Raw genomic sequence first — 72,089 nt, forward strand, 5'->3', positions numbered from 1 at the left:
CTCCGAATCCCACTAAAGAAACATCAACCCTAAAAAAATCCACACTTTGGAAACAACTTTCCAAAAGTGGATACGTTATTCAAATAAGACATGGTTAACCTAATCACATTAGTAAACCTTAGTAGAATCTTATTTTAGGTTTATGGAGTAAAACTCCTACATCAATCCTTAATCATGACTTTCTCAAACCGGGAACCATGAAACATTAAGAAGGTTATCCTAATCACATTAGAAAACCAAATTCCAATCACATATTGGAATCTATCTTGTCCAAGGCTTGGGAGTTTTCTCAACCAATCCCTTAAGGAAACCATCCAACCTAAAATAAATATTTTAAAATCCAAAAATAAATCAGGGTTAAGATTTTGGATCTATTGCATGTTAGGGTTCAATATGGATTAGGTTTAGGGTTTTACCTAGAGTTTCAGCCTTAATCCTCATAATTGACAAAGAACTAACCTTTGTTTTTGTAAATAAAGTGTTTGTTTATTAGAGACTAATAAAGAAAGATCCTCATTGGCTGCTTTTATTCATTATATTGAAACTTTTAGATGGTGCCTCTTCATATATATACAAATTGACCCTTCCGACTTTAGAGGTTTCTTTCTAAAAATCACTTATTAATTACATAGTAACTTGGAAGCTCATAACCCCCAACAAGCATAATTTTTTTTATTCTTAAAAAAGAAACCATGTAACTTATGATCTATCTTACTCTATCAGAAATTGCTATTCTTAAATAAGTCTCGATTTACATAAAACTTTTTGGAAAAAATATTAAAAAGCCGCCTTTGAGCTAACATCGGTTTTTGAAATAGCCCCACAAAGTTTAAAGTGTGCTAAAGCGGTATATCAAACTACCAAAGATTGTCAAATAGGCAATTTTTATTATATTCCTATAATACCTTTATTCTCTTAAAAACTGAAATAAAATTAATAAAATAAAAAACAATATATTTTTTTTTAAAGCAGAAAATTAATATTTTAGTTTAATATATTTATATTTATTTATTAAGAGTGACATGTGTCGCAATTTTATTAGCGTTGACGTGACATTTTTTTTTTAAAAAAATAATAATAATTTACTTTCGTTTTTTATTTTAGGTTTTAAGAGAATAAGGGTATTATAGGAATATAATAAAAATGTGGTATTTTTGGCACATTTTGGTAGTTTGATGTACCGCTTTAGCACACTTTAAACTTCATGTGCTAAAATAATTTGACTCCATAGACTAATTTTTTTTTTTTTTTTTTTTTTTTTGGGGGGGGGCATATCACATGGACCTTTGATACAACATGGGAGGTAGGGGTGGGTAAAAACCCGCCCAACCCAACCCGATCCGCCCAAACCCGCTGGTTTTTAATTTTTAATTTTTTTTTTGTGAATACGGGTTGGAAAATGTCCAACCCATGTAGGTCGGGTCAATCAGCGGATACACTTTTTTAAAAGAGGCGGCTACCCGACCCGCCCTGCCCATATGCTTAAAACCCTAGATTTCCTAATATCCTCACCTTTATTCCTCTCATTTTTTTCACACAGCCGTCCCGTGACTCTCTAGGCCCAGTGCCTCTCTCACCCTCTCTGTCTCTCAATCTCCTCTCCCGGCGCCGCTCCTCTCTCACTCTCGCCGGCGTAGGATCTCTTGAACCATACTGCTCCTCTCTCTCTCTCTCTCTCGTGCCGATCCCAAGTTTCTCTCTCATCTCTCTCTCTGGGAAGTGAACTAACGTGCTCTCTATCTATCCCTCTCGGCTCTCACAGACTCAGAGTGTAGAGTTATTTTGTAGTTAGATTTTTTGCATTTTGATCATATTTGATTCACAACAAAAAAAAAAATCCAACCATATATTTTATGAAAATTGTAAACAATACAAAACAATGAATTCCTGATGGGTTTTAGTCCAAATCCAATGTTTAAAAAAAATTACAAAAAACCAGGACTTAAATTTGAATTCCTAATGCACTGATGGATGACTAAATTGATACCCAATAAAAATACCCGACCCGCTCGACCAACCCGATCAACCTGCCCCGTCCTACCTGATGGGCTTTAGTGCCTTTAATCCGGGTAGTGAGTAGGGATTTCCCAAGCCCGATGGGCTCGGGTTGGGTGGCAAAAAATTCCAAACCCGCCCCGAATTAACCCGTGCCCAACCCTAATGGGAGGGGTTTTTAATTTAGGTTCACCACAGGGTCTAATGTTTCATTTATCCATATTTTTTATACCACGCGAGGGATTTGTAATTTAGGCCTACTACAATGACTAATTTTTTTTTATTTATCCCAATTTTGTGTTTTGATTTTATCCACCCTTTGGTTTTTTTTTTTTTTTTTCAAAAAAAAAAAAAAAAAGCTTACTTTCGTTTTTTATTTTAGGTTTTAATAGAATAAGAGTATTATAGGAATATAATAAAAAAGTGGCATTTTTGGGACATTTTGGCAGTTTGATGTATTGCTTTAGCACATGACTCTAAACTTCATGGGACTTTTTTAAAAACGGTTGTTATTTGAGGGGGATCTTTTTTTATTTTTTATTTTATATATATACATTTTTCCCAAACTTTCTTTACGAAATTATTCACGCAAACAACAATTGACCATTCTGAGGCAATACTCATTTGGAAGCTTAAGAAAAAAAGGTTGAATAACTTATGATTTATCTTATTCAACCAATAGTTACTATTTTATAGCATTTTTTGTTGCGTACGAATTGAGAATTTTTACTATTTTATATCTTACTATGATCCAGTCGATCTATTCTATTATCTTCTAATGTCTCTTCATAGCTTACAAAAATCCATTGTCTTCATTAATTTTTCTTTTCTATAACTAGGGTTTTTTTAGTAGCATCTTTAATATAAAAATGTCTTTCCAGATAATTAATTCAAATTTCATCTATTCTTATGTTTACCATACTTTTTTGAGCTAATATTTCAAAACCTTTCAAGTGGGTGCAATAATATGATATACGTAATTAATTATCTTATCATCCCCTTGCACTTGTTTATTGAAAATAATTACGCTCTTACAAATATACTTTAGATTTGTTAAAGAAAGGTCATCACTTTTAAAAATTATAACTATTACACTTATAAAAAAAAAAAAAAACACCTTTAAGAATAGATTAATTTATAGACTAAATTATCTTTATTGCAAGTGTATAATTATTTTACTGCTTTGAATTAAACTTCAAAAGAATAAAGGTTCTAAAGTGTGAGAAAAACTATGACGAAATGTGTTAGAAAACACACGGTGGTGATGATGGAATTACTTATCCTAGTTCTTTTTATGTGCAAGCCAATGACCTTGCCCCTACCTCCTTCTCTTCCACTTTACCTCCCGCCCTGCTTCCTTATTCCTTTGAATCTGATGAGGCCACAGGAGCAATGTAAAAATGCCTTACAAATAGAGTTGGAGGTTGTAGAAATTTTAAAAGAATATGGTTGTTTCGTGACATTAAATATGAAATTTGTGTTGTTGATATTTTTTGGGAATGCTTCCTTCATATGAAAGTTTCGGAAGACCAAATTACACGGCGCAGAATTGAGAATTGTGTCCAAACCAATTGCTACTCGAGAATGAGAATGATACACATTCATGCAAGAGCCTGTTTTGTGAGTTGTATCTTGGAATGTTGGGAAGAGAATATGAAGAGGCACTAAGATGTTATTTATACACAAAATCCTTGAGTTCCAACTTTTGATTTGGTAAAAAGGGTTTATAACTGCTCTCTCTTTCTCTTAATTGAAGCAATGATGATCAACATCCTCAAGAATTACTATGTAGATTTACTCAAATCTCAAACATTGTTTTCTAATTAATTTGTTAATATTTTTTCATGCTGGTATTTATTTATTTATTTTAAAATATAATAAATAGGAAAAAATACATTATTTCCCGAAGTTGTACCACTTTTTTTCTTACCTCAAATGTTTAAAAATTGACAATGTACCTCAACAAAGTTTATGAAATTTTCAATGTAACCGCCCCGTTAATTATTTCTATCTTCTCTAATTAAAATGATTGAAAATACCTAAATGCTCCCATTTTCCTTAAAAAAAAAAAATAAAAAAAAATAAAAAGAAATTAAAAATTAAAAAATAAAAAGAAGGTGGGTCGGCCACCTTCAAGGGGCCAAACCCCATCTAACCAAAATGGGGATGGCTAGAAGCCCCATTCCAGCCAGATGGGGGTGGTTGTAGCAGCCCAGTTTTCTTTCATTCTTTTTATTCATTTTTTGTTTTTTTTAAATGAGGTCAATTTTGGAATTCAATGCGTGAACATTGGGCAATTTCAAAAAGTTTACGTAGAAAAAAGCATGTGCACGTAAGCAATTTTGGTAAAAAAAGACGAAAATGACTAACATATATATGGGTTACATTGAGAATTTCTAAAATTTTGTTAGGGTACATTATCAATTTTTAAGTATTGGAAGCAAAATTAAAAAAATTGGTAAAACTTTGGTGGGGATAAAATGTGCTTTTCCCTAATAAATACTAAGATGATAAATGTTGAGTTGATAAAGGTGATAATGCGAATGTGACAAATTTCAAACAATTTAATCAAGAAATATTGTTGATTTTTTTTTTTTTTTTAAAGTTACTTGACAGATTACCCTGTCAGTTAACTAATAATATTAGAAGGTTTATTATGAATTATATATTTTTAGTCACCATAAAACATTAAATATTGGTTCCTCTACATGCAGGAGCCACTGTTTGGTTTTGGTGATAGTTTGGGAGCTGTAGAATCGTATGTTGCAGCGGTGACCACGGCATACAATGATGAACATTCCACTTTCAAACAGATGCAGCTTGACATTCAGTGCATCAAGGAATTTATGAAGGATCAACAGGACTGATTTGTATTTCTTGTTTTTCGTTTGTGCCCCTATTGTCAATGTGTGATAAAAAGGGGGAGTAGTTGGGAAAACTTTAAACTTTATTGCAAATTTGTGTTTAAATTTTGCAATATGTCATTTTTTGGTTTTATCACTGAATCGCCAAAGGAGGAGTTTGTTAAATATTTTATTGGCTAATTTGGTTCTCAAAACCTTGTAAGTTTTCTTTATTTGGGTTTCGGTCGCAAGCACATTCGGTTTAGTTTGAACGGGAAGGCACCATTCGCTGGAGCATTCGCAAGGCTTCCGAACGGTTGAAGTTATCAGAAAAGGAAGTATGCTCCATTTGCTAGATGTTTGCAGGACTGTCCGAACGTGATGTGTTACATAGTAATACTCGAGAGCTCCATTCGCTAGTCGTCAGTTGGGCCGTTTGAACGGGAGATGCACATAGTAGATCCATAGAGCCCCATTCACAAGGCCATTCCCTAGTAGTTCAGACGAGACATGACAAGAATATTTTTAACCTAGCTATATCTGAACAGATGTCAAGACTGTCCGAATGAAAGTTGGAAATTGCTTTTTTAGGGTTTTTCCAAGTTTAGCTTGGATTTTCATAAACCCTAGGTGCGTCCAAACGAGATTGTCAGCTGTCCGAGTGTTGCCTCAGATTTTCCATATTAGGGCTTTCTTGTTCAGCAAGGAAACCTTATTATTAGTTGTCTATATATGGGGCTCTTTAGAGCACGATTTTTTCAAGCAACTAAGGGGTCAAATTCTATATTGTGCTAAGAGAAAATTGTGAGAATTTAGAGCTTCAGTGCTATTTTCTCTTAAGAGTGTTGTTGTGATTTGAGAAGCTGTTCTTCATCAATAATCAAGAAGCCTGTTAGAGGCTTTGACATGGGAAATTAATAGAAGAAGTTTCCAAAGGCTCTGGGGTAACTATTGCGGTAGAAGGCAATAAGAGTCGCTTGTCAGACAAGATTGAGTCAACTCTAAAGGTTTTTTAAGTGTGAAAAACTTGTAATGCCTCGTTCTTTTATAGTGCATGATTTATTGGGTCTAGCTGCCCCGGAGTAGTTTTTTCTTTTGAAGAGTTCCTCAAAGGTGTCAACTTCATCACAAAAATATCTGTGTTTCTTTTGCTATACTACTTTACATTTTTTAGTGATTAATTGTTACATGCTATTATTTTTTTAATTCCGAATTATTTTTAATAAACACCTATTCGCTCCCTCTAGATGTATTTTGGAGTCTATTTATATTTTCATTGAGAAAACTAGAACTCTATTTGAGTTCTATTTTGTATGTGAGTGCATAAGCTCGTCAAAACTTTAGCTCTCAATTTTTTTTTTTGGGGGGGGGGGGGGGTGGGTTTGTGTGGGTGGGCGGCGGGGTTAAGTCCCTTTGCCAAGCCTAGTCTTGTTTCTTAAATTCATGACTTGGGCTTTTGATCAAAATCCTGTCCATGTCTTCTAAGACCAGCCCCATTAGGATTTAATTCATAATCCATGTGTTATAAATAAAACCAAGCCCAAATAATATTAAAAGCCCTTTGCACTATGGTCAAATTACATCATCTTGAAGAGGGATTTAGACGAAAAAAATATAACCAGCTCTAATAGGCCTCTAACACTTCTCATCTCAAGACTTGTTACAAGTTACGTACTATTAATTACAATTACTCTCACTAAACAATTGTAATTTCACTCTAGTTTATATTTTTGAATTTGATCAACTAATCCATAAGAAATACTTATTTATTGTATATTACCTCTCTATAGAATATTCCGTAGTTGAGTTAAAGTCAATTAAGACTTTAATTTCAAGTCATTACTTCTTATCCTTAAGTTCTCAATTTAATCACATGACTATTCTGTTTACTTTGCGAAATTTCATCTCATTTGTACATAAAGTTTCAATAACTTATACCAAAACACTCAAGTTTGAGATTCAGAATAATCATTTTCGTTAAATCTATACTAAGTAGAGTATTCCTTATCACTTTGATGTTTATAAAGAACTTGGATTTCATCCTAAAGATGGTGTTCCTACAATGTTATATGCTATCACTTAATGCACCGAGATTTTGATTGCAGTATAGGTCTCACTCCTAAATGTATTAAAGTGATCAACATTTTACATTTGAGTTCACCGCCTTTTTAAGATTTAGAGTAACTATTATAAGTAGTCGTAAGTGTACATTTATTCTTTGACAATTTTAAAAGAATGATGATGCCCTCATGACCCGTTCAATGCATTTCATCTCTATGCTTCTGCACCAACACATCACTCCATTCAACTTTAAAAACTCTTAATGTTGGGTTGCTATCTATAAAAAAATTTGCAATGTCACATCTATCATTGGAATTTAGGGTTAAATCAAATGGTTGATGAGTGAAATGTCCCTTATATCCCTATAAATTTTATAAAATTACAAAATTACCTTAATTAAAAATTTTAAAATGCTGATTTTTTTAAATAGAGGCGTTTTGGGTGTTTCAGCTACGGTAACATTGTAGTTGGCTTTTTTTTTTTAATTTTTTTTTTTTACAAGTATTAATATTAATTCAATAGTTGATTTAATTTTATAGTTACATTATCAAATTATAGGTCAGTAATATATCACTACTATGTATCATTACTCTTTGACTAGTTTAATCCAAGTGCTCTTTCAAGTTTGGTTAGAAAAGGCCCCCAATTCTTTTTCACTGAAAAGATAAATAAATAAACCATAAGCGATTCAAAAGAAGAATTCCTTTAACAGATTACTGAGACTAGATGAACAAAATCTGTGTCGTATGAAACAAATAAAAATGAACAAAATGTTGAATAATACAAGGTTTTCAACTATGGTTCTAGGTTCCAACAAACATGATTAAGACATATAACAAATGTCCTTCACAATCTAAATTATTATTAAACGACACCAAGGTGGTCGTATGAGTCACAAATTAGTTAAATTAAAATCTTTGAAATTGGGGTTGTTGGGACGTTTGACTTGCAATGGAATCTTCACTTCCTATACTTTTCTATGTCAATTATATGGTGAAACAAATAATTCCCATGTGTGACAATTAGAGGGCCACAAAAAAAAATCTGACAAGAAAAGTGAAAAAAGATAAAGAATGGGAGACAGAATCAAATCCAACAGCACCACATTATTGCAACTCCGTGAAGCCTAGTCATTGAGTGTCATGTTCTCTCTTCTTCTTCTTCTTCTTCTTTTCTTTTTTTTTTTTTTTTTTTTTTTTTTTTTTACATGTCCACACAAGTAAAAGTGATGGAGAATTCGAACTAGTGACCTCCGCTTCATAAACCATAATTCACAGCCGATTGAGTTACCTCTTAGAGAAGAGTGTCATGTTCTCTAATTCAATGCCATGTGAACATTAAAAAGGTAATTAACTTCAATCCTCAAATACTCTACCAAAGCACACTTTTTTTAGGGGAAATAGTTTAATGTGACAATTCTTTTGTTTTTCTGAATTTTTGACTTTCTTTTTTTTTCCTGAATTTTTTTTATTCCATAATTTTTTTTAAATTTTTTTTTTAACGTTGTATATTTGTTCTTTTGAGCGTGAAAAGAGGGACATTGCAACATCTTTAGTTGAACATGGTACAATGTAAATTTGTAACAATAGGTATTTTGAGAGATATTGTCATTGAGATGGTAGTTTGAGTAATTAGTGTAGTTTTTCTTTTTTCTACTTTTTTAATTTACTTCTAGAATACTGCTAGGGGTTTTAGTGTTTTACATCTCTTATTATAAGTTCTTTACAAACTAACGTATCAAAATTTTAATGATGAACAAACAAAGCAACAAAATTTTGATAAAATAAATTTAGGAAAAATTTCACAAAACCTTCATGACTTTCCACTCGTTTAGACAATATCTCCTAAAGTTTAAAAACTCCCAATTAAAGGTATCGAACTTTTAATTTCTTTCAATTAACCATTTTCGTTAGGATTTTCTATTAATTTTTATCAAAATTCTCAAAATACCATTGTTTTTTATTTATAAAAAATAAAAATAAAAATAAAATAATTGTAAAGATGTAGCAAAAAATATTGCAAATATGTTTTTTCTTTCTTTTTTTTTTTTTATAAAAAAAAATAAAGCCATAATCTTTAAAAAAAAAATTTAATAAAAAAATTGGGTATTTTGAAAAATTTAACAAGATTTTACTGAAAATTTTAATGGAATGGGGCACTTGAAATAAATTAAAAGTTCGATATCCTTATTTAAGAGTTTTTGAACTTCAAACATACTTTCAGAACACGTGAAAGTTCAAAAGAGTTTTATAAAGTTTTCTCATAAATTTATTTATTTAATAGCTGCCATAACAGTCTTATCTTTCACTATCTCACCAAGAAAATTACTACCATGAAGTAATCTCAATTGTAATTTTCACTCAATGAAATAAAAATAACTTTAAAATTATAACTCAAACAATGCTTGTACTGGGATCCTTTAAGTTAGATAGCTAACCCCATGCTCGTACTGGGATCCTTTGAGTTAATTATATCATAGTCAACTCTTAAATCTCACTTTGACTTCATGCAACAACTATAACCTACCCTGTTAATTATAGCCGCAATTGTCACCAAACAAATATTTTCTCTTGGGTCAACTATCAACCTAGAAACATTACATTGTCCTATTTTATGGGAAAAGTAATGATATTGAATAAATTATTATATGTCAGTAGTATAAAAATCTACTAAATATCATTCTTTTTTTTGAAAATATTGCCCATAATTTCTCAAATTTGGAAGTTCTATTTTTCTAAGGCTCCATTTTTTTCTATATAAAATAATTTATGAAAAATATTCTCCATATTTTTCAGTGATCAAAAAAAATTTAATAAACCATTTTCTGAGTTCGAGAACCACAGGATCACCGCCTGACTTCTGTCAAAAGTCGCCGACTGTCTTCTGCTGTCGTCATTTTTCGTACAAGCTAAACGTCGAAAAATACTTTCATCGGAGACTAAGTTGTCAAACTCTCAATAGCTTTTGAGACAAGTGATAATTTAACTTGGTATCAGAGGCAAAGGTCTTGAGTTAAAACCTTGACTCCGTCATTTATCTCTCATTTCAATTAAATATTTCACGTGTTGAGCTTTACCTAGTAAAATAGAGTTTAAGCCCACAAGCAAAAAAAAATGTTAAAGTAATGATTAAATAATTAAATTTACATTTTTTTTAACTTAAATTTTTGGGACAATTTGGGACAATTAATAATTTAACGAGTTATGAACATAGTTCACCTCCAAAAACAAATATTACATTCAACCTATTTTGTTAAACAGGAAAAATTGGGGACATTTCTGTTGTTTTTTTATTGGGAAAATAAATTAAGTACATTGATTATTTCTTTTCCAAAAAATTTCCCTTGGTTCTTCGGTTGGTAGAAAGGTGCCTCAACTTGTGAAGAGTTCCACTAAGTAGTGTCTACCTAAAGCAGTGCATGCGCTTTGAAGGTGCATAAAGCAGCCATCATTGCATTCCAAAATATACTTGTTCATTGTAGGAAATCTGGCAGAGATGGAAAGGCCACTTTAAGGCATGATGAAAGAAGTTTATCAATCAAAAGAGAAAAATTGGATCTGTAAAAGATTTCATCACAGAAACAAGAGGACATATGATATATGGGCCATGGATTGAAAGAATAAATATTTGTTAGAAAATATGTATGGAAAACGGAAATTATAAAGGCAAAAAATTAACGAAATCAAGGCTCTATTACAATGACGATACCTTTAGAATGTCCTTTTTTTTTTTTTTTTTTTTTTATGTCCACACAGTGATGAAAAGGGGGGGGGGGGGGGGGGGGGGGTGGCTGGGTGGGGGGCGGACGGGCGCTAGGCCATGCCCCATAATTAAGTAATTAATAAAGCCAAAAAAAAAAAAAAGTAAAGAAATTTCCTCCAAACCATTTTAGAAGAAATTTTTTTCAACTTACTTTAACAAGTGACAAGTGTCATTTCTCACATGTTTTTTTTTTTAATATTTTAATAGTCATTTATTGTAATTCCACTAATCTAGAAACCAAAAAAATTTGAATAACACTTATCACTTAATAGAGTATGTTGAAAAAACTTTCCTCCAATTTGGAGGAAATATGTGTAAAAAAAAAAAAAAATTATCACCCTAAAATTTGGAGGATTTTTTTTTTTTTTTTTTGAAGTTATTTTATAGCATTTTCTTGCTTTAATACCCTAAAATAGACAATCTAGCCATCTAGGTGTGGTAAAAAAAATTATACAGTATTTTTTTAATGGTCCAGATGTAATTCTAATTTTTTTTTTAAAAAAATTATTTTATATATTTTCTTTTTATGAAAAACAAAGATAGTATAATTAAATTTTGGCCGTTGAAAAAAATATAATATATATTGTAAGTTAAGTCCATTTCTTTCAAGGTAAATATTCAAAGTATATTAATTTCTCATTTCCCGATAGTCAGCTTGGAGGACAAGCCTTCCTCTCTCCTCCCTCCCTCTTCCCCCTCCTCTTTCCCTCCCCTCTTCCCTGCCTGTGCGATTTTTCTATTTGTTCCCTTTTTGCTTAGAACTTTTTTCTCTTGGTGTCCCATAGCACAGCAGCCGTCATGACTCCACCTTGCCATCTGCACTGTGCTGCCGATCTCCACTACATCTCTCCATCGCCTTTTTTTTTCGCGCCGCCGGCAGCCTCCTCCGCTCCTTACTGCTATATTGTGGTTTTTTTGTTGTTTTTTTTTTTCCCTGTATTTTCTTGTTTGTTTTGTTGTTCTAGCGTTTGGGCTTAAGACATGAATAATTTTTTGGCCTTTCGGGTAGAGAAGGACTAGTTTTGGTGTGGTGCTTTTGTTCATGCCTGAAAAATGGCTACCTATGTCCCGGATTGAATTTGCATCAGGCAGATCTGTTCTATAAGATGAAGATTGGGCATGAGTTAACGGATGTAGATGTCATAGAATTTCAATGTAAGATTTGTATGTTTTTGACCTCTATGACGTGTAAGTCTTTAGCTTCGACTATGAATTTCAGAACCTTATACTCTATGATAGTAAGAATTTTTATACTCTTGATTATTCATGAATGAAATCAGAATAAATTTCTCTTAAAAAAAAAAATTGTGCTTCCTGATATAATAAAGGGAGGAGGAGGAGGAGAAAGTTGTTTTTTTTTTTTTAAAAAAAAAAAAATTACTTGGAAGAATTTCTGTTAATTTAATTATTAAAAGTGTAAATAATTTTTTTTTTTTTTTAAAAAAAATACATACCATCTATACAGTCATCTTCCCAATGCCAAAGTTAAATTACATTTCAAAGCTTTCCATTGGCCGGTCACAGACACTACTCACCATGACTGTTAGGCTAGCCTTTTTTCTTATTACCGTTAATCAAATACCTCAAAGAAAAGTCAAGCACCAAAAATAAGGAAAAATAAAAAATAAAAAAATAAAAAAGAGAAGCCAATAAACAATGAAAAGAAAACCCCAGCAAGCCAAACCCACATACCTTCCTTCCAAGACATCCAAGGCACCCATCACAGCAAGCACAAGCAGTAGTATAACCCAAGAATTCTCTCTCGCTCTCTCAGAAACCTTTCAATCTTTGCACGAAGAGAGGGTCCAGTTCCAATCCAAAGAGCACCCAGAAAAGCGAAGAAATGACGGACACGGATGGGTCCTCAAAACCCCCACAAATCTCTGAAATGTTCCAAAAATTCGCCCAGGCTTTCAAGTCCAAGACCTTCGAGTTCTTCGCCGACATCGAAGCTGTTGAAGACTCCGATGGCTTTTACATCCTTGACTCCGCCGAAGAAGTCATCACCGACCAGAAGGTCGTGGTCATCAAACCGGACCCAATTCACGGTACCCCTCTGCCCGCACAACCATCACCATCACCAGTACCAGCACCGCCACCGTCAGTGATAGCAAGGCCGTTGGGGCGGACCCAGAGCAAAACCATCAATACCCAGATGGCCCAGACCCTGATTTCTTCGATTTTCGCTAGCATTTCCTCGTTTGAAGCTTCGTACTTTCAGTTACAGGCTGCCCACGTTCCGTTTGTGGAGGAAAGTGTGAAGGAGGCGGATAGAGCTTTGGTCTCACACCTTCAAAGGTTGTCCGAGTTCAAGCAATTCTATAAGGATTGCTGTAGAAACTCTGATTTTGGTTCTGATTTGCCAATTGGGTCTTGCTTGGAAGCTCAGGTGCAAGAGAATCAGAGCAAGCTGCGCACACTCGGGACCGTCTCAAACCGGTTACAGTTGGAGATTGATCAGAAAGACAACGAGGTTTTGGCTTTGAGGAAGACGTTGGGTGAGATTCAGAAGTCCAATTTGAAGTTGGCGAAGAGGTTATCGGGTAATTTGAATTCATGTTGTGAGGTTTTGTTCACTGTTAGAGTATTTGATTCTGTTTTACATGATGCTTGTAGAGCAACACATAGGTTTACTAAGACTTTGATTGAATTGATGAGAAAAGCTATGTGGGATTTGGATTTGGCTGCCAATTCTGTATATTCGGATATTGAGTATGCAAAGAAAGAACATAATCGGTATGCTTTTTTGTCATATGTTTGTTTGTTGATGTTTAGAGGATTTGATTTAGAGGGGTTTGGAGTGGGTGAGAAGGAATTTGTGTCTAATGGGCATTTTTCGAACTCAGAAGAGCATCTTACTTCTTTGAAGCAATTACTCGAGCACGTATCTAGCAATCCTATGGAGTTGCTAAGTATGAATCGGAACTGTGAATTTTCAAAATTTTGTGAGAATAAGTATCAGGAGCTTATCCATCCTACCATGGAATCATCGATTTTCAGTAATTTGGATCCAAACAAAGCGATATTAAATTCGTGGAAGTCATTGAGTGTGTTCTATGAGTCATTTGTCAGAATGGCAAGCTCGATATGGACCCTACATAAGTTGGCCTTTTCGTTTGATCCCATAGTTGAAATTTTTAAAGTTGAGAAAGGGGTGGATTTCTCGATGGTGTACATGGAAGATGTCACAAGGAGATGTATGTTGCCAGGTAAAACTAGAGCAAAGGTGGGGTTCACAGTGGTTCCGGGTTTTAAAATCGGCAGGACAGTAATTCAGTCTCAGGTTTATTTAAGTGGCTTGAAATGTACAGAATAGTGATCCATGGTTCTGCTGTTCAGGAAATCGTGGCAATCTAGTAGACACGAAAATTTTATTCGGTTATCCGAAAGAGGCTGCTTTGGTTTTGGTTTACAGGCTTGGCAGAAATTCAATGTTTGGAGTTTACAAATTGAAGAATGCATGCCTCTGTCACTCTACTTGAGAAGAAAACTGCAGGAAATACACAGATATCAGCTTCTTGCTATGCTGCTTTAGGAGGTACTGTGGTATTGCAGCTCTTTTGGCTATCATGTGATATGTAGCTGTGGTTCCATCTGGTTTGCATATGTGGTTTTCCTTATTTATGCTGTTAAGTCATATGTAGAGAAAACTGTATAGGGTCCTTTTCCTTTTCTCCCCCCCTTTTTTTTAGGTTCATCTGACACAAATACATCATGAAAAATTTGTATCTTAGTCACCCTAACAAATAATTATAGTGTTTCGACTTTCAATTGTAAATTTTTAATGCACCGACGAATGATTTCACCAGTAAGTGTGGGAGATAGTTGTTACATACTTCTAAGAAAAAATTGTCATGGTGTGAATGGCAGAAGAAATGTTGCATTCCCATCACCTTGTCCCCATTCTGTCTGTCTGTGATGAAGGGGCTCAGATGTTGGACCCCCTGTGTTGTCTTTTCCAGTTGGCTTATTATGCTTGATGATGCACTTTGCCTTCGAGCATCTACTTATATCATAGTTGTTGTTTTATATCAACCACCTGTATTGTAGAGGGAATGGGAATGACTACTAAGTTCGTTTCTCTATTCTTTGGATGTTTGTAAAGAATGGAAAGGAAAGTGAAATTAGTAGTATTTCTTGTTTGGAGGCATTTTCGAAGGAATCAAAAGAAATGATTACAGACACTAATTCTCTGAAGAGTAAGAAACTTTTTCTTGTGTTAAAATCTTGATGTAGTATATTTTAAGTGGTTGATGTAGTATATTGATGGGTATGAAGAGTAACGTTACTCAATCTTGACAGGTAAAAACGTAATTTTGAAGAGAAATGTGCTTTCCATTCCATTCGCCTAATCCTGCCCCATCCAAAAGAACTCAAGTAAAAATGCAATCCATTATCCATACAACTATCATGGACACTCATCAAGTCTGCTTGCCCTTGTTTCCAAGTTTTATTATTATTTTTATTTTTATGAGCATTTGCTTCTATCATTATGCTCTTTTATATTTTATTTCACTCATCATGACTCTGTTTCATCTTTCCTGCAATGTTTACACCCTATTGATTGCTTCCCATGTCTGATCTTTCATTGAAGTTCTTTATACACCAGTCTCTGACACATCTGTTTTCTAGTGGTTTCTAAAATGAATGTTGATGTTATTCCTCGCTGCAAGTGCCAAGTCTCCTTATTTTGTCGATGATTCACAGAATCACAGTTTTAGATTTGTGATGTTGCCTTGGCCTGGGCTCTTTTGAGTACTTGGAGGCCACTTGCAAGACTTTTGTATCTGCGATGGGCCCCCATCCCCCCAAATAAGGGTTCACCACTTACCTTTATAATTATATTAAGCTTTTGACTCAACCACTAACAAGAAAAGTGTGCAACTCAGCTGAATTGTTAGCTATAATGGCAATTTTAACTTATTTAGCGTTTGGGAATCCCCTGCAACAGTTTGTCCCTTTGTTATGGTCCTAAGTATCTCACATGTCCTAACTACAATTTTACTCACATGTATATCAGTTTTTAGGCTCTCTTTCCGTTGAAGTCGGTTTTCAATGCTCAGTTCTACCTAAAGCTTGTATCGTTTGATATCAGAGCCACCATCTTGTCGAATATGAGATTGAATGGGTAGCGGCTTTGTGGTCGAGTTACGAAGGCAGCGACCTATAGGCTGGACTAAAATGTCTCAATACTATGTGTAGGCATAGTAATAATTTATTGAATACTATTAAGTAGTGGAACCACGAAAGAGAAACGGATGTCATCAGGTCAATATTATGATCTTATGTGTCCTACATAGATCCTATGTGTCCTGTATAGCTTAAATATAATTATAATTATATATGCGCTCTCATACACACACTTTCTCCCCTTGCAAGCCTCTTTTCAAATATAAATTTTATCTTAAAGTTTATATCATTCTTGCAATTACACATATGGACTCTATTAAGAGCTGGCTCACAAATGTAAGAAATCCTTAACAATATGAATAGAGATGGTAGAAAATCCCAATTTAAAAAAAATTGAAATCCCAATCTTTAGAGCCTTGTTAAAGTTTGCAATTTGCACATGGGAATCCACCCACAATTCCCCATGGGCTAGGAAAGTAGTAGTAGATATAGGTAGCTCACTTACCCTAGCCCACCCTACAAATGTATTATGTATATAGCATAGTGTAGTCTTTTTTATGCCCTACTTCTTTCGTTATTTCATGACATTGCATGCGAGGCATTGGATGCTTTGGTCTAAAATATTTATTTATTACTTACAAAAAAAAAAACAATTATTTATTTATTTTTTGCTTCTTTGAAAAACATGATGACATTTTTGTACCTTAACCTTTCCATTCATTTTCAGATCTGGAGTAGTTTGCTTGTTTGGAAGCTCACTCAACCCAATTTAATTTTGTATTTTTTTTTTCTTCTTAGATTCATGTTTGGGTCCGTACGTGAGTTTTAAAATTATTATTAAATTTTGATATATTGAAAGTTTTAAAAAAAGCCCATATTTCAAATGAATGAAAACGTGACTGAATTGGTCCCAGTTACTCTTCGGGGTGGAGTGGAAGAAGAGAGGAGATTCTCGAATGAGGAAAAGGATCCAACGACTTCGAAAGAATTGAACGAGGAGCCATATGAGGTGAAAATCTCATGTACTGTTCTGTAGAGTGGCAGTAAGGGTGACTTATTTGTCAACTTTTCTACTATCACCCCCAAAAAATCAAACTCTGCCTTACGTAAAGTTGCCAGAGTACACTTAACCTTAAATCACATCATATTGAGATGACATAAGGACAAGAATCCTTATTTTTAGCATTTCTCGGGTCAGTAAATTCAAACCCTAGATTTTTTTTTTTTTTTCTTAATCCAACTCAATTCAGTTTACCTAATTTTTTTCTTTTTAAAAATCAATTCGCACGCAAAAACCGAGAAAAGAATATACGTTTATTTATTATTTTTTTTTTTTTTAAACGGAGTTAAAGTGATCATGGTCGGTGTTTTTTTTTTTTTTTTTTTTTTTTGACATGTCCACACAAGAAAGGGGAGGGGGATTCGAACTAGTGACCTCCACTTCATAAAGCGTGGTCCCAGCCGATTGAACTACCTCTTGGGGACAGGTTTTGCTGTTCTTAACCATGAGTCAATCCAATTTTTAAGATGAAAATGTCTTTTTTTAAAAAGAAATGTTGGGCTTGTAGGTATTTATTAGCTGTGAAGGTCCAAGAAACAAAGTCGGATTGCTCTATGACTATGTGGGCTATGATCCTATTCAAGCACTTCATTTTAACCTTTGGATGAGCCCAATAAAATCTAAAGTTTATACCTTTTGAATTTCAACATTAAGAAAAAAACAGAAAAACTCACACATCATGTCCTATATTTGTACAATCATCTATTGCTTGAGCTAATTTGTGTGTGCTACTATTGAATAGGACCTTGCAAACTGCTAGCACATGTAGGTTAGGGTTTTGAGACCTTTAAACCTTTTTCTCAATTCCGATTATAAGATCGCTAGCTCGTAGGTATTTCTCAAGTCTCCTCTCTCTCTCTCTCTCTCTCTCTCTCTCTCTCTCACATCCTTGTGGTCTTTCGTTTGAACGAATATGTGGCTACTAGTATTAAATGAACATTGAATCTCAGCTATGTACTCGCACACATGAAACGCAGTTGGTTTGGAAAGGGCGGGAACGGTTCAGAAACCCTTCACTTTATTGATGTATGGGACATTTTGATCCCCTTTTCCTCTCACCCTCCATGGTTCTAGGGTTAGTGGAGCTTGTGCTCATGGAAATTAATCAAATGATCAAGAGTTTGACTTTGGGACATTGCGTTCTTGATGTTTCATTTCTAGTAGTGAAGTGCAATTATTATCAGGTGTTTCCATCAAGTAATTCTTCCTAACAAGTTTTAAGATAATTTCTCCACCAATAACTCCAAATGAATTCTAAATGAATTCATCCTTAAGATAATTTCTCCACCACCAATTCTTCCTTAAAAAAAAAAAAAACTCCAAATAAATTCTAAGAAAGATAATTGTTCTTTTTTGGTTATTTTTATACCTCTTTTTTTTTTTTTTTTTTTTGAAGAATTGTGTGAGCTGAGTGTTTCTGGTTGTTATAAAACCTATTAATGATTATATAGTTTATGAAAATATTTGGCAGACCAGTAATTCAAAGTACAACTTCACGAGTTGGATCCATTTACCAGAAGATCTCCAAGAACTCTAAATGAATTCTAAGGAAGATAATTGTTCATTTTTGGTTTTTTTTTTTTATTCCTTTTTTTATTATTTTATTTTTTTGCTTTGAAGAATTGTATGAGTTGAGTGTTTCTAGTTGTTATAAAACTTATTAATATATAATTGTATATAATAAGCCTATACGTCCCAAGGAGTAGCTCAATCGGCTATGGACCACGACTCATAAAATGGAGGTCACTAGTTCGAATCCTCCTTCCCATTTCCTTACGTGGACATGTCAAAAATAAAAAATAAAAAAAAAGCCTATACCATATGGAATTCTGAAAGAAAATTGAACTAAAATTTTCTATTAGATTATACTTGATCAGCTAGCTATAGGGTGATACCAAGAAAAAACGCAGAAATTAACTGAAACATATAACATATATTTTGCATCGGATTCTTTAGGAAACTATGACTTGAAGAATATTTCTAGGTTCCACTGCAATTAGGGGCGGATACAGGTACACCTACACAAGGGTTGGCTAATTTTAAATATAGCCTAGCCCTCCATTTTTTATTTTTATTTTTTTAAAGCCCCTCCCCTCCAAAATATATCCCAGCCCTCCAATTTTATTTTATTTTTTAATTTTTAATTTTATTTTTATTTTTTTAAAAAAATAAAACCCAACCTAACCTAACTCAGCCCGTCCCCAAGAGGTTGCTCAATCGGCTAGGACCACGTCTAATAAAGTGGAGGTCACTAGTTTGAATCTCCCTTCCACTCTTGTGCGGACATGTCAAAAAAAAAAAAAAAAAAAAAAAACTCAACCCCCTATTAAAAAAAAAAAACTCATTTCTTTCTCTGTAATCTGTCAACGCGGTCAACGGGTTCTTCACTTCTTCTCTTGCTTCTATCAGCTCTATTGCTCCATCCTCCTCAGTCCTGAGGTTAGTTTCTTGTTTTTGAAAGAAAGCAAGGAAAAACTTGCTTTTAGGCAGAATAATCTTTGCTGTTTTCTAATTAAGCTTAAATAGAGAAGAGTTACAATTGTAGTTGATCATATCAAGCTAAAACGCTAATCTAAATGTGATAAGATAATAAACTAAGAGGTTAATACAAAAAGGGAGACTAATTACAAAAGAGAATTATCCACAAGAGATTTGGTAGAATTGATCTGTTTGTATTTAATAACAATACCGTAAGTAGGAGTTTCTGTAGAATTAGATAACTCATAAAAGAGAGGCTCGTCTGCAATCTCGTCCAAATGGGATTGCAGACGAGAGCAACCAGAGAGGCACGTCCACAATCTCGTCCAGACGAAATTGCAGACAAGAGGATCACTAGGAGTCACAGAGAGGTTCGTCTGCAATCCCGTCCACACGAGATTGCAGACGCGTGATATGTTGTTGCTCTTCCTTAACACCCCCCTCAAACTGATGGGAGGTGAGATGACCATAATTAGTTTGTCTCTAAGAAACATGAATCGTGTGGCTGTGAGACCTTTTGTAAAAATGTCTGCACATTGATCTGCTGTAGAAACGTAGGAGGCTGTCAGGTCTTTGTGAAAGATCTTTTCTCTGATGAAATGGTTATCAACTTCCATGTGCTTGGTGTGTGCATGGTAGATAGGGTTACAAGCTAGAGCAATTGCCCCTTGATTGTCACACCATAGCCGAGGGGGTGTATTAAGCACAATATGTAATTCCTTAAGAAACATCCTTAACTAAGAGATTTCAGTAGTGGTGATAGGCTGATAGCTATTGCTCTGTACTCTGCTTCTGTGCTGGACCTACATACAACTGGCTGCTTCTTAGCATGCCAAGCGATTAGGTTAGTCCCAAAGAAGACACAATAGCCTGTGGTGGACCTTCTGTCAAGTGGATCACCTGCCCAATCGGAGTCACAATAAGCATGTATTTGAAGTGGTCCAAGAGTAAAGTGTAAACCATAGTCTGGAGTCCCTTTAAGATATCTTAGTACTTGTTTGGCAGCTTGAAGATGGGCAGTTGTGGGGCAATACAGGAATTGATAGAGTTGGTTGACATTATTTTGGATAAGATATAAGTTATGTTTACATTATTTTTAAAAGTAATGTGAAATCAATAGATTTTCAAAATATTAGGGCATAAAAATAATTAAAACAAGTCCAAAACACTAAAAATCGACCCAAATTATTTTCAAAATCGCTTAAAATAGACCCTAGCTAATAGAGACCCAGAGAAGGCCGAAAAAAAAAAAAAAAAAAAAAAAAAAGGCTAAAGAAACCCATTACCTAATATGTGGATTATAATCACATTTAACAACTGCAACAACCGCCTGAATACAAACAGTTAGTAAAACCATGATGTGAATACGGATATCTAAAAAGAATATCTGCATTTTGCGGATGTTGTTGTGGATATTGCAAATAACCGCATCCGCATGTATACCCTTAATCAAAATACCTAGAATTATAAACTTGGTCATACATGCCAATACAACATTTTACATCATAAATACATATAGAGACGTAATTAGATAAATAATTTGTTTCTGGATATTGTATATATAATAAGAAGAATGGAAATTTAGACTTCCAAATTCTGTGATCTTTTCTATTCTTTTGGGGAAGATCAGTTGGAGATGGAGCAGCTGGGATGATTAATAATTCTAATAAATGAAGTTGTACGCAGTTATAGCTACAGCCCTGGTTATAACCTTAGGATGATTCGAAGTACCAAAAGGAGGAGTGATCCTATTTATGGGATAGAAAACGTTTAGATCGGAAAATTAAATGTCAGGGTCCACCAACATTTACTTCATTAATTCAAAATAAATGCTCCCCCACATATATATAACATAAACCACGCAAATTAACCAAACTTTAGATAATAAAAAGTCCACATAATTAGAAGAAACTTAAATTCAGACGCCTAAGTTCTTACATCAGTTAAAGAAGAGAAAAACACATGCAGAGGAACACTACTAAAACTTCCTAGTAGGGGGAGACACCAACATTGGCGGGAGCAAAAAACCCATCTTTCATCAGCACATCCTCTCCTTCCTACACATTATCAAACATCAAAATCCTTCAGAATTTGTTTCTCTTTGCGTTAAAGTAATGCTATTTGGTAAATTGTTATATGACTTTTGCGGTCATATGAACATTATAATCGTATGACAATCGTATAATAATCTACTAAATAACTTTATTCTGATGCGTGTATATGTATATATATGAGAAGAGGAGGAGGGATTTGGTTTTTTTATTATTATTTTTTTTAAAAAAAAGGAAGGATTAGGGTTAAGAGAACCTGTTGACGGACGGTAGCTCTCTTCACGGGTACTTGATCAGGCATAAGTCCGAAGTGGATGTGGGGGAAGTGGGCCCACTGAAAGGCACAAAACAAATGTACCAATAAATAAAATAAATCAAAAGAAATATCATAAAAATAATTGTAAAAAGTGTCATAATAAGATAAAGTATATACTAATTATATTAATTGGGTACGCAAAATGGAACCCCAGATAAAAAAAGGAGCCCTAGAAAAGAAAGACTTAGGATTTTTCTTGGATCTCACATTCTTTGCAGCAGCACTGAAGGCCTCTCTGTGGCTTATATCAGGATTCCCAGCTTTAATTCGTTGGATCTCGTCCCTGCAGAGATTGAATAATTGACGTCAAAGTCACATATATATATATATATATATATATATATATATATACCCTCCGCAGAAACATTCACTTTCCAAAACAAACCCAAAAAAAAGAAGTTAAAAATAAGTTTTGGACATATATATAATCAACATTAATACATGAAAAAGTATGAAGATTATTAATATATATATATATAACTTTGTACTATGTACTATATAAATATCGAGATGAAAATTTTCTTACTTTAAAAAAAAATCATCAAAAAAATATTAGCAAAAAGAAAAAAGAAAAAGAAAAAAGAAAAATGAAAAAAAGTAAAAAAGAGAAAGTTCTTACTTGATGAAGCGGTTGTAGGCAGATGGGACTCTCTGTCTCTTCTCCGGAGCTGGAGGACAAGGAGCACATGGACATTGCACAAGCAGACAAGGAGACAGACATATTAAAATCACTTCGCTGACATCTTCGGCAAGTTTTGTGCTTATTTTCATTATCATTACTTCATCATCATCTCTACCAATCTATTTCCTTCGCCTAGATTCTATCTACACTATGTTTCCGGGGGAGAATTCTCTCTCTCTCTCTCTCTCTCTCTCTCTCAGACAAACAATTAAAGACAAGCAGCATTGTGTGTTTGTTTGTTGTTTGCTTTTTATAAAAATTTTGGGGACTTGCAGGGCATTAAAGCTATTTTGTGTCCATAAGATAGACATGTGAAGGTTCAATTTAAAAAACATGAGCTTTCTGCTACTGCAAAAGAAAGGCTGGAAAAGCTTGAAAAAGATGGATAGGAATGAAAAACCTATTGGGGAGTAAGTAAGTTTCAAAAGCTTGCAGTACTCCAACTTTTTTCTTGATCAGCTAAAAGACATTTGTTAAACAAAAAGGCTAAGAACATAGGCTAGGGGAAATTTCACTTCTTGAAAAAATAATAATAATAATAATAATAATAGCAAACATGAGAAAGTAGTAGACTCTACAAGCTCTTGAAGTGGCTTCCTAGATACTAGTAAAACATGTCAAACATAAAAGAAAAAGAAAACATTGAATAATCTCAACCACTAGATCATGCAATGGGATGGATAAAACATCATGTGAGACATGAAATAAACAACATAAGTGTAGGAAATCTCACGTCTGGCAACAACTGGAGGCTTAGGGATCTCCTCAGCTCCTCGAATTGGCATAACTGACTGATTTAGGTTGGGTTGATTCATCATCATGCTTGACGGTGCGCTTCGCATACCCTCCTAAAATATCCCCAAAAACAATATCCCAGAAACTTAAACAGATAGAAATTAATGAATTTAATCATTTAATTTATATTTTAATCAGACATATATAATGTGCAACGAAAACATGTTGAAACCCTAAATTATTTTAAATACCAGAAGATTTTGAGGAGTGAAGAAAGCATGTCCAAGATGAAGCTGGTTAGATGCAGGAAGAAGCAGGCCACGCATGTTCACAGACAGGAGGTTGGTGCAGTGGCCACATCGGACGGTGACAGTCTTGAACAAACTACTGCAAGGAACACTCACCTAAACACAAACAAGAAAACAACAAGAAAGGCATCAAAAAGAAGAAGAAGATATATAGATCACAAAGAGAAAGAGTCTCAAGGGAGGATACCGCGAGAACGGTGTCACAGAAGTTGCAATGGACGTAACAGAGCTGGTCGGAAGGGGAGAGGTGGTCCGGAGAAAAGGCGGTGGATGAGGCGGACATGTTTGTAGATTCTCTCTCTCTGTCTTTCTCTCTTGTTTCACTCTCTCTATCTCTCTCTGTCTCTTTTTTGGATTAGATTGATTGATGGGATAGACAGATAAAACCTCCGTTGATGATCTGATCTTGTTGATATACTATTAAGTAAGAAAAAGAATATATGAAGAGAGAGAGAGAGAGAGAGAGAGATGCCACTAATATAAGTATCTAGGCAATGAAGAGATATGGAAAAGTGTTTTCCTTGGTGGGAGTTGATCATGGACATCTATATATTTACTTTCTCGATCTACAAGTAGAGAGAGAGATCTAGAGATGTAGAGAGATAGAGCGAGATGTAATAAACGGCTGAGATTAATGGGAAAGGAAATGTATGGTTGGCATTCCCAAGGGATGACTGCTTGTGGGTGTGTGTGAGAGAGAGAGAGAGAGAGAGAGAGAGAGAGAGAGAGGCATAGGCGGAAGAGGTGGGGGAGAGGGAGAGAGAAAGGGACGTTTGCATGGGAGTGATTAGCTTTGGCTCATTCATCTGTTGTTTTCACAGTTAAGAGATTGTGAAGGCTTTTCTTGGTTTTCTACAATTCCATTCCATGATGACCCCCACACTATCAAATCAAATCTTTGTTGTCAACACTCTGATTAATTATATTTGTCAGGTAATAAAGCCTTAAGTAAAAGCCCTACACATCTCTCCTCTGCGGTGATTAATGTAACTTTTGTGTTTGTCAGCTTTTAAAAGATCCAATTTCAGTTTAAGTTACTGTTAGGTTTTGGGTTGGCTCAAAATACTTTGGTTTGAACTATGTTTAGACAAGTTTTATTTCATAAAACACAAATTGATGTACTCAGATCCAACGAGCTGCTTTGAAGAAGTCTCCTAATTAAGTAAATTAGAACTAACCGCCATTTTCAAAATTCAAGTTTGAACGAGCTAGTGAGGAAGTGTTTTTTAAGTCGGGCAGTGCTACTCGATCTAAGTTCCTTTCTATTACAGTTCGAATGAGCAATTTGCCGCCATGGGTGATTTGGGCGTCGCCGTCAATCAAATTTGCATTTTGTAGAGGAGGATGATGAGTTTAGCATTGATGAGGTATTATTTAATTTCAACATAAGGAGGTATGGTTTGATGTGCTAGGTCAAGTGAGCTTCGCCTTAATTGTTATTAGCAAGCCTCAAATTCATATATCAAATTCATCTCATCTGGAGGACAAAGGTGAAAGTGTTGAAGAAGATTTTTGAGAAGATTAGATGTTCCCGCCGATCTACAACATCTATCCTAGCGAAAAGAATCTATTGGAGGAGGTAAATTTTTCGATTGACACAGTAAATTTTTTAGATAATGATGTCTATAATGTGTTTGACAAAATCCCAAATAGTGGAGTATTTGAATTGGTTTGAAACTTGAATGATCTCAAGTTGGTTTGAAAAATGTTAGAACTATTATTCAAAGTCATGTTGTGATTAGTTGCGTGGTATTTCTTTTTGAGTATCAAGTTGTGTTCCTATTAAGGAGTGGGATGGAAGGATTAACTCAATATCAAAAAGATCGATGAAAGGACGACTAAAATTTGAAGACGAATTCTCTCCAACCCTGGGAAAAGGATGCATGCTAGTTTTTTAGTAGGTCCATCATAATAGGGTCATATCTTGAGACTACAATATTTGACGAAGACATTCTTGTTGGCACTACAAAGCTTATTCAAATTAAGGATTACAAATTCATATTTCAAAATTTTTTTTCCAATTCTAACTTTTACTAGATCAACACGGGACGTCCAGAGAAATACAAAAATAGTACCCAAAAGTCTTGGTCGAAGGTCGGTCGCTCCCCATTCGACAATGTGCTACATCGATCATACAAAAACTTGAGACGTTCAGTCAATGACTTGGAAGAAGCACGGTCAACCGAGGGCTTCATCCCAAGGTCTCGTTCGAATGGGACCTTTGTTTGTTCAAATGCAATTTGAGAGTTTTGATTTATTTACTTTTGTACTTGAGTTTGGACTTGTTTTTCTATATAAACTCACTTAGAACAACTTTGGCCTCAATTTATGTCATATTTTCTTCATTTTTCTTTTTTATAAGAAAAACTCAAAAGTTTAGTTTTCTCCTATTTATCCTCAAATCCTTGATTTTGCTCTTGGCTTTTGAAAATTTGGGTGAATTTTAATTTTGCAACCTACTACACGATGCTGCATCACTTTATTCATCTCCAAGTTTTGTGTCGGCAAGCTTTGAATTAACTATGCAACCTACCTTTATAAGTCTTCAATCATCTTGCACATTGCGTTTATGATAGGGGATTTTATTATTTGGAACCTATCCATGCCGACCACTACCACGGCCACCAACCATGAAATTTGATTAGTTTGGTTCGAATTAGACATTTTAGCTTTGATACCAGCTGACGTTGAACATAATTAGAATCCTTATGAGAACATTAGACAGTAAATAAAAATTGAGTATCAGAGGCTTAGGAAGAGATAAGGGTAAGGAATAGGGTTGAGAAAACCCTACCCACCCCAAGGAAATAAAGTATTACTTTGAAAATCTAATTCTTAAATCAACACCCAGCCCACAAATTAGGCTTAAATAGCTAAATAAAACCGGCTTTTACCAAAATTGACAAAAGCCTAATTATTACATAAAATAAAACTAAGAATTAAAACAAAAACTTCGCAAAAATTCTAGCAAAATCTAATAATAAAAACCTTCATAAATTATTAGACAAAATATTTTCTAAAATGGCAAGAAAAGACTTAACATATGCTTACTCGGAGGGAAAAAAAACTACGGATTTTGAGGCCGAAAATTACACTCACTAAGCATAGCTAGATGGCCATGACGTGTGCGCCAAATTGAGCTTTATGGACTCAGGCCTTATGCCTGATTTTAACACTCGTAACAAAAGTTCTAGCTACTTGTTTTAATGCACAATATGCGATATTGTCCAAATTACAACTAGTTATGTCAATTCTTGAGTTGATATTCTTTACCAAGACGTTCTAGTACCATACTTATGCGCGATTTTGATGCTTGTAGGCAAAAATTATACTAGTTTTCCTGCACAATGCACAATATTGTCCAAGTTACACTTACTTCTGCCATTTCTAGATATTCTATGCTGAACTTCTCTGTCAAGATATTCTACCGTCATTAATTTAGTATCCAAGAACTCACCATTCTTGCATCAATACCATGAGCTAGATTTGCTATGGTTGTACGTGAGAGTTGATGATTGTTGTGTTCCAACTTTGGTTATAATCTGTGGAGATTATAAGGAGTAAAGAAAGAGAATATATGATTTTTATGTTAATTTTAGAGGCGGATCATTCATAAGAAAAATTTTACAATCCGATGTATATGAAATTTATGTCTAAAAATAAAAAAATAATAATAAAAAAAAATGAGGAAGAACAAACAACCATAATCCCATTAATTAATAATTAATTATAAATATTTTTCAAAATTATTTTTTAAAGTTTTTTGAATAGATGACGTGGCAAAATATTAATGATTGATTTATTACCCCAAATTATTAATATTTTGGGCAAAGATAAGAGATCCAAGGAAGTGTGCAATACCGTATCTGTCCCTGTATCCCATACCACCAAATTATTAACACAATGATAACAAAATCAAACAAAAAGCATTATAGATTTTTAAATTCCGATTTGACCTCTCATACATATTTGTCTCTCTCTTATTTGCACAGAGGTACGTATTTGTCAGTGACAACAGAAGACAGATCCTTTAATTTTATTTACCGTACATTGTCCTCGGCATATATTTTTTATTTCTATTTTCGTTATTGTTTAGTGTTTGCCAATTTATTTAGGGATAAGTTCAAAATCAGCTCTTCATGAGCTATAATAATTTTTTATTTTTTATGCTATATTAAAATAATAAATAGATTTATGCACTCAGAATTTTTTTTTTTTTTTTTTTTTAACAGAAACCATCAAATGTCAAATACATGTTATAATCCAATTACTATTGACGTGACATTTAACAGTTTTTGTGAAAAAGTTAGACAAAGGTTGAGTCTAAGGACCTATTTGTTATTTTTGAATATGCACTCAATTTCTTCTTTTTACTTTATTGATAGAAACTGTCAAAAGGACAAATACGCATTATGGGGGTAACATGTTATAATCTGATTGGCGTTGATGTGACATTTGACAGTTTTTATTAAAAAATTAGACAAAAGTTGGGTCTAAGGATCTATTTGTTATATTTAAATACTGCAAGGAGCTATTAGAAAATTTTAACAACATTGATCGAACTTTTAGCAAATACATATAACCAAGTGAACAATTTTATATTTTTCCAATTTATTTACCCCCTCCACCTATATATATATTAGGGTTGTCACACTTGAGTATGAGGAGTATTTTGTATAATATAGAGATTAGTACTTATATTCATAATTTGAAATGAATCCATGTCTATTGACTATTCTCCTAAGTTTCAAAACAAAGATGGTTCTTTTAGATCAATTCATCGTGCTTAAGGGGAAAAAGGACTTATCATGTCTTCTAGGATTTCACAATTACCATACAAATTGTTTGATGATTAAAACCATTATATCATAACACTACGTCACTACTAATTAAATCACTACTTATTTCAAAAGTTTAACCTAATAAAAATGATGAATTTAATTATTTAATTAATATTCTAACATTTACCTACCAGTTGGAGTGGCAACTCAAAATCATATTCAAGAAATCTTATATTTATTTTCATTTAGGACTTGGAAAGAAGATGTATATGGTTACACGATTTTTTTTCTAGAGCTCGTTTTATTAGGATGTAGTGTAAAACTTTATTTTACACTATTCAATAGAAATTTGACACATTAAGTAAAAACATCAAATATAATGGAGATGAAAACACCGTATCTTTAATTCAAATCAATACCATGGAATTTTTCATTTGTTTTAATCCAACGCTCACCGCCCACTACCGAACACCCACCCACCATCAAGCCTTCAATACCGAAGTCGCCAAAACTAACTAAGACGGTAGCTCAAGTAGTTTTATCAATGGGTCTATTAGGTATTTTATCAAAAGATAGAAAATTATTTGGTATGAAAGGTTATATTAATTTTTGGGAGAAAGTCTATATACCCCCCTCAAACTATTACCCTATTAACAATGGCCCCTCTAAACTTTCAATTGTGACAATTTCTCTCTCAAACTACCAAAAATTGTCAATGTTCCCCCCAATGACAAAACTACCCTTAGTAAAATTAAAAAAAAAAATACTAAAACTTCTAAAAAAAACCTAAAACTAACAAAAAAAAAATTGAAAAATTAAAAAATTTCGATCTTTTTGTTATAAAAAAAAATGATTTTTTTTTTAAATAAAATTTTAAAATAAAAATCTCTGTTTTAAAAAAAAATTAACAATTTTCGTTTAAGAAGATTAAAATTTTTTGGTTTTCTAAAAATTTTTTTTTTTTAAATGTTTCTTTTAAATAAAAATTTCCATTTAAAAAAAATTAAAAATTTTCGTTTAAAAAAGGGAAATCATATACAAAATCCGTAGGTTAACGCACTTTTTTTAAAAACTCTCTGGATATTTTTTTTTGAAAATTTAGTCCCTAGGTAACTCGAAACTACTAGAAACTTCCTACCGTCAATTTTTGTTAGCTGCCGTTAGTCCACTCAAAACTCTCCGTTTCATCTTATTAAAATATTAATTTTTTATTAATTTAATTTAAACAATTAAATTAAAAAAATAAAAAATAAAAAAAAAATTGAAGGGTAGCCTACGGTGGCTTGCGGCTACCCCCGGGTGGAAAGGGGTGGCCCGCAGGGCACCCTTCCGCCCCAGGGGTGGCCGCGAGCCACCCCAAACCACCCGGGGGTGGCCACAAGCCACCCCTTGGGGAGGGGGGGGGGGGGGGGGTGGCCAGGGGTAGCACGACCACCCCTGGCCACCCTTCAATTTTTTTTTTTTTTAAGATTTAATTTTTTAAAATTAAATTAATAAAAAATTAATATTTTAATCAGATGAAACGGGAAGTTTTGAGTGGACTAACGATAGTTAACAAAAATTGACGGTATGGAGTTTTCTAGTAGTTTCGAGTGACCTAAGGACTAAATTTTTTTAAAAAAAAAATACCTAGAGAGTTTTTAAAAAAAGCGCGTCGACCTAAGGATTTTATATATGATTTCTCTTTAAAAATTAATTTTTGCTCATTTTAAATTAAAATTTTCGTTTTTTAAAAAAAAAATTAAAAAATTTATTTATTAATTTTTTTTTTTTGAATTTATAGGGGTATTTTTGTCTTATTGAGAAATACATAGGAGCATTTTTATTTTTTTTGCTAGCCTTAGGGGGGACATTGACAATGTTTTGGTAATTTGGGGGGACATTGTCACAATTGAAAGTTTGGAGGGACATTATTAATTATTGGGTGGTAGTTTGAGGGAGGCATGTAGACTTTATCCTATTTGTTGAAATTTTAAGTTGAGATATCTACTTCTTATTGAATAATACAAAATACCCGGTTTACACCTCAATTTAATTATTTTATAATTATTTATATAAATGGTGTATTTATGTAGATTTTACCCTATTTTTGAAATTTCAAGTTGAGATATCAGCTTCCTATTGAATAATACAAAATACCCGATTTATACCACAATTTAATTATTTTATAATTATTTATATAAATGGTGTATTTATGTAGTAGTGTATTTCTTAGAATTCTCAATGATGACACTTCATGCCCTTGTCATGCATGAGGCTTTCGTTCATTATATAACAATTAGATCAAATAGTAGCTGATGGGATATGTTATGTCATATGACATTTTAGATGCGAAACTGTAGTCTGATTTGATTGGCGCAATGCAAGTATACATGGTGAACAATTATTCTTCGAAAATTCATTATTAGAAGCAAGGGCAGAGCTAAGAACTTAATGCTAAAGGTGTCGGATTGTATTGAAACCATTTTTGTAGGGACCATCATAATAAGGTTAAAAATTATTGAGGTACATGCAATAATGTTGCTTTGCTCACTTGAACGGCTTTTAGAACATATATTATAGGGTGTGATTTTAAATGTCATAAAAGGTTTTAGTTTCTCTCACTAGACATTAATTGGTTTTCAGATGAGATTGTTAAATGTTCAATCTAACAAATAGTATGAGAGCCAAGATCATCGGTTCGAGTTGTAGGAGTGTCATATGTTGCTTTGCTTGCTTGGAGGGCTCTTAGATATGCATTGCGGGATACGATTTCGAATGCTATAAAAAACTTTGATTATTAGACATCAATTAATTTTTAGATGAGATGGTCAAGGCTTGATCCAACAAAAACAATGACCCTAATATGCTAAAAAGAAAATTCTTTTTATGGAATGAGGGGGCCTCAGAGAGGCCAAGCTGCTCCTAGTCTCCCCTTGGCTTTGTCATTGATTAGAATATTTTAGTGCTCATTGATTAGATCGAAGGTTAGTTACAACAAAACCCTATCTTACTCCTTCCTTAATAATGTGGGAAAATGCTTATAGGACTAATTAGGGTTTTTCTTTTTCTTTTTCATAAGGAGGGGGTAAAAACTCTTGGTTTATTAGGTAACTAATTAAATTACCTTGGATTTGAAAGCTAACATATTCCTTTTGAGGTAAACTTCAGGTTACTTCATGGGCTTTCTTCTTTCTAACTTGCTTCCAAACCAACATCTATGTCACATTAACATAGGTCATAGTGTTTATTACTAGTACATATATGAAATTGAAACATGCATGCACACACACCATTTATATGGTCAGACATTGCTGACAGGCTGACAGCATCTCAATATCTCTGAACCTCCAAATTAGTGTTAAAGTATTGTCGCATGCCTGAAATCACTTTTGATATAACTCTCCACAGACCACAGGTAACTAATTAAATGATCAATTGTTCTTTAAGTTGGCTTTAAACAAAATCTGTTGAAATTCATGGAAACCCAATTAACTAGCTAGATAAAATTTATGGAATATCTCATTTCGTTTTTTTTTTTGAAAAATTCCAACTTTTCTTGATAATAGATCAATGAAACGTTGCTTAACAAAACAGTTTCATAGATACAACTAGAAATATCTTTTATACAAATCTCATCTATGACCTGTCGAACAGCTGCCTTAAAAAGACCGTGAGCAGCTGACATGGTCAATTCGCCCCCATAGAAGTGAATACTTGTCTAATGTCTGCCACTAGTTGGCTACATCTACTCCAATTCTACCCTGTGAATTTACAGCATTGACCACTTGTCACTTTGGACATGACTAGAGACTTTTTAGGATGAAAAATATTTGAGATACTAGAAGTTTTACTACAATTCCTTAGAGCATCTCTTGCTAGTACACTATTTTTTATTTTAGCTATTAATTTTTCAATACAAATTCAAACTGGGTATCTATTCAACTATCTACTTTCTTTAAATATTATTCTTCGATTAATATTATATTTATTGAAAAGATGGAGAGAAATAAAAATAAAATAAAATAAAAAAGGGAGAGCAAGGAGAGAACAAAAAATTTTGCTTCAATGTATGTGCTACAGTAACACTTTATACGTAAATATTTATTATAGTAAAGTTTTTATTTTGAAGCATCGGTTGGAGACTAAAAAGGGCTAATAATAACTAAATATAACTATTATCAACTCTTTAGAGCATCTATTGGAGATGCTCTTAAACGTGTTAGTCCATAATTATTGAAATAATTAAGAGGGTTTAGTTGACAAATTATTTACTAATTAACTAATCATTTTTACTAAATATAAATTTATAGTAAAAATTGTAACACCTTTACATTTACAGTATACAGCTTTATTTTAAGTTAATTAATTCTATGCAACCATATATAAATAATGTTGAAGGTCACCACCTCTTCATGGGATTGGTATTCTCTCTGGTCCGTTTGGACTGGAGTGGATCCAATCCTTGTTATTACAAGAATATAATTATCTTAAAAAAATAATGACGGGATTTTCTTCTATCCAAATAAAATGAAGATGATCAAATCTCTCTTCATCATGTGGGAGACAAATGGATCTAATAATGAAGATCGATCAGAGTAGTTACTTAAGCTGTACTTTTGTCGCCCTGTTGAAGAAAGAAAGCTAGATCGATCATCATTTGATTAAGACAAAAGCTGTTATATATCTTAAGCACGGCACCTCGACATATTGGCACCTTCTTGCGTACCTACCCGATGTGGGACAAAGATGATTAAGAGTCAGAAACATAATTGATTGTATCCTGCTAAGGAGACCTTCCATGACAAAAACTACTATTTTATTTTTACACCATATATATATTATAACCATCAGCAGGCCCAGAGTCCACTATATGGAAGTACATCTCACCTCACTGTCTAATTACCTGTACTTAATTTTAGTAAATATATATGGTGTAAAGAGTAAATACTTAAAAAGTACACACCCATTAATTGGCTTAATGTAAAAGAGAATTCGTATAGCATTTCTCGTTATATTTATCTTAATGTCACAGTAGCCCACAGGGCTGGTACACACCTATTGGCTTCAGACTGCAACATATGCTGATCATCACGTGGAACTCTCTTGCTTCTTCGCTAAATTTCAAGTTTTTTCCATCATAAAAAGCAGTGTTTATAAGGGCAACAATAATGTGATAGCTAAGGCAACAAGATCGGGTGCATGAAAATGACTCGCCGACTGGTACAACATTAATTGAAACAATTGTCATGTTATACCCTTTTGTTTTGAAAATAATTCAAAGAATCCTTTTACGTTGTTATTTGTACTTGGAGTGGTACTATTTATTATGTGAAATATATATATATCATCTTTAAAACATCCATGCATTGATCATAAAAAAATCCTCAACCTCAAGTTCTCATTACTTAAATTACTTCTTAACCTAAAAGATTAAGTTTAAAGGAGAGAATTAATTTAGTCATTTAATTTATTTATATATTTTAACACTATCATCATTAGTGTAGGCTCAAATTTTCTCTTAATTAGTGAAGTTTAATATGTAATATATTTATTTAAAATATAAGAGGTGAATGACAGAGATAATGTTTGAACTCAAAATTTTTTAGTCTGATACCAAATTAAATCAATCATTACTTATCCTATAATGCTTAAACTTTAATAATAATAATAATAATAATAATTAAACCATTTAATTTATATTTTATCGTTACGTTCATATTAATTTTATTGCAACAAAACTTAGAAAAAGAGATCGAGGTCAAACCATGGGTCCCAACTACAAGAACAGGCTCGAACCTATAAACAAGAAAACAGCTAAGGCAACAAAGACTTAATTGCTATTTGCTACCTAGGATATTCTTCAAGAAACTTTATGACTCAATAGCTTCTATTAGTAGGGGAGGGGTGGAGACCATATATGTAATGAATTAATTTTAGCTCTTAATGTTATTTTCTTGAACTTCAAGGGCTCTTCGAGTATAATTTGATGCAGAGTCCCACACAAATTTCAAGTCCCACTAGTTCATCACATGCAGGTAATTGGTGACAGACGTCTTGAAGTAAAATGTCAGTCATTATTATCTTACCATCTCAATAAACATGGTGCGATGAATTACTTGTTGTAAGTGCAGTTGTAAGTGTTGAGTTTTATATTGAAAAAATATAAATAAAAATAATAGTTAATATACCTAAGTAGATAGTCTATTATCTTAGACTTTTGGGCTTAGAGTAGTGTTCAAATTTGTATATTACTTAATGTACTTTTAGTAAAAACTTTCAAACCGTTTATTTCCCCAATAAGTAGTATCAGAGCCATGGTTAGTTTCTTAGAACAGGTGTTTGGATAAGTCTAGTTTAGAGTTGTGTCAATTTCTCCAACTCTTGACACGAGACACTTTTGAAAATGTAAAAAGACTTACAAGCAAGGGGACTTGGGTTTATGATTTTTTTTATCCAAGTAGTATTTATCATCCCAATAGTAGTTTAGTTTATCAAATAAGAGATTTAATTTCTCTTTTTGAAGTGTGATTTCTCTTCCGACTCTATCAAGCTCCACCGTTGGTCGATGAGACTGTTCAACATGGATTCTTGCTCTTCTTTTGTCCTGTGTCATAATTATATCTCAGTAAATTTGAAATGATTTCCCTTTTATATATATATATATAAGGGAAATCATTTCAAATTTTAGAATTACTGAGAGTTAATTTAGTTTTGTCTCTTATGGTGTTGGAATGCAGCTATGATTCAGATAACATATAGATATGGAAGTGTACTGAGAACAGTGACAGTGACCAGAGATAGCCCCTCATTTCTGTAGTACTGAGGCACTGACCCTTTGCATCTAAGCTATATTAACTATGTGCTGCACCTACATGCAGACTTTTTTTACCAGGTCTCACTGTTATTTTATTGCTGAAGCATGAAGCTCGAGCCTATAGCTAACAAATTTTCAACCAGAATTTGAAAGGTCCATCCTGACTGCATCTTCAAATCAACCCTAGTTTTGAAACTTGCTAGTTGACAGTTAATATTACTGAAAGAGACACTAGATTTTTACACCATCTTCATATCAGTTGAGATGACGTACGTGTTTTAAGTCATCAGCACTTTTATTTTTTTTTAAGTGATTGACATATTAAAATACGACAAATCAGTTGATATGAGTCCGTATAAAAATTTAGTGCAAAGAGTAGTTGAAACTTGCTAGTTGACAGCTACTATTACGGAAAGAGACTAGATTTTTTACACCGTCTTCATATCGATTGAGGTGATAGTGTTTTAAGTCATTAGCATATATATATATATATATATTTTAAGTGACTGACATATTAAGACACGGCAAATCAGTTGATATGAGTTAGTATAAAAATTTAGCGCGAAGAATAGTTGAAACTTATTAGTTGACATCTAGTATTACTGAAAGAGGCTAGATTTTTACACCATGCATCTTCATATCGATTGAGGTGATGTACGTGTTTTAAGTTATCAATACTTTTATTTTTTTCAAGTGACTGACATATTAAAACATGGCAAATCAGTTGATATGAGTCGGTATAAAAATTTAGCATGAACAATAGTATAACTCTTATATGAAAATTGTGTTGAGAATTATTGAACATATAAAAGTTTCTTCTGCGCAAGTTTAGTTGAAAGTGATGGGTTTCTTTTTACGGCCTACCAAAATAAGTACTGCATGCAACCAACGACCGACGTGGATCAGTAATTCCTTCTTTAGATACAAATTTCCAAAATAAGAATGTGTTTTCTAACCACTGCTTTTTTTTTTTCTTTTTTTTTTTCTTGTTCTTTTTATTTCTATAAAAAAAAAAAAAAAAAAAAAAAAAAAAAAAAAGTTAAAATATTAATAAATGTAACACAAAATACTTAGTAATTTTAGAAGTCACATTTGTGTCTCTCTTGTATCACTTTATGAATAAGGTAACTTTTAAAATTACAATTTGATCAAAATTCAATAATAATCAATTACAAGCTCACATCATTTTTAGAGCGACTTGGAACATTAACTCCAAAATACTCAAAATATTTTTTACTTTTATGTCATATCAAAACATTTTTTCAATTAACACGACTTTTTAAGTCTCTTAAGTAGTAGGGATGGAAGGAGGGGGGACCCCCCTCCCCCATCAATTCCTAAGAATAAAAAATTTTTAAGGTAAAAAAGAAATTATAAGGTATTGGCCCTTAGTAGAACCTTTTTTACCCCTAACTCCAGTCTTTTCTTTTCTTTTTTTTTTCTTTTTTTTTAAATAATTACAAAAATGACTCGTTTTCATTAATAAAGTAAGATTTTCCTAAGACCAAAAAAAAAAAAAAAAAAAAAGGACTTATTTTGAAGATCTATATATACCCTTTTTCCCGAATCCTATGTGGGGACTGCATCGTTGCCTTCTCTCTCACTTCAATCTCGAATCTTCTCTCTAAATTTATCAGAAAACATTTTTTCTTTTTATTAATTATCACCGTTGTTCTTCCTTGTGAAGAAATTCATTATGAAAACTAAAAAGAGAAAAGTGGAAGAAAAAAAAGGGAGACAAATGAATAACAGGTGGAATTCGGTGTTAAATACTTAGGTCCACCAATTAAGAAAGAGTCCAACTAATCCTAATCCAACTTGCTCCTTCACTACTTTGTTGTCACCATTGTTCTCCATTTTTATTATCACCGCCAAAGAAGAACAAATCTTTGTAAAACAAGTCCTGTTCTTCATCTTCAAAGATAATTTTCCTGATTATAATTCCGAGCAAAATTGGACCGAAAATCATTTATGAGGAGGTTTTCCGACTCTTCCAACTCCAACGAAAACGAAAGTGGAAAAACTTTTTTTTTTTCTCCAATATAGTGATGCATAAGAGCATTCATAGTAGTTTACGTATATTTTTATGCAAAATGGCTAATAAAACTCACTTTATCTAATTCAGCTAATGAGTGTTAAAAGATACCATATCCAATTATCTAATTCAGCTAATGAGTGTTAAAAGTATATACATCTAATTATCTTTTTTTTTTTTTTTTTATCTATATCATTTAAATTTTATTTTTTTATAGGGATTATAGTTTTCCTAAAGATGCTATTTTTCAACTTTTTGAAAAAGAGAGATGTGAAAAGAGAAATAATAGGAGAAAATTTTGGAAAAAGTGAGATGTAGAAGAGAAATAGTAGAAGAAAATAAAATGGCGTCCCTGAATAGTGCGGCTACATGTAACATTTTGTTTTTGGCTAATCTAAAATAGGGTTTTTTTAACAAAACTGATTAGTCATTTTAGATAAAAATATTATTTAGCTTATTGTGACTGCTTTAACCCTAGGCAAAGGCTTATTAGTTAGTTTTTACCGATTCAGCGATTCTGCTAACATGTTATGGATCATACACATAGATATTAAAAACAAAACAAAACCCCATTATATCTCGGAGTAGTCCCATTATTTAATGGAAATTTGTCGATCCTCAGGTAGGAAGGCAGCTACAAATTCATGTCAACAAGCACAAGTACTAGAGAGCTCTCTCTGGAAAAAGCCTGCATGTGAAGCAAGAAATCCCTCTCTCTCTCTCTCTCTCTCTCTCTGTGTGTGTAGAAAACCAATAAAGATGATATTTATGAAGGAGTGTGTTTTTCTTGGCATCCAGTGGTGGTAGGGCAATGCCTAGAAGCTATACAGTTTTACTGTGACCAAAAAGTACGGCTATGGGTTAAGCTGTGTAACCTATAGGCCATAGATGGATGCAGAGCTCATCTCTTCTCAAGCTCTGCTCTGGGCATTTTGCAAATATCATGAAAGTAAGCTATAAATGGTATATATTATCCTCCGCGCGCCTCTGCTGGGGTTGATTTCCTGCTCCACGGCCCCGAGCTAGGGCCTAGGGTCATAGCTTAATTCTTTATACACGCTTCACCAAACAAAAATGATGGTGATAAAGTGTTTGATAATGTTTTTTAGCAAGTAATTTTTATGTTTTTGTTGTTAATTAAAGTGGTTTTATATGGCTTAAATGTTAAACTAGTCTTGAATTTTTTTTAAGAATGTTTTTTTTTTTTAAAAAAAAAAAAAGTTATTTATTGTGTTCTACCAAAATTGATGTGGTTTTTAAAATAACAATTTTGATCGAAATTCAATAGTGATATATTCACAAATCCAATGGTGATTTTAAAAACCAAATAATGTTAAATGACATCTCCATGTCCTCTATGTGTCCTCCCAAAATTGATGTGATTCTTAAAATCACTATTAAAATTATGAAAGATCATTATTGCATTTTTATCCAATTTTAATTTTAAAAGCCACATCAATTTTGAGAGGAGACAAGGAGGACGTGAGTCTTCTTTTTAGCATTATTTTTAAAAGCTTTATCAATTTTGGAGGGATATCGATACGAGAGGAGGAAATGTGGGTGATACATAACATTACTATATATATAACTTTGGGGGTTCAGGGACCACCGCCAAAAACCGGGGATGACTGGACCACATCCAAGGTCCTTTTTAAAAAAAATAAATAAATAAATAAAAACATCCTTATCAGAGTCCCCACCAATAAAAATGTTTTTTTTTTTTTTTCAAATAATAATTTTTATCTTCTGTGAAAAAATTGACAAAAAAAACTTTATGGAGGATCTAATTGAAAAATGGCTCAAAAATTTCAAAATATTATTGAAATTTTTTAAAACCAAAGAACTATTTAAAAATTGACCAAAACTCAGGATAGCAAGTTATATATTTTTCTTCTTTTGATTCTCACAAAACAATTTTGAAACTCTATATTTAAAAGAGAATCATAACCAAACAGGTAGTGAGTGACATCTTTTAATCCAAGCTCATTTGATACACAAGTTCAATTATAGGTGGAGTTGTGCATTGGGGTTTACGTTATTGATCTTGCATTGTCCAACAATTATTGAATTTTTTTAAAAAATAATAATAATAAATTGTGAGTAGCTATATTACATCAACAAAATAAAATAAAAGTAAAATAAAATGTGATTTCTAATTAATAATATTACATAATCAAAATAGAATATTTATACAACATTTTTGGACAAGTATGGGAGATGGGAATGCAAATTAAGGAGAGTAAGATACTAGGCAGCTGTCAGAATATCTGACAGATAAGAGTCAAACAAAGTCGCACACTCTTTATATCACTGGTATAAAGGCTAGAGACTATATAAACTACTTGTACCGACCAGATTCCATGTATGGGTAGACTGACTCTTATAATAAATTTTCATATTTTCATTATAATAACTTTAAATTTCAAGATAAATGCTTCACGAATATTCGAAATACAACTAATAAAACTCATAAACTAATAATGTTTTGGAATTGAAAAAAAAAAAAAAAAAAAAAAAACTTGCAGGTAAAGGGTGATTAGTGCGAAGCTATTAATCTTACTTTTGCGGATCAGAAATCCTTGTATTTGGATGTTCAAATTGCTAGTAATTTGAGTAATTTTATAGAGAGGAGAGTTGCATGGCTTACTTGCCTTGCACAATTCAAGGTGCGAGGCTCACCTGTCTTAAACAAGTAAACTTCTAACTCATCTCCTGTATTTAAGATGTTCAAATTGCTAATAATTGAGAAATTTCATAAAGAGGAAAGCTGCAGAGCTTACTTGCCCTAGACAGCTCAAGGTGCGAGGCTCAGGTGTCTTTGGCATGTAGTCCTATAATTCCCACTCTTGTATTTAGGATGTTTAGATTGCTAATAATTGAGCAATTTCATAAACACAGGAGCTGCATGGCTTACTTTCCCTAAACAACTTGAGGTGCGAGGCTCACCTATCTATGACAAGTAGACCTATAATTCTTTTCTTATATTTAAGATGTTCAGATTACTAATAATTGAGCAATTTCATAAAGAGGGAAGCAGCAGGGCTTACTTGCCCTAAACAGCTTGATGTGTGAGGTTCACATGTCTATGTCAAATAGACCTACAATCACTCGTATTTAAGATGTACGAATTAGAAATAATTTGAGCAGTTTCATAGAGAAGGAAGTTGCAAAGCTTATTTGCCCTAGATTGCTCGAGATGCGAGGCTCACTTGTTCGGGACAAGTAAACCTACAATCTCTCTCCACTCTTAAGTGCTGGGAATCTTAATGCTAGTTTGGCCAACTTTAGGATCTTCTACAGGACTTTTGATTCTTGACGGTCCAAGAATGCAGAGTTTAGCCACATTTGTTACAGCATGTAGTTCCTAGTAGCCTAGAAGTAGACCACACTTGTTTGTGCTCCCGATGGACATTTTAGTGAATAGCTTTTTTCCTTGAAACTGCAGCTGCAAAATAGTGAAACAAAGGGGTAGGATTTGCATACTTTTTCTATTCAAATATTAAATCATATAAATTTAAGGGCATTAATTTACAATGAACTCAAGCTAAGAGGTTGGGAACCCGATAAAGTTTCAGCCAAAGATGGTTCAGACCAAAGCTCGTCATCTCCTATAGTTTGAATTCTGCAGATAATGCAGAGTACTATTTGAAGAATGAAGATAGAGGAAGACATTTAAATTATGCAGCAACTGAAGATAAAGATAAGAGTATTGAAAATGTTAGGTGTTCTTTTGGTAGTCTAGCTTTTGGTCCAAGAGGAATATTATTTTCTAAAAACTAGGTGAGAGAAATAAATGACAGTTTTTTTTTTTATTTTTTTAGAAAAGATATATAATTAGTGTCAATAATTTGCCCATATTTCTCGGATATTCTCCTACAAATTTAATAGATCAACTATTAGATTTGTGGGGTTCACAATTGAATAGTTGTTGATTAATTTGTAAAATGAGATGAGAAAAATATTGACATCAATCATTTCTCTTTAGAAAATAATATTCACCTAGGACTAGCAGAACATCAGGAGAACATCAGAAAAATAATTAGCATTCTCCTTAGTAAATTGTTATACATCTAACACACAACTTCATGATATGGTAGTGAAAATCAGTCATTAGATTAACACTCATTTAAAAATAAATAAAAAATAAAACTAATAGCTAATTTTTACTATCATATCATCATAGTTGTATGACAGTGGTATAATAGTATATTAAATAGCAATCCCTTATCATCATAGTTAGATATGACGGTAAAAACCATTACACGACCATCACACAACTGTGACATATAGTTAAATAGCAATCTCTTATTCACCTATGACTGTCATATCATCAGAGCTAGATGCTACAATCTATTATCATTTCCCAGGACAAAAACCACTTCAAAATGTCTTTGTCATTCACATTTTATTTAAATTAAATATTCCTAATATAACATTAAACGAGTATTTCTCAATGTATTAAAACCTCATGTGAAATACGTGTCACTTCTATAGACTAGATTGAGCAAAATTCCTCCAATCCAGGCATGCATACTACAATGATGTAACAAATACCAGAACCAGAGAAAACCTGGTGTCCATGCATGCATGTTTGCTTCATTGTTTTTGTGGTTTTCAGTTTTCATGCTTTGATGTTTGCCGGAAATAACATCAATTAAGCAAGCATGTGCATCATTAATTAAAAGTCTTATCTCCTTTGATTGCCAATGTCCTTTCATTTTGAAATACACAACATTAATTTGTTGGTCAGTCACTTCATCATGCTAAGGATCTAAAAATCTCTGCCCCCACCTCCTTTGAATGCTTCATATATATATATATATGGACCTACCTGGGAAATTTGATCCAGACAACTTGGAACATGCGTGGTTTCCCATGTCCTTTTGTGGCTGCTCTCTTGATTTAAACCTTAACCAGACAACATGTGGAGCATGCGTGCCTGCCTGGTGGTTCGCATGTACACTTGTAAGTCCAAACTTTCTTCTTCTTCTTCGGATTGGTTCATTTTCCTTAATTATTCCTCCCCCCTCCCTCTTGACCAAAACAGGCATAATGCACGTTTACGCCATGCATACCAAGTGTTTGCGGTGATTCGGTGATCAGCAAATTTCAAACCCCGTTTGGATTCATCGCAAGCTTTTTTGGACTTTTGACAAGCCAGCTTGGCACCTAATTGCATGCATCTTCCAAATTATTTAAAATAAAAAAAAAAAAATTGAATACTGGTTTCTACGATTGCATGTTTTATTCTCCCCCCCCCCCCCCCCCTCCCCCCCCCCCAAAAAAAAAAAAAAACAAAGAAGCTGTAAATGCAAGAACAGCTTCATCAGAAGCGAATCCGAAGAACCCCATCCGATTATGGGGGTTCATTTGATAATGGTTTTTAATTAAATGGTGAATTTTGCATCTTGGTTGTGATGTGACGGAAACGTGAAAGTTGCTTTTTGAATGTTTTGTAAATATTTTGTATGTTGTATTGTTTGTAAATGCTCTTAATTATTTCTTTACTAAAAGAGCGGAAAGATGTCCTTAAAAAAGTAATGACACTGGTACATGAGTATATGTGGCACACCAATTTTGACCAGAAAAATACTAAGACATGAATGCCCATCCGTTAGGGCAAGCCTAAAGCTAGAAGCTAGCTAGTGTTCACATGCATGCACAGTCGCCGAGCTAATCAATTTTGAGAAATGCTATATTTTTTAATTTTTGTTTTTAAAAGTCGAATCCTAAACGATATGTCATCATCTCACGAGTTAGTGTCACATTTTTTTAAAATAATAAATCTCATGAAATAATAACACATTATTTTTAAAATATATGGGCATATTTAAAATATGCCGATTGCCAAATAAGAATGTATGATGTAATGCTGCCTACTTTAATTGTATGGCAGAATCTGATGATGAGTTGCTCCTTGATCATTATATCTGGATGAGGATGAGCTTTTTAGCATGAAGAATAAACTGCGAATCACAGAAGAAAGTGTGCACTGATTCTTGACAAGGAAAGTATTCTTATTCCCCTCACGGTGGTTTGCATGCGAAGGAAGCAAACTTTGTAGGATGAGCACATATTTCCTCCATCATTGAGAATGTTTTGATTTCAATTCCAACAGTTTTGCACTTCTGGGCTGAAGCCCAGATTTCCGACTGTTAACACCCAAAAAGAGCGAGCAGATCAAGAAATCGATGCACCACTTGTGGTGTTGGCAGTGGTCGTGGCGGCAGCAGGAGGCGGCAATGGTTTTTGATCATCACCTTGGCGGCCATAGACCGACGTAGAGAGGGATTGGCATAGGCCATGGCCTCCCCACTTTTGAAAGGTTCTATATAAATATATTTTAGCATACATCTCTAGGCCAAAAAATTTTAGTTTGAGTCCCGGCCCCTTAAAAGGTAGTCCAAAAAATTAAGTACACAAACAAATGTGGTCCAATATGAATTGGATCTAAATTTGCACTAGAATCAATAATAATATTTGTCGGTCGGTAAACAATTGAAAATATAATTTTTGCATTATAAGCATAATATAGTTTAACATTTAGACTTTTGGGAATTGTCAGAATTGTGTCAAGGGTTAGTAAGCACCAATAGATCAAATATCTACCAACTTATTTATTGTATTCTTTATTTTTTATTTTTTATTTGTTTTTTTATTCCTACGAACTTGTTTATTGAGTTGTTGTGCTTGTATGTACTTTTCTCATTGCTACCACAACTACAAAACGAACACTTTCAGCCATAAATATTGTCACACTGGTACTTACTTTTCTCGTTATTACCGCAACTACTGAACAAGCATTTTCAGCTATAAATATTGTCAAAACTAGGCTTCACAACAAAATATCTTAAACATCAAAAAAGAAATTGTTACAAAATTTGGTATATATTCATTCTTCAAGTGATTTTCTGGATTTAAAAGAACATCATGACTATTTTGATAGGTAGGAATGGGACAAGCATTCAAGCAGAGGACTCAAAACTCTTTGAAAAGGTTAAGCTTGGTGCACTTCATGGTATTTTGGAGAGAGACTAAAATGTTTATTGTTACAAGTACAATTCCATGAAGATAAACTTCATCTTAGTTTAGGCCCTTTTAAATAGCTTCTTCGTGGCATGAACCTCCATTTATATAACCCATGTCCATTAACTAATTCCTCTACCTTATTGAGGAGATAACAAGAATTCTCCAAATTGGAACAAATTAATGCCTGGATATGCATTTCATAGCCCAGTTTTTTTGTTTATTTGAAGAAGGATCTCTCCCTTCTCATAATTGTAAGCACAAATCGGCTTGGAATTTTGCATTTTTCCGATATTATTGTACCAAAAAATTTGCAATCTGACATATATGAAGAAACCCTTCAAAATTCAAGGTGGGTTTATTTATTAATCTTTTCACAAAAGACAATGGAAGGAAGGAAGGAAGAAAGAAAGATGGCAAGTGTTTAGATGAACAATTGGTATGGAAACATACTTTTGAAACACAAGTGGATTTGTTGTAACAAATTACAGAAGCAAAAATTCCTAGAAAAAGCAACATCATTTCTGATTTTCCCATATGAATAAAAATCACATCTTTAGTTATTTTGAAAGCCAATAGATGATAAGAAACAACGTACAAGCGGCAATGACTGCTGATAAAATCAGAGTGTCTCTCGATCGCCGCCGTTTGATTGAACCTGCAAAAGCCGGTACGAGATTAATCTCATTTCAGTCACAAGATTTATGGTAAATAATATCAAGAAATCACACTAGGGTGTAAAAATTGCTTCATGAGGTACCAAGTACGCCACGGATTATGGGAAATTTGTCACTTAGATGCTTTACTTTCCCTTGAACATCCCCAAAAAAAGCCTTTTGAGAGCTCAAGACATGTCTTGTTGTTTGAGCCTGACTGATCACATCATCTATCTGCACAATTTTGAACCAAAGATTGCAATTTGGAGAATTCAAAAAAGTTCATTAAAAGCACAAGGAGCGCAACCCAATAGGCATTTATTTTCAGAATACCGTATAGTATTTGAATGATTATCCAAAGTTCAATGCTTAACATAGAAAAAAAAAATTATTCAGGGTGGATTTATTAAAAAGAGAAAAAAGGCGAAAGAAAATCAGGTGTCTTGAGCATTCATACTTCGCAGCTTTGGGACCAACATGAAAGTATATGTGAGAGCCAAGAGAGGTTGAAGCATTAGATTTTACCAATCAAAATGAAGGGGATCATTGAAATAACACATTAACCTTTACACATCTATAAGTAGAGGAGCCATAAAATACATAGTTTTAGCTTCTTACAAGTAGGTTAGGTACGATACGACGGACAACTTACACAGGCACTTAGGTCAAAAATAAGGTACAGGCTTCATATAAGCTAATAACAAAAGTTGGCAGTCTTTTTTTGGGTTAATAAATATTTTAATTCCAGGAACCTACAGATGTTAAGCCTCACTTGGTAAAGGAAGCCAAATTGATCTTTGTTCATTCTCTTATGGACCCAACATGGAGGATAGTGATCCTGGTCTCTCCCAACTTTCCTGAACCAGTTCCAGCTTAGCGCCATTTGGGTAAGAGGCCTTAACAGGTCCCAAGCTTCATGGTCAAAGTAGTAATAAAAATGAAAATGAAAATAAGAATGCATTCTTTCCATTGACTGTAATTGTTTCACCATATGTCCTGCTAATACCCTGAACGTTGCAAATTTCCCTCATAACCAGAGCAGTCACCAGGTTCTCAAATGTTCCCCTTGGTAGTTTTTTGCTACACCAGTACACCTAGATAGAAGAATTCTACGCAGAGAACCAGAGATATCTCCATTCTGTGGCTTACACCTATCCTTTAGTTTTCTTAAGCCTAAACCAACCTCACTTTCAGGATACTGGAGAGCCTTCCACGATTCCATCCAACTGTCTTTATATCCATTGTCCCTTCATCACTTTGCCTCAAAACCTTTCTAGGCAGAGATTGACAGATTCACCCTAAACAGCACAACTTAAGCCAACTGATACTCCCAGCACATGCAATAGCGCTGCTGTCCAGCTCTTAATTATATTTAAGTAATCCTGTCCATCAGGCGTTGACAACCTGAGATCTCAATCTATAAGTCATCTGAAAATAATGATGCAGCAATCGATGCTTAAAGGCCTCCACCAATTGGAGATTCGGGGAGACACGATATGTGCAAGAGCCACACCTAAACACTTGACTAGGAAACCTTCTCAAATTGCATACTTACCAAGTCCCAATTTCCTTCCTGTTCCACAACTCAAGATAAGAAAATAATACTTCGGTGCCTGAGTAATGGTCATAGACTCACACCAACAGCCGATGGTCTGGTAGCAAAATCCCATGCCACCTGGAGGGCAAGATTGCATAAAAGAGTTTGTTTCCGAGGTGAACATAAGACCACATTCTTTCTCAGAACCCACATAAAATAACTCGATGTCGTCGCAACTATATCTTAATTATAACGTAGAATTTGGCTCACCTGAACAACATAATATACAAAGTTGTAACCAACCTACTCCAATAACCACTGCAAGGCACTAATTCTGCTTTGTAAACCTAAATGACCTTCAGATATGATTGTGGAAACCCTCAAACCAATAGAGAATTCATAGTGGTTGGCAACGAGGAATTTATAGAACTCCAATGATCACTAACTGCTAAAACATTCTAATATCACAGACATAAGATTGGAGGAATCCGTTAAAATGTGCTTCAAGAACACCATGAGACCATTTCTCAGCCAAATTGCTGGTCTTAGAACTAATTTTTCAGCACAAATTTACCTCTATCAACTAAGAGCCTGTTTAAGATTACGTTGGGATATAGATCTTTTGTCTATAGAAAAAGTATGAAAGAGTTTTTAGCAAAAGTCTTATTTTCAAGCTTTTCCAAAACGCAATTTTTGGGCCTTTTTAAAGCAAAAAAGTAAACAAATTGCTTTTTAAGTTTTTTACCAATCATACCCATTTTTGCTTGACAAAGCTTTTTATGTACTAAAAACATTTTTTAAACTCCTTAACACAATTTCAAGCAGGCTCTAAATCTCTACTAAACGGTCAATTGATCACTACTCCATATTATTCGACTATGTTACATATATTTTTTTTTTTCATCATGTACTCAAACAGTCCAACATTAACTTTTAACTAGTGAATTCATATTTTACTCTATCCATTCATGCACTGCGAGTCAAAGACCTAAACATTGCATTCCTCACATCATATGAAATAGAAAAATGTGTAGTAAAGATGCATATAGGTAAATTTCTTTCTAGAGCATACGACCTGTAACAAGACAATATAATAGCAACTAAGCTTACATGAGCTATACTTCCATGGATGGCTGCTCTCTCCCGTAGTAACTGCATCCGTGGGGACATACTCCCAGAGGCCTGCATGAAAGAGAGCAAAACAAACCTTACTTTGAGAAACAAAACAATAAAAAATATTACCATAATTAGGATATAAGTAAGAGCTTTTAGCCAGGCTCACCTTATACTCACTAATATCATCCCTGACTGAACTCAGAAGCTCGGCATGTTCCTTCATTGAATTTATGTTTCCCTTGATTCTTTTAAATTCCTGAAAGAAAAATACACCATTTCTTCATGGGACAGATGCCAATGATTGACAGTGACATGATAAAATGCTCATCATAGTAGCAACCCTAGTACACATAAAGTATACAAGAGAAACCCATATAGTATAGAAAAAGAACAAAACTCCAAAAACTCAGAAAAATTAGAAACATGCAATCTAAACAACTCTACTAGCCATGTATACAAAGATTTGGAACAGCATCTTCTTTAACTCTAACATCCCCATCTCACGACCTTCAAAGCTCCTTGCGTTTTTTTCTCTCCAAATACACCACAATAAACATATAGGAGCAAATCTCCACAATTCCAACACCATACATTGTCCCAATTGTCCTCTCCAACTCAAAAAAAAAAAATAAAAAAAAATAAAAAAAATTGTCCTCTCCAACTCACCAACAAATCTCTTACCCTTCGAGACATAACCCATGCAACCCCAAACAATTGAAAAGGCAAGCTCCACAGTTCTCTTGCCAACTTAAAATGAAAAAGAAGATGATCAATAGACTCCCCACTTTTCTTACACATACAACATCAATCCACCACAATTAAATTCATCTTTCATAGATTATCCAAAGTTAAGATTTTCTCTAAAGCCGTCGTCCACACAAAATACGCCACTCTCGAGAGAGCTTTAACTTTCCAAATACTCTTCCACATAAAAAGGGAATTCACTAGAGTAGATAACACCTGATAGTAAGACTTTACTTCAAACGATTTTCTTTTAGAAGGAATCCAGCTCATTTTATCATCTCCTTACCTTACTCTTTGGGAATACAACAAGAGGAACGGAGGAAACTTCTGGAATGTCGATGTATCATGAATAATACAACCCCAACAAAGAAAAAAAAAGGTTCGCACATGAATGTTAAAGCCACATGACTAAACTAACACTAAAACCCCATACTACACATCTCCTATCTCCCAAAGAGTATTTCTCAAGGAAGATGCTGAATTCAGTTGAAAAGCAAATTCCAGCTGGACTATTGAGCATTCTTCTAAATAATATCAGACTTTTGAAAAAAAAAAAAATGAAAAGGTGAGGAATCTGGAAGGCAACATAAATCAGAATAGTTTTTTTTTCTTTTTCTTAAGGCAATAAACTGTGGCATCCTTCAACCAGAGCAAGTAGAAGTTATAGGCATTTTCTATTGATACAAATACATCAACACACAGAAAATGATTTCCAATGAGCATCATACTCAAAGCTTATTTGTTAGCTAATGTATCTCTTTTTGTCCATTTGGTGGTGTGGGATGGGAATAGCAATGTCAGTAGCGCTGACAAAGCATGAGTTACTTACCAGGAAAAAAAAAAAAGAGGAAAAAAATATTACAGAGAATGACTTTCGTATTCAAGCAGAAAGCACATAAAAACTTAAAGCACATTAATGCCATATATCCTTACGAGGTGATTGCAAATTTGGAATCAATTGCAAAGACGAATAACTAAATCAGATCTCTTCTCAAATCAGATGATGCAACCCTTGTCAAAACTGTGCCACATAAGTACAAAGATGAGAATAACAAACCAAATGTCTGCCCCATGAGTTGGATCACAGTTCAAACATTTGATCTCATTGTATGGAAGACAAGCAAGGCTGTTTCAGACTACAAAGGTCATGGCACTAAACCATTAGTATCTTTTACAATCTACACAGTTAATGTCACCATCCACTAAAGATGATCTTATGTAAGCCTAGACTCAGGTTGGTTCTATTGTGTAGTGGTTAGCACTCTGGACTTTGACTCCAGCAACCTGGGTTCGACTCCCGGGTAGGACCTACTATTATTATCCCCACTCGTTTTGGGGTGGGCTAGGTGAAGAGTTCAAATATTACCTGGTGAGTTTGTCTAACGTTTGTTCTCCAATCTTTGAGGGAGGGTTGGGTATTAGGAATTTGTTGGCGTTTAATCACACTCTCTTATGAAAATGGTTGTGGCGATATGGGCTTGAAAGACAAGCTTGGTGGAAAGTTGCGGTGGAATCGAAATATGCAAGTTTATAGGAGGGTGGTGCTCTCTTGTTCCTGCTAGAGCCTTTGGGGTGGGGTTGTGGAAGAATATCAGCAAAGGGTGGGATAATGTTTTCAGCTTTACTAGAATTGAGGTGGGAGATGGCACCAAGATCAGATTTTGGCATGACCAGTAGTGTGGGGAAGTGGCTTTTAAGGTAGATTTCCCTGTTTTATTTGGTCTCACTTGCGCTAAGGACGCCTCTATAGCGGCTAATTTGGAGTTCCTGGGCGGTTCCTACAAATGGAATGTGAACTTTGCTAGAACGGCACAAGATTAGAAGGTGAATGTCTTTGCTTCCTTTTATCGGGTGTCACATTCAGTTAGAGTGAGAAAAAAACGTGAAGATCAGTTGTTGTGGGCGTCTTCCAAGAAAGATTTGTTCAAGGTCAAATCCTACTTTTGCTTGTTGGTTTCTCCTGTAGGGAGCCGCTTCCCCTAGAAGAGCGTTTGGCGAACACAAACTCCTTCGAGGGCGGTAGTCTTTGAATGGTCAACGGCTCTACGCAAGATCCCCACCTTGGATAATCTCAGGAGGCGGCACATCATCGTGATAGATAGATGTTTGTACAAAAGGAATGGGGAATCGGTGGATCGCCTTCTTCTCCATTGTGATGTGGCTTCCGCCATTTGGAGTGCCTTTTTTAGTCGTTTTGGGTTGTCCTGGGTTATGCCTAGAAGTGTTGTTGATCTGCTGAATTGTTGGTGGTCCTTTAGCAAGCCTAGAAGTGCTGCGATGTGGAAAATGGTGCCTATGTGCCTCTTCTTGTGTGTATGGAAGGAAAGGAATGATAGGTGCTTTGTGGATGGGGAGAAGACGTTGGGGGAAATTTTATCTTTGTTCTATAAAACTTTGTATTTATGGACAGCGGTGTATATGTCTTCTTTGTCAATTAATTTTAGTGATTTCCTTGTTCGTTTTGCCCTTACTAGTTAGGTGGTTCTTTTTGTATACTTTTAGTGTACTTGGGGGCACCTTACGCTTTTATTGATATTTATTTAAATTACTTATCAAAAAATCAATGTAGCCTAGACTCTGGTGTTTCTCAACTAGCTTTATTTTCATAGCATGTTTAGCTTTATTTCCAAATGACATATATACTAATATTAGCACTCTAGCAGCATGCTATTTTCTCTTGTACAGGTATCTTCATAGAATTAATATTTTTGATACAATTATCAGTTCAAAACCCACAAAGCATGTTAAATGCTTGATTGAAAGGAGCAGAGAAACGGATGGAAATCTGCAGCTCTTCAGTCATAGTGTGTCCTCCTGCTATAACAAATAGTTTAACTGCATCGGTAAAGAACCTAAACACATGTATATCATAAAGATTTTTTTCGAGAACTGCTGAGTTAGCAATAAAATAGCTGATAGTAAAACTTCAATAACTGGAAGTCAGTAAATAGTTGCATCAGGTTCCTAATTACCGACTTACAACTTTTTCTTAAAAACTCACAGGCACATGCAAGATTTACTAATCTCAATACATGATGATGTACAAAGTATGATAAATTGTGTTTTTTTTAAAAGATAAGAAATTGCAAAGAATCTGACAAATTATGTGAAACTTCGTAGACATTTCTTCTTGTTGGGTAATGCAGCAGATGATGACTTTCTGAACTGAGTGAAAGTAACTAATGCAATGGGGTAAAATAGTTCATTATACAAAATAAACCTGGGTAAACTCATGAAGTATATCTCTATGCCTTGCAAGCTTCTGAGTTACAGAAGTAGCTGGAGCAGCAGATGCAGCACATCGGCTCATTGAGTCATTTACATCCAGTAGCTTCTCAAGCAACGATTGGATTTCCATTTCCATGGACTTCCACGATCTGCTGGACCCAACAGATGGGGACCCAGTATCCACATATCCTGATTATGCATTTAAATTTCAGATGGGGACCCAGTATACAACACACACATAATATCATAAAGCAAAAATTACACTTTTCCCTCCTGTCTTATGGTGTGAATGAGATTGGTTTGCCAACTTGTGCTATATAAAGTATCACTTTGTTGAGTTCCACACATCACACTTGCATTAAACATTATAGTGCAACAACACAGGTGGGATTCTAAACCACAAGTGAGTCAAGTGCCACTTCTTTATACCACAAGCATGTAAAGAGCTACTTCTTCCAAAAACAGATAATCTACACGTGCATATTTTCACGGCGGAATGTGACAAACACCAAAGGAGTGAACCAAAGATGGGTGAAGTGCCATTATGGACAAGGATCCCATTCATTCATATACTCCCACTCTCCATATCCAACAACATGCTAGATGTCTATGGCGCACAATGGTTAGACCAAGGGTGAATGAAGAGTAATGGTTTCAGCAAAAGCAATGGCATGGACTGCTACAGTGAGTCTAGGGCCTACTAGAACAGAGTTGAATTTAAACGAATAATTTTGCAGCCTTTCATAGCCAAACACAAGGTGTAATTTCCCCAACAACTTCATTTTGAGAAGAAATAGGGAGAGAGGGTTCATTGTAGTCACTAAACTCACTAATGTATTCGACACTAAAGCTACAGAAACTAATAATGCGATAGACAAATAAATATAAAGCGAAATAATAAATAAACACAAAGAATTACGTGTAGTTAGGTGATAGTCTTCAACTATGACTAAGTGATAGACTTCAAATGTGACTTTGATTCTTGAACTCCACAATATGCTCGAATATCCCCTCAAACTCAAAGTGGAAAATTGTTGAAACTTGAGTTTGAACTTTGGTCGACAATGGAGGCTTGAGATGGTGGCCAGAAACTTGCCGGAGTTGGTGGCAGCCGACAGAGGTGGTTGGAGTTGATGGCGCCTGAATTGGAACATCAGCTGCTCCAGACTTTGGCGACTGTGTTAGGCATTGGCTACTATGGCCTGAAATTGAACATCAGTGAATGTGGCCGGCATCGGCTACTAGCTGGAACTTGAACATTAACAACTTTTTGGTCGGCATCGGTTACTTTGACCGAGATTTTGACATTGGTGACTTTTGGCGGCATCGGCTACGGTGGCTGGAATTTTGACATCGGCTACTATGGCTAGAATGGGCCAACTATGGGCTTTAAAGGGGATATAGGCTGCCTCACTTTAGTTTAACGTGGTGCCATCATGTTATATCAAGGCCTCACTTGGAGACTCCTAAGATGTTTATTTCCCCAAATTTTCAATTCAAAGCTCTCAGGGCGCAGGCTAACTGCTAGGACCAATCTTAATTCATGCATTGCAATGGCATAATCACCCATTTACAATTGAACTTATCCCCCCATTCAACCTTCCAAATTTTCTTTTCTTTTTTAACAGATCTTTACCATAAATTCCCTAAGATATCTCAAAACCCACTAACATAAATATACCCAAAAGAACATATATATTTTAACGATGATTACTAAATTTTCCCCTCTGCGCTTTTCAATGAGATTAAATTACTTATCAAAAAAAATTCCCAAATCTAACGCAGACCCATCAATCCCAATACCACGAATATCCCAAAACGCAATGCAGAAAGTGGAAAAAGCAGAGAAAACAAAGAGAGACAGAAAGTGCAGTAGCACGAGAAACTCGTACCGCCTTGGGTGAACCTTGCGCCGAGTTTGGCGTAGGAAGAGAGCTTGACGTCGAGATCGCCCTCGATCTTCCGGGCCTCTCTCCTCAGTTCCTCCCAACCAGACTCCTGCAAGTCCAGATTCGGATCCCCGGACGTCATTTGGATCTCCCCGATTTCAATTCGGATCCTGCACTTTCCGCTTCTCGTCTGGTTTTTCTAGTTACTGATCCGACGGTGGCAATTGGTTCAGTTATTACAGTTGTAATTCTTTCAATGCCTTCTTCACTATTTTGGTTCTCATTTCTTCACGCATATAGAGAGAGAGAGAGAGAGAGAGAGTAGACCTGAACGTGGATCTACCGCATCGGCCAAAACAACACTTGGGGATTTAAGGTTTTTTTATTTTGTTAATTTGATTTAATTTTCAACTAAAGTTATTGGAAACATATTTTGTTTTTCACTTAATATAAGCGGAATTCAATCTTCCCTTGGAAATTGGAATCGTGGGTTTAATAATTACGATTTTTAAAATTTTGGGAAACTTCAGAAAACCCTCCTAAACTTCAAGCCGATTTTAAAAACCCCCCTTGAACTTCTAAAACTCTCACTTAGGCCCCTTGAACTTCCGTTTTCTCTCACTTTGGACCCTTTTAACGTTAAAGTCAAACAATTTGACTTTTTATACCCATTTTACCCTCCTCCAAAACTACGTCGTTTTGTGTCCTAAAACTACAACACCTACTCAGCCCAAAACGACGTCCTTTTAGGCATTAATTTAAAAAAAAAAAAAGTAAAATTTTAAAATTTTAAAAATTTTTTAAAAAAAAATATTAATCGGGAGTGGCTCAGCCACCCCCTTGCCGGTCTGGGGGTGGCCGGACCACCCCCTTGGCCATGGGGTGGTCCGGCCACCCCCAAAAGGCCAAAAAAAAAAAAAAACGAGGGGATCTGGGGTTGGCCGGACCACCCCCAAGGGGCTGGGGTGGTTTCGGCCACCCCATTTTCGGCCACCCCCAGCCCCTTGGGGGTGGTCCAGCCACCCCCAAAAGCACCCGATCGCCCTTTTTTTTTTTTTTTTTTTTTTGGGCCAAGGGGGTGGCTAAAGCCACCTCGATTAATTTTTTTTTTTAATTTTTTTAAATTTATTTATTTTGCTTTTCTTTTTTAAAATAAAAAAAAAAAAAAAAAAAAAAAAAAAAAAAAAATTAATGCTTAAAACGACGTCGTTTTGGGCTGGGTAAGTGTTGTAGTTTTGAAGCTCAAAACGGTGTAGTTTTGGAGTCCAAAACGACGTAGTTTTGGTTGAGGGTAAAACGGCGTAGTTTTGGTTGAGGGTAAAATGGGTATAAAAAGTTAAAAGGGTCCAAAGTTAAAGAAAACGGAAGTTCAGGGGGCCTAAGTGAGAGTTTTGGAAATTCAGAGAGGGGTTTTTAAAATCGGCTTGAAGTTTAAGGGGGTTTTCTGAAGTTTCCCCTAAAATTTTGTTTTTAAATTACTAATTTTTAGGGGAAACTTCAGAAAGCTCCCCTAAACTTTCAGCCGTTTTGACATACCCCTGAATTTTCAAAACTCTCACTTAGGCCCCTCTGAACTTTGGTTTTCTCTCACTTTTGACCCTTTTAACTTTTTATACCCATTTTACTGTCCCCAAAACTACGTCGTTTTGTGTCCTGAAACTACAACACCTACCCAGCCCAAAACGACGTCGTTTTAGGCATTAATTTTTTTTAAAAAAAAATTATTTATTTTGCTTTTCTTTTTTTAAAAAAAAATAAATAAATAAAAATTTATGCCTAAAACGACGTCGTTTTGGGCTGGGTAGGTGTTGTAGTTTTAGGACACAAAATGACGTAGTTTTGGAAGAAGGTAAAATGGGTATAAAAAGTCATTGTTTGACTTTAACGTTAAAATGGTCCAAAGTGAGAGAAAATCAAAGTTCAGGGGGCTTAAGTGAGAGTTTTGAAAATTCAGGGGGTATGTCAAAACGGTTGGAAGTTCATGGAGGCTTTCTGAAGTTTTACCTAATTTTTAAAATCGTAAAGGCTTTTAGTAAAATATGTTTTTTTTTTTTTTATCAAATATTTGTTATGTGAAATCGTAATTTTGATTTAAATTTTATCAAATAGATACTTCTTAGTAAAAATCGCGAATTTTTTTCCTATTTTATATTAAAATTTTTTTAAATCGCAATGCGGAACACCTTAAACGTAAATTATTCTTGCAAAATGGCACCAGATATTACAATTCATAGCTTTTTCCAGTTCATCTCATCCCATATTATTTTTCCTTCGGTATCTATAATATTTCACATAAATGGTAGATGTCATATGCTTGAAGTAAAATTTTATTGGTTGTTAAATCTATAATAGTGTCACACTCAATCAATCAGGGAAAAAAACAAAAGAATAAAATATCCTAGAATACTTCTTTCTTTCTTTTTTTTTTTTTTTGAATTTGGCAATTTAATACCTAAGTTAATAAAAATTTTGAATTAAAGATATTTAGTCATTTGTCTCGAAAAAAAAAAAAACTAAAAAGACTATTATGCCCTTCTCATGAAACCAAGAAAAAAAAAATTAGATGGTTGTCGTGACTCGTGAACCAGAACCTCTTTATTGGAAGTAGATGCAAAACAGCATTCACATCGCAAAATTTTAGTTAAGGAAAAATTACAGTTTATCCTTCTAAAGTTGACAGTATTTTTTAATTTGAACATTAAAGTTTTAATTTTTGCAATTTACCTCCCAAAGTTTTAAATTTTTGTAATTTGACCAATTATATCCAAAACGTCTCATATTGCCCCTAATTTTTATTTTATTTTTTAATTTTTTTTAAAAAAAATTCAGCGTGGCCGTAGCCACCCCTTTGCCCATCTGGCCATTTTTGCACTCCCAAAATTTTTTTTTTCATACAAATTTTTTTTTAAAAAAAGTCAAGGGCAATATGGGAATTTTGGGATAATATTGGTCGAATTGAAAAAAATTGAAACTTTGTGGGGGTGGATTGCAAAAATTGAAACTTTAATGTTCGAATTGAAAAACGCTGTCAACTTTGAGGGTGTAAACTGTAATTTTCCCTTTAGTTATATTTATCCAAAATATCATTTTTTTTTTCTATTTTAATTATCAACTTTTTAAAAACACATACATTTAGTTCAGCATTTTAACTGTCAACTTTTAATATTTTATTTAAAATTTATTATTTTTTATTCTTTATGTAGTTTTACAAGAGCGGAGAGGAAAGTTTAAATGATTTTTAATTAGAGAAGGGATGATAAAATGATTTTTTTATTAATAAAATTATAGATTGTTAACCTATAGTGCTCAATAACCTGCAAACTCTTGACTAGTTTGCTGAACCGGATGAAAAGTGATATTTTGTTGAACCGAAAGTAAATGCTTTGAGGTAGCAATGGACCATCTCCTTCTCGGCCACCCTTTTTATTTTGGGTGGCTTGCTGCCTCTCTACTAAGAGTAAACGAGCTACTCTGATTTTTTTTTTTTTTTAATTTTTTCAATATTTTTTGAGAGAATGGTATAATACTTTTTTTTTCATTATTTTGTTTTTTGTTTGAGAAAAAAATGATAGAGGTCTTAGATTTTTTTAAAAAAATCTTATATGATCGTAATTTATTTTTTGGGAAAAGTTCACATACTCCCTCAAACTACTACTCAATTAAAAATATTCATCCTCCCAAACTTTTAATTACGATAATATCCTCTCAAACTACAAAAAAAATTATCAATATCTCCCTAAATAACTAAAATACCCTTAATAAAATTCAAACAAAAAAAAAGAGTTATGATTAAGCCAAAAACTAAAAAGCCAAACTTCAAAGCATTGAGGATCATCCCAATGTCTATGTCTTCTAATTTACGAACATTGACTCATTTAATTAAACGGATCAGGTTGTAATTGACTTAAATAATTTTATACACATGCATCGACATGACCTGAAACGACACACACCATAATGTCAGACAATTTTTGACATGACTCGCAAACTCGATATGGACCCAACACAAATTTTACGGATTAGAGTTAAAGGGTCTTACCCGTTTAACTAAAGATATCGAATTACAGTTGACCTATATAGTATATACTTATGCATCAACACAACACAAACCCTACACACTAATACAAATTATCACTCCTACATGCTATTGAGTGTTACCTAAGTGCAACCATAGGAAGCTGTAGCATGTCTTATGTTCTTTTAATGGGGTCATATTCATCCAGGTTGGTTTTGATACACATTACTCTTTTAAGTGGTTTTTCATATCAGCCACTTTTTTTAAAAAAAAATAAAAAATAAAATAAAATTAAAACACATCACTTCAATTGGTGTGTTATTGGTGTTTTTTTTTATTAAAAAAAAAAAAGAAAAAAAAAAGTGGGTAACATAGGAAGTCATTTAAAACACATCATATCAACCGGTGTGAAATATGTGTAAAAAGTAGCATTATGTTGAAAGAGTAATGCTATACACCATACATTTATTTTACTCTTATCTTAGTTTGTTTATGTGGCACTATCAATTAGCTCTTTGATTTTTTTTTTATTAATAATAGCTTATTTGAAATATCACATTAATAAAATGAGGTAAAAAATAAGATAGCCTTCTCTTATTAAATATTTAGGTAGGAAATATATATTTTTTTAATAGGGTATGATATTTAGCTTACTGTTATACGATTGTCATACTACTAGAGAATATAGTAGTGAAGCCCTTAATTTTTAAAAAATAAATAAATAAATTTACTTATGTAGTAATTGATTTTTATTTCCACCTACCTATAGCAGACGTATAGGCATTACTCTTCTCACTAATACAACTAGAATTCAAAAGTAATTCTAGAAGTTTCTCTTGTGTCTCTCTTATGTTCCTCTAAAAATGAAATGGCTTTTAAAATCATCATTTGATCAAAATCCAATAATAATCAATCATAAGCCCATACATAATTTTAAGAGACACATATTTCTTGGAGGGACACAAGAGGGACTTGTAACATTACTCTAAAATTCAATCATATTTATAATAGATAGATATGATCTATCATCCCAAACGTCCTCCCAATCTTCTTTAACTTCAAGTTATGGATTGTATAAAAAACGTTAATTTTACAACTCATAACTTTTTTATTTTTATTTTTTTCTATTCAATAATAGGACAAGGATTATAAGAGAACGAATAAACGAAAAAGGGTGGTTCCCAACAATAAAATTCAATCAAAAAAGGTATTACAAAGAAGGAAACAAACAGTAGGCCAGGGACGTTTTTAACGGGGCTTGGTGGGGGACATGGCCCATTCTTTTTTTTTCGTTCGACCAACAATTTGATTGCTACAAATTTTCTAGTCATTCGATATTGCCCCTTTATATACTGCCCTAAACGCTCATCTCCCAAGCTCTTTTTTTTTTTTTTTTTTTGGAAAATGAGAATATCATTTCATTCATTTAGAATAAGAAAACATCTAGAGCCAAAAAGCTCTAAACAGAAAGAGCATGTTGCTCTATAGTAGCTATGTCAGAAATACATAAAGGAATCTCTTCCAACCAAACTCGCTCAGAAGGACCACTAAGAGCATACTTAGCTAATACATGAGCTGCTACATTAGCTTCACGATTTACATGTTGCACCAACCAGCTCCTACGTGTATTTAATATTAACCTAGCATCTTCAACAATATGCCGATAGGGAATCCAGTTCTACTATGTTTTTTGTAAGGCTTGGACAACTTGCAAGGAATCTCCTTCTAAGATGACATCTTGTAACCCCACCTCCTTACTAAACTCCACCGCTTCCAAAGCAGTCATAGCTTCACCAACAACTGGAGCCTGTATAACACTAATACATTTGCTTTGGGCAGCTATAACATTTCCTTGATCATCACGAGCTATCATGCCGAAGCCCATACATTTATGAATATTGTCTAAATCCACGTCCCAGTTCATTTTGTAGTATCCAACTGAAGGATTCTTCCACTGCACAACATTCCTTACTACTTGATTCCCTTCTCCCTCCATTGTGGCACACAAAGCCATATGATAATCAGATAGCATGGATTCAGCCTCCTGCGCAATTTTGCAAGGATGCAGGAACTCACCTCCATGGACTACAGTGTTCCGCCTAGCCCATATCCACTTCGTAGTGAGAGCAAATAAATTAAGATCATGGGTGCTGCATCTCTCCACCATTCCCGCGAAGACAACCATAAAAGAATCAAAATAATCATGACTTTTTTGTAAACTGCGACAGCTAGCACTCCAAACATCCGTCGCCAATAGACATTCCCATAAGATAAGAATAACAGATTCTGTGGCTCTGCAGCAAAAAATACAACCATCCTCCTTAACAATTCTCCTTTTTAAGAGGTTATCCTTTGTAGGAAGTATGTTACTACATCCTTTCCACAAGAAGACCTTAGCTGCATTTGGGACCTGCAATTGCCAAAGTTTTTTCCACAAATTCGTATATCCATAACCACCCGAGCTCTCTCCCATTTGTAAAGCCTGCCTCTCTTTTTCCATGTTGTACCCGCTTCTCACCGTAAACATGCCTGATGTAGTAGCTCTCCAAATTAGCTTATCTGGATATCCATATCTACTTATCGGAATATTACAGATAATTTCTACTTCTTCTTTCAAAAAGATATCATAGATAAGCGTAGTGTTCCAACCCCCCAAATTCCAATATATCAGTGATTCAACTCTTGCATCCACCGCCAATCTCATACATGGAGATTGCACTTCAAACGTAGTAGGGGTAGGCAGCCATTTATCACCCCATATCTGGACCGATTTCCATCTCCAATACGCCACAATAATCCCTCCGTAAGCACATCCTTAGCTGAAAGAAGACTTCTCCAAGCAAAAGAGGGTTTGTTGCCCAACTTAGCTCGTAGCATTGAACCCCTAGGATAATATTTTGCTTTTATGATTTGTCCTGCCAAACTCTTTGGAAACTGCACCAATCTCCAACATTGTTTTGCAAGCAAAGCTTTATTAAAGACCATAAGGTCACGAAAACCCATACCACCCTTATTCTTGGCAAACCCCATCTTCTCCCAACTCATCCAATGAATTTTCTTATCATTATCTTTATGTTCCCACCAAAATTTTTGCATAATACTATTCAACTCCCTACATAAAGTCTTGGGTAAAAGGAAGATGCTCATATTATAAGTTGGGATCGCTTGGATCACTGCTTTTAATAAGATTTCCTTTCCAGCTAGAGAGAGAAATTTAGTCTTCCAATCCGATACTCTCTTACATGAACGGTCAATAATATCTCGAAATTCACCAACTCGAGATTTTTCCACCAAAGCTGGCAGCCCCAGATATTTATCATAACGATGTGAGACTGGAATTCCTGTCAGATTAAGAATACATTCCCTTGCCTCCATACTAGTATTTCTACTAAAAAAGACAGCAGTTTCGTCCTTATTAAGTCTTTGCCTGGAAGCCTTCTCATACGCATCAAGCAAACCAGATAAACGTTGCCACTCTGTTGGGGAAGCCTTACAAAAAATTAAACTATCATCAGTGAAGAACAACTGATTAAGCCTTAGTCCACCCAAGGATGTGGGAACCCCCCTTAGCTACCCCAATATTGCAGCCCGCTGAAGTTGACAACTCAAAACCTCCGCATAAAGAAGAAAAAGGTAAGGGGAGAGAGGATCCCCTTGTCTAATCCCTCGTGACGGCCTAATATGGCCCACCGGTTGACCATTGATGATAATGGAGTAATTAACCGAAGTAATGCAAGCCATAATCAAACCAACCCATCTTGGTGCAAATCCCATCTTTTTCATAACCTCCTCCAAAAACCCCCATTCCACCCGATCATACGCCTTACTCATATCAAGCTCCAGAGCCATGTACCATACTCTACCCCACATACGAGAATGCATTGTATGTAAGGTTTCATAGGCAGCTAAGATGTTATCAGAAATCAGGCGGTCCGGAATAAACGCACTTTGAGTACCAGAAATAATGTGAGGCAAAATAGTTTTCAACCTATTTGCTAAAACTTTGGACAGAATCTTGTAGAGTATATTATAAAGACTTATGGGTCAGAATTCTGTGACTCTAGTAGGATTTCAGATTTTAGGAATCAATGCTATATGAGTAAAATTAACATTTTCCTCAAGAATACCAGAAGTAAAAAATTGGAGAGTTGCTTCACATACCTCATCACCTAGCTCTGCCCAATTATCTTGATAAAAACATACCGGTAACCCATCCGGTCCTGGAGAGTTCAAAGGAGCCATCTGAGAAATAGTTGCATAGATTTCTTCCCTTGTAAACATCCGAAGCAAATTCTCATTCATACCCTCAGAAACACTGCTCTGTAATGGTTCCAGACAAGCTTGGATACCTTCGGAGGTAGTAGAGGTAAAGAGGGATGTATAATACTGAATAAAAGCATTTTCAACCCCATCCGGGTTATTATGAAGCTAACCTCTTTCATTAAGGATACTACTGATTTTGTTAGTCCTTCTTCTCTGTTTAACACTGGCATGAAAAAACTTTGAGTTCTTGTCCCCCTGCTTCAACCAATGCTCATTAGCTCTTTGTCACCATTGTAAATTCTTATGTTCTAGAGGAGCATTAACTTCTTGCTGCACCACTTTGATTTGAACCAAATCTGGGAGCCCCTCTACCTCCTGTAGCATCTGCAGATTTCTAGTTTTACTAATAATAGCTCCCTCCGTGGGCCCTTGCTGCACTCTTCTCCATCTTAAAAGCACCTTCTTGCTATTCTCAATTTTACGGCAAACCTCACGCCATACTTTTGCCCCTGGAGTTTTAACTCTCCAAAGTTTTTTAATCAAATCACGGGCCTGCTGTTGTTTCCCCCACATGGCTTCATACATAAACCTCCTATGACATGAATTCACTCGTCTACTAGTCTGTTGGAACATGATCAATAATGGAGTATGATCAGAGCACTTACTAGCTAAAACTTTCACCTTTATCACTAGAAATAAATCCCGCCATTCTACATTAGCAGTGGCACGGTCTAGCCTCTCCTTTATGAATTGTCCCCTAGCCTTCATATTACACCATGTGTATTTTGAACCCCAAAACCCAAGATCCTTTAGATTGTATACTTCCATTGTATCATGAAAAACAGACATCTATCCCCGGGGCTTTTTTCCAGCACCAAACTTTTCAGACTCCTCCATTATTTCATTACAGTCCCCCACACATAGCCAAGGTATGGGAGAAAAAGACCGGAGATGGCGGAGGAGACTCCATGCCTTAAAACGTTTCGCCACTTCGGGATGACCGTAGAACCCAGTGAACTTCCAATGTTGACCATTTGACTCTTCTGTGATGTCAGCATTAATATGCCGTCTACTAAAATTTTGTATATCCACCCGAATTTCTACACTCCACAACAATGCCAATCCTCCGCTCCTACCGACACTATCAACCACAAACAAATTCTCAAACCCCATCTTAGCTTTTACATTTTCCATCCGATGGGCTACTAGTTTGGTTTCCATAAGGAAAACCATCTTGGGTTTCTTTTCTTTAACCAGTCGGCAAAGATCACGAACTGTCCAAGGGTTTCCAAGCCCCCGGCAATTCCAACTCAATATACTCATTGAGATTGGCGGGGCTGTGTAATAGCCTTCGCCAAATTCCTTATACTGACCGCAGGTGCATCTCCCTACCATTTACCTTTTTTCCCCAACCTTACCTTCCCCTTCGGACTTATCGAACCATCAAGCATCTCGTTTTGCATTTCATCCTCCCCTACGTATTCTCTGTTTCTTTTAGAAAATGGACTGTCACATTTTTTATCCTAGGAGAGATGTTTCTCTAGCAGGGCTGCAACTTCAGATATAATTGGCCCACCTTTACCCCTGCAGAATGACCCCATCGCCTGCTTTCCCTTATTTTTGACATTTTGTATTTTCCTGATGGTCCCCTTATTATTTTCCTTCACCACGTCATCCCCCTACCTGCTTAACATAGAACCATTTGCCAGGCCCACCTCCAAAGCAATAGTAGTTGCCGTTCTCTGGACATCCAAGGAAACTTCCCCCTTTAACTTGGGGAATATCCTTTAGCCACTTAGCATCACCCACTTGTATACCATGACTCCTAGACGGTTCCACTCCATGCAGAATATGTTCCCCCTCAGTAGAGATTATCGTCTCGGACCTACCAGAATTTAACTTCAACTCATGCAAAGATTCCAAAGCATCCGTACCTCTCATACTAGCTACATGTCCCAACTAAGAGATCCCATTCGCTCAAGCACAAATCTAGGAGATACACCCACATAACAGTTATCATGATTCCCACTCCTGGAAACTCGGCATTCATCGTTAACTCCCTCAAAAACCGGAAGAGAAAAATCAATCGGAGCTCCACCATCGGCACTTGCACTACCGCCAGAAGATAACTCCTGCCTACCACCCTCTCTTTCTGGACATGAATGCTCACCCACTTTCAACTTGTTGGAATATGCAGCTTCCAGATTTCCAACACTATAATTATGATCTCCAATCCGACCAACTCGGCTAATACCATTTCTAGCCTCAGAAACTGGGAAATAAGACTTACCCAGATCACCACCATCAAGATTTGCTCGACCTCCAGCAGAAGACAGTTGGCTACCACCATCTTTTCCCGGATATGAACGCTCACCCACATGCTCCACACCACCATATCCAGTTGGATATCTACCATCTTCCCCTAACCTGGAAGCCAACCTCCTTTCAACATCCCAAGTAAACGTTTGTAACCATCTGCTCATAACCACACCCCCCATTTCTTCTCAACATTTTTATCACCCATACTTCCCACATTAAATTCAGGACACCCCTCGGGCCATGAATAATTCGACCACAAGTAAAACAGAAAAGAGGTAGCTTTTCATATTTAAATGTAACCCAATGCACTTTCCCGACAATGTGAAGGATCTCCTTCGTTCAAGCAATTTGATAAGTCAAGTAGGACCCGAACCCGCAAGAAACTTCCCCATCCGACCCCATCACCGGCTACGTCCACATCCCACACCTCTCCCAGAGACTCTCCAATTTTACATCCAACCCCACCATTCATACAGACCAAAGGCATATCATCAATTTGAATCCAAAAAGGCGACTTGGAAAAATCCATCTGAGATGGAGGACTACCATCAAATTCATTCAAGACTAGTATATAGCGATCAAACAACCACGGTCTCCCTTCAAGCACCCTACACTTATCTTCTACTTTGGAGAACTCAAAGATCCACGTATTATCTTGCAATTCTTTAAAGACAATACTTCCCACAATCTTCCATAACCTCCTGATCATCATCATAAAAGCTTCCTTGTTGATTCAATTCTCCGAACCAATCCTGCCAACACTACATCGTTCACCTTTCTCCCTAAGATCCTTAATCTCCCCTTCCACAATTGTAATTCCTTCCTTCTCCCCCTCAGTAAGAGATATTCTATCACACATGATCTCCAATTCCTCCACCATTTCCTTACCTACTGCTCCCTGATTGTATCCACCGTACTCTACTCCTCAGCCGATCACCGGTTGAAGACTTAACACCATCACCTTTAACTTTCCCTAGAGAAACCTAAAGAGCCAGACTCCTCATCCATCTCCCAAGCTCTTCCTTGAAACTACTAATCATTTCCTCAAGTTTTGCGTAAGTAAATGATTTTGGAGCACCATCACTTTATATGAACAAACATGATAAATCTATAAATTGCAATTCCAGAAAAAGGCAACATCTCTTCCAAAGTCTCTTTCTCTCTCTCTCTCTAAAGACATTGAAGCTTTGCTCCAGTGCTACCATGGGAAGACAAAAAATTTCCTTTGCTTTCCTCCTCCCCTCCTCCCTTTCTACTCCCCTCTTCCTCTTCCTCTTCCCTCCTCCCCTTTCAAGCTTTCTGCCTCTTTTGAGGCTTTACCTATCTCCTTGTGAGGCTAAACTCACCTCTTTTGAGGTTCTATCTATTGCCTTTGGTAATCCATCCAAAAAGCTTGACTCTTCCTCTACCCTCTTCTCATCTTCTTCCTTTCCATTTATCATTTTTGTTTTTTTCACAGTTCAGCACCTGCCAATGCTCTAGTCACCTCGTTGAAGTTTTTGCATTTAGTTTTTTTCAAAACCAGATCTACTCACTTTAGGAAGGTCCACCCTCACATGCGCCATACCACCATGTTCCTGAGTCTCTTTGCCTTCCGCCACCCTCATCCTCGTACGGCAGTGCGCTGATGCATGTCACGCGTCTGTGAGTAGATCTTACTTGCTAGCGCATGTCCCACATGTCCCACCTATGTGGCGTTTGATGCCTCCATTCCTCCCCTCCGCTGAATACCACCACCATTGCTGGTCTCCTTCCTCTAGCACTGCAGACGGCGTGAACACCACATGTTGGCAGTGCCTTTGTTGTATTCCCCTCCGTTGAATACCGCAACCATTGCTTTTTTTTTTTTTTAACTACTTTTTTTTTCCCTATACCTTTGTTGATTTTTATTTTCTATCTTTTCCTATGTTTCTAAGTTTCTATTGTAGTTATTACACAACAGGCGTTCAAGTACGACTAATGTGATGCCTCAAATACTTATAACGAAATAAATGTATTTATTCACATTTATAAAACACCCGCTATTTGAAATGACTTTAAAATCATTTTCTGTAAAAAAAAGTCAAATCTTCATTCTTTTAATTCAGACCAGACATTCGATCATAAACCACCGCACGTTCGAGGTAAAACCCTATGACAGTTGGTCAATAGTACGTCGAATGTTCGAGCCCAGCAGAAATTTTAACCTACTAGCCACCCCACTCGATCTTATCCAATCCATCGATGCCTATAAAAGCACTCTATGCATCCTTCATATTCCATTCCTCACCCTTGCACCCCTAGCAACACCAACCCTTGAGAGAGAAAGATCCTAAAGGGAGAAGGATGAGATTTTGATGGTGTTTTAACATCATTAAGGTAAACCTTGACACTCTAAACTTGTTTTTATGATGTTTATATTTGACCATATGATTGCCATGCTTTTTACAATTTGTGAATATACCATGATGATTTTATACAATTATCTCCCTTAAAAGCAATGAGATTTTCAAAATGTTATGCACACACTCTTGTTTTTCTGAGATTATTATGTTGTTATAGTTTGACATGTTTTTATTAAGCTATTAGAAGTTATAGTCTAACATGTTACAAGTTGGGTAAGAAAGAAGAACCTTGCATACATTCTGGTACCTGCCGAATGTTCAACACTTGTGACCGAACGTTTGATATCAAGCCTAAATGTTCGACAGTGTTCATAATCGATAATTAGGGTTTTCCTGACGTTTTAGCGAGTTTAATTTCCAACTAGAATTTTACATGCATGAAATAGGTTTTCTAGGCACTATGTAACATTAGAATATGTTTCATAATAACAAGATTTCAGAATGTTCGACGATTTGAATCAGAGGACGAGGTAAGTAAATACCTATACATTCTTTAAATGAAAACGTTGTGATATGTTAGCTGACTAAGCATCCGTATGTAATGACCAATTTTTTTTTTATTTTTTTTTTATTTTTATATATATATATATATATATATATATATATATATTTTTTTTTTTTTTATGAAGATGAATAAATGTTTAATTAAATGAATAGTGATTGCATCGTATGACATGGCACACCGGTATGTGGTGTATAACGGTCACGGGCTTACTATATGAGATTGACCCTATGGTCAAAAGATGTTTATTGTATTATATGAACCTTGTATCCAATAGTTGTTCGTGACGGGCTCAACCATGCTTGAATAGTGGGTCACTACAACACATACATTATTAGTAGCATTGGCTACCCGAGGTCGGACTCAGTTAGACTACTAGTGAGTGGACGGTATGTGAATGATATACAGGGCACCGATAATGTATTATAGGTCCATCGGAATAATGTCAACCCTACCAAGAGGAGATTAAAGGCTTGGGTAGACAATGTTAGACACTTGTCACTTCCGATACCCGTTAACCTTAGGTCCTACGGTGAATAAAGAGGGATTAGCAGTGCAAGGGCCGCAAGTGGGAGGACTCTCACTAACTCTCCTCGAATATTGCATCCCTATCTTTCTGGTTCGATAGTTATTTTTGAAAGTGCCTATAATGAAAGTTGACTGGGTTGAGGTGTACCTTGCCTTTGATTTTGTAGGATCAAGTTTGTTTAGTGGAGGAATGGGGATATAACTCATTTCTTTGCTCGATAGGAGTGTCAATCGTGCATATCCTAACCGCTGGATGACGACAAAATGTTTGTGTGGATTTGATCCAACATGGGCTAATTTGGACGACTCCATGCCTTTTTCTTTATGGGCTTGGGTTTCGGTGGTAGCTTAATAGCAGTTGAATATGGTGGGCCGTTTCAAGGCCCATTCCAGTAGTTTGACATTTCCTTGGGTCACGTAGTGGCCCAATGAGAATTAAATCTAGTAGGCCTTCCCAGGGCCCACTCTAGTTGTCCTCCCTTCCCTTGGGTCATGATAGTGGCCCAATATGAATTAAATCTGGTGGGCCTTTCTAGGGCCCACTCCAAACGTTATAGAGGATAGTTATGATTTACTATATATATACTTATAGTATGATTTTTCCTGCATTAAATATCAATGGTTGTTACTCGAATTATGTCGTAGTATACCTCAAAATTTAACCATATTTTCCAGTCATAGTAACAGAAACAATACATGTTATATTTATGAAAACCCATGTTTACTTTTTCAAGTTATAAACCATTACTTAAAGTCTCAATGCATACTCTTTATAATATTTGCTTACTAAGTCATAGACTTACGCAGTTATTTGCGGTTTAGCAGATTGCCTACATTTTTTAGAGTAAGAAAGTTTCATATGATGAAGATGTCAAGCGAATATTACACATTATCATGTTTGACTAGTATTTTGAATATTGTTAGAGGTGCCAAGTCTATTATCAATGATAAGTGTTGAATATTTATGATTTTAATAAATCTCAGATCATGTAATCCTGCTTTCCACTTATTTCACTCTACTATGTTTAATGGGTGATTCCTTCGGTCAGTTACCAATTAACTCAACTTGAAGTATTGCCAGTAACCATACCGAGATGGATCAATTAATCAGTCCAATTTTGGGGGCATTATAGTTGAAGGGTATCTTGAGGGTCATGCCCCTATTTACGTTCCTTACCTTGGGGGTTTGGATATGGTTGAAAGGTACTGTGATGGTCATGCTCTTGCTCGTACATTGTTTAACTGCCTTTATTTGTGGCCAAAATTCTTGATGTTTGTACCAAGAATGTAAATGGCCACATCATTTGTTTGATGCATTTCCTCTTTATTTATGATGTATTTGTTTGTTTTTGGGCTTATTGTTGGGTTGCCTAGCCTTTTTTGTTTTTTGTTTTTTATTGTAGCCCTTGTTTGATTTATTTACAAAAAAAAAAAAAAGAAAAAAGAAAAAGAAAACGAATGAAATACTGATAATTAGGGATCAGGATCCCCTCCCATTAGTGGGAGAATATGAGGCTCTCATATTGCTGATCCTCATCATCCAATTTAATCCCAACAGTTCATAACACGCCACGTGTTTCACTTAAAATTAAATAATAAAAATTAATTAACTTTATAAAAGAAAATAAAAATAAAAATAATAAAAAATTTAAAATCAAAAAAGGAAATGCTTGGGGTGGCCGGCCACCCCAGTTGAGCCTAGGGGTGGCTTCGGCCACCCTAGACCGCCGGTCAGGGGTGGCCAACCACCCCCTAAGGCTAAAAAAAAATTTGAAATTTTTTTGGGTTTGGCCCTAGGGGGTGGCCGAACCACCCCCTGTGGCCATGGCCCAAGGACCGGTTGGGGATAGCCGAACCACCCATTAGGGCCAAAAAAAAATTTGAAATTTTTTTGGGTTTGGCCCTAGGGGGTGGCGGAACCACCCCTTGTGGCAAGCCACCCCCATGGCCACAGGGGGTGGCCAAATCAAAAAAAAAAAAAAAAAAAAAAAAATTTATGGGTTTGGCCCTAGGGGGTGGCCGAACCACCCCCCGTGGCCATGGAGGTGGCTTCGGCCACTCCCAAGGTCCTTGGGGGCAGACCCCTAGGGCTAAACCCAAAAAAATTTCAAAATTTTTTTTTTTTGGCCCTAGGGGATGGCTGAAGCCACTCTTAGGCTCAATTGGGGTGGCCAGCCACCACAAGTTTTTCCTTCTTTGATTTTAATTTTTTTTTTTTTAATTTTAAAAGTTAATTAATTTTTTATTATTTAATTTAAGAGGGACACACGGCATGTTGTGTGTTGTTAGATTAAATTGGACGGTGAGGATCAACAATATGAGAGCCTCATACTCTCTCACTAATGGGAGGGGATTCGGATACGATAATTAGGATGTCCTATTTCTTGTTTTCATTTGGTAGATTTTCTATCTATAGTGGGTGTAGATAAAAGTAATGATATAAGGAGTACTAAAGTCCTCTAAAATAAGATGTAACTTTTAAAATCACCATTGAATTTGAGATTGTCTCATTTTTTTTAAATTTCGATCTATTAGTGCTTTTAGAAGCCACATCACATTTGGGAGGATTTTAGTCCTCCTTATATCACTACTCGTGTAAATATACCTGCCTTGATGAGGGCTACAATTGACTTGCTTCGATCTCTTTTCCCGAATCGCTTTGATTTGACTTTTAAAGTGGTCAAACGATCTTCTGGGTTGACTCGAGATTTAACCATTTATTAAAAAAGTCTAGCAAGTTAATTCGGGCAAGTTTTTTTTATTTAAAATTAGCTCTTTAGTATTTTATGAGATAGTGACATATTTCTTAAGATAATAAATTTTATAAAATGAGCTTCATCTAAATAACTTTTGAAAAAAAAAAAATAGTAAGGGTAACATTTTCATTTGGTAAGTGTAGCATTTCCATTGTATCAAATTTATAAGTCCAAAAAAAAAAAAAAAAAAAAAAAACTGTAAAGTGACATGCCATATCACGAGATTTTTAAAAAATAAAATACAGAGAAAAGTCTACCTACCCCCTCAAATTATTACCCCTGAAATATATTTTAATTATTGACAATGTCCGGAAATACTAAAACATTGAGAAAATGTATCCGAACTTTCTGAAAAGAACGCCTCGTCAAAACCGACAACCGCAAAATCATTTCAACTTTATGCTATTTTTCACCCAAAAATTCTCCGCGCCCACTCATTGCGCCCAGTGTTTCGTCCACGGTCCACAGCCCAGAATCCTTCTCTAAAGCTTCCTACTACTTCTTCGTCTACTCTTCTTCTGGCAAGTCTCTGTATTTTGATTTTGTTCATCTTCTTTTTCATTTTTCATTTTCGGGTTTTGTTTTTAAACATTACCCTGGTTGGAATTCACCAACTGGGTCGCTCTTATATCTTATCTTTCTTGTACTTCTTCAAAAACCCATGTTCTGGTCCTTCTTTGAGTACGGCTGAAGATTCTTCCAAGTCCATATACGATTTTACGGTCGAGGTAATGGTTTTTTTTTCCTCATCTGTGTTAAGCTCATTTTGGTAGCTGTGAAAACTGAAATACGAAAAGAGAGGAGAAATTAATTGATGCTTTTTTATGTTTTGGGTACCCAAAAATGAAATAAAAAATCCATTTCATCGGATCATGTGTTAAGCTCTTGGCTGGTAAAGACTATTTGGTTTCTTTGGTCATCCGAGAAATTGAGAATTTGTGCTTTGCTTTTGAAATTTGAGAGGAGTGAGGAGAAGAAAGTAGAACTTGATTTGGTCAACTGCACAGCTCTTTAAACAAAATTTAAATTTGAAAAAACAATTTATTGTTTTTTAATTTGGAGAATTACTTTTTTTTTTTTTAAAAATTTTTTTTAAATCAAACATTAGTAAGCCTTTTGTAGAGATATATATTTTTATTATCATTATTATTAGGGTCTCTCATTGTTTAATTTTTGGTGAGATATATGCTGTATTTATTACTCGCGGAAAAAAAATGATTAGCAAATGGACAGTCCACAATCAAATAATGTTTGTGAAACGTGCAGTACTTGAAATTATTGCAGGAGAACAGTTGAGAAGAAATCATTGCATCGTTTCCTGATTTTCTCCTTTCTATCAAGAACAACCATGGCAGAGGCAGTCCTTTCTGCGCTCCTGGGAGTCGTGTTTGACCGGCTGGCGTCTCTAGAGTTGCTGAACTTTGCTCGCCGAGAGGGACTTGATTCAAAAAAGCTGGACAAGTGGAGCAAAACGTTGAAAAGAGTTGAGGCAGTACTTGATGATGCGGATGAGAAGCAGCATACTGAGAGGGCAGTGAAAGACTGGTTGGATGATCTCAGAGACTTGGCTTATGATGTAGATGACATACTGGATGAGTTTGCCACAGAAGATTTGCGACAAAAATTGACGGGAGGAAATCAGGCCAGCACAAGTAAGGTACGGAACCTCGTCATCCCTGCTTGTTGTACTGGTTTCACTCCAAGTGCTGGTAAGGTCGACATGAGGCTGGGGTCAGAGATAGAGAAGATCACTGCTCGATTCAACGAAATGTTGACACAAAAAGATGATCTGAAATTGAGTAAAAATGTTGATAGGAGGTCATACAAAACAAACGAGACACTGGCCCCAACTTCTGTAGTGACCGAATCTCATGTTTATGGTAGGGAAACAGATAAAGAGGCTCTACTTGAATTTTTGCTGGGTGAAAAATGTAGTGATGCTCAAGTTTCTGTGATTCCTATAATTGGTATGGGTGGTATAGGAAAGACAACTCTTGCCCAGATTATATACAATGATGAAAAGGTGCAAAACTTTTTTGATTTAAAGGCATGGGCTTATGTCTCTGAAGATTTTGATGTTGTTACGGTGACAA

General features: G+C 34.9%; 5 protein-coding genes and 1 non-coding gene across 6 annotated transcripts in view; 3 read left to right on the top strand and 3 right to left on the bottom strand.

Annotated features, from left to right (window-relative positions):
* Nucleotides 1-12,306: 12,306 nt before the first annotated feature.
* Nucleotides 12,307-14,824, top strand: LOC132184525 (DUF641 family protein (DUF641)). The gene has a single exon (XM_059598196.2). It carries the CDS (start codon nucleotides 12,505-12,507, stop codon nucleotides 13,975-13,977), a length of 1,473 nt encoding a protein of 490 aa, XP_059454179.1. The 5' UTR covers nucleotides 12,307-12,504; the 3' UTR covers nucleotides 13,978-14,824.
* A 6,360-nt stretch (nucleotides 14,825-21,184) lies between these two features.
* On the bottom strand, nucleotides 21,185-23,957 carry AFO (Plant-specific transcription factor YABBY family protein). The gene is made up of 7 exons (XM_059595959.2): nucleotides 23,609-23,957; nucleotides 23,365-23,517; nucleotides 23,112-23,226; nucleotides 22,316-22,364; nucleotides 21,904-21,979; nucleotides 21,637-21,714; nucleotides 21,185-21,386 (listed from the first exon to the last, which is right to left on the bottom strand). Exons 1-7 carry the CDS (start codon nucleotides 23,702-23,704, stop codon nucleotides 21,318-21,320), a joined length of 636 nt encoding a protein of 211 aa, XP_059451942.1. The 5' UTR covers nucleotides 23,705-23,957; the 3' UTR covers nucleotides 21,185-21,317.
* Nucleotides 23,958-44,492: 20,535 nt separating this feature from the next.
* GOS12 (golgi snare 12) lies at nucleotides 44,493-53,557 on the bottom strand. Its single transcript, XM_059578759.2, has 6 exons — nucleotides 53,233-53,557; nucleotides 51,333-51,529; nucleotides 47,535-47,624; nucleotides 47,363-47,434; nucleotides 44,820-44,949; nucleotides 44,493-44,717 (listed from the first exon to the last, which is right to left on the bottom strand). The coding sequence occupies exons 1-6, from the start codon at nucleotides 53,369-53,371 to the stop codon at nucleotides 44,620-44,622; spliced, it is 726 nt and encodes a 241-aa protein (XP_059434742.1). The 5' UTR covers nucleotides 53,372-53,557; the 3' UTR covers nucleotides 44,493-44,619.
* Nucleotides 49,350-49,422, top strand: TRNAQ-UUG (transfer RNA glutamine (anticodon UUG)). The gene has a single exon. It is a non-coding gene; the product is annotated as a tRNA-Gln (tRNA).
* Nucleotides 53,558-58,925: 5,368 nt separating the features above from the next.
* Nucleotides 58,926-62,356, bottom strand: LOC148587311 (uncharacterized). The gene is made up of 6 exons (XM_088512548.1): nucleotides 61,880-62,356; nucleotides 61,678-61,762; nucleotides 61,406-61,593; nucleotides 60,998-61,258; nucleotides 60,487-60,733; nucleotides 58,926-59,803 (listed from the first exon to the last, which is right to left on the bottom strand). The coding sequence occupies exons 1-6, from the start codon at nucleotides 62,354-62,356 to the stop codon at nucleotides 58,926-58,928; spliced, it is 2,136 nt and encodes a 711-aa protein (XP_088368674.1).
* An 8,988-nt stretch (nucleotides 62,357-71,344) lies between these two features.
* LOC132171842 (putative disease resistance RPP13-like protein 1) overlaps nucleotides 71,345-72,089 on the top strand; it is a 3,930-nt gene continuing 3,185 nt past the window's right edge. The window contains exon 1 of the mRNA XM_088513443.1: nucleotides 71,345-72,089. This exon is cut by the window's right edge and continues 819 nt beyond it. Within this exon, the coding sequence (XP_088369569.1) occupies nucleotides 71,345-72,089 (745 nt within the window).

This window comes from Corylus avellana, chromosome 2 (genome assembly GCF_965113065.1).
Source record: "Corylus avellana chromosome 2, dhCorAvel1.hap1.2, whole genome shotgun sequence".
Lineage (NCBI taxonomy): Eukaryota > Viridiplantae > Streptophyta > Magnoliopsida > Fagales > Betulaceae > Corylus > Corylus avellana.

Excerpts from the sequence above, each read along its gene's own strand:
- LOC132184525 (XM_059598196.2), top strand. The coding sequence starts at position 12,505 with ATGACGGACACGGATGGGTCCTCAAAACCCCCACAAATCTCTGAAATG.
- AFO (XM_059595959.2), bottom strand. The coding sequence starts at position 23,704 with ATGTCCGCCTCATCCACCGCCTTTTCTCCGGACCACCTCTCCCCTTCC. Across the intron at positions 23,227-23,364 it reads TCACTCCTCAAAATCTTCTG|GAGGGTATGCGAAGCGCACC; the intron begins GTATTTAAAATA and ends GGGATATTTTAG. Across the intron at positions 21,980-22,315 it reads GCCTACAACCGCTTCATCAA|GGACGAGATCCAACGAATTA; the intron begins GTAAGAACTTTC and ends CAATCTCTGCAG.
- GOS12 (XM_059578759.2), bottom strand. The coding sequence starts at position 53,371 with ATGACGTCCGGGGATCCGAATCTGGACTTGCAGGAGTCTGGTTGGGAG. Across the intron at positions 51,530-53,232 it reads CGCAAGGTTCACCCAAGGCG|GATATGTGGATACTGGGTCC; the intron begins GTACGAGTTTCT and ends ATGCATAATCAG. Across the intron at positions 44,718-44,819 it reads CATAATCCGTGGCGTACTTG|GTTCAATCAAACGGCGGCGA; the intron begins GTACCTCATGAA and ends CGGCTTTTGCAG.
- LOC148587311 (XM_088512548.1), bottom strand. The coding sequence starts at position 62,356 with ATGTCTGTTTTTCATGATACAATGGAAGTATACAATCTAAAGGATCTT. Across the intron at positions 60,734-60,997 it reads TGGGATTTGCACCAAGATGG|GCTTCCCCAACAGAGTGGCA; the intron begins GTTGGTTTGATT and ends ATTTTTTGTAAG. Across the intron at positions 59,804-60,486 it reads AGATATTATTGACCGTTCAT|ATAAGCTAATTTGGAGAGCT; the intron begins GTAAGAGAGTAT and ends ATGGATATCCAG.